Source organism: Hesperophylax consimilis, chromosome 14, assembly GCF_061612785.1.
Source record: "Hesperophylax consimilis isolate HC1 chromosome 14, BYU_Hcon_1.0, whole genome shotgun sequence".
In the NCBI taxonomy this organism is placed as follows: Eukaryota; Metazoa; Arthropoda; class Insecta; order Trichoptera; family Limnephilidae; genus Hesperophylax; species Hesperophylax consimilis.
Window position 1 is genome coordinate 1,787,146 of NC_142849.1, and position 72,089 is coordinate 1,859,234.

Below are 72,089 nucleotides of genomic sequence, written 5' to 3' on the forward strand. Positions count from 1 at the left end.
ATATACCGATGTTACTGAAGGCCGCAAACGTTTCAAGTTGACGTTCGGCCGCTCCTTCCTGGGTAAGGTTTTCTGCGATTTTCCTTACTCCCAACGGCAAATGCGGAAGGACTCCAACAAAAGGGCGCAGCCAAAATTTCCTCCCCATTCCCAACACAACACAAACAGACACGTATGTAGTATATGGCCGCTGTAGGTCGCCGCTGGTGCTGATGCTGGTTGATGATACATGCAATTTTAGTAGGGTTTTTAGGTAACAAATTTTTTCCCTACCGAGAAAATACAAGGCCTCTAAGTCTATAAAAGCCAGGTAATATTTGAATAAACCCATATGAGGTAAAAATTGTGAGGCGCATATGACGCCGTTCTATTTGTATAAAGAACATTAACTTTAAATTCATTAAATTTAAATGATTCACCACTTCATGGAATATAAGAATCTAGAAAATGAAAAAAAAAAAAAAATGATACCCTAGGAAGAAATCAAGCAAAAGAGCAGAGACGGCCGGCATAGTCCAGTGGTAACGCATTGGACTGCCATTCCGAAGGTCGCGGGTTCGAACCCGGCGTGCGCAAATAATTTTATTTGATTAATTTGTGTTATTTCACAATTAATTAATTAAAATAATATATAGTATATTTGCGGCACGTTCCAGAGTGGAAGATACTACCAGTATCGCCCTGGTGTAAGTAAGTGATGTAATTCAGAATTGAAACGTTGCTCCAAATGGCTTTAGCCGTGTTTAGTGACTAGATCTGAATAGCCAGGTACTTCCCCACCTTCCTCTTTCCCTTCCCCACTTACCTTCAGCCTCACAACATCCTCCAATTGGGGATGCCATAGTCTCACTGGCTCCAGACGGGAGCAGTTGGGACTCTTGTGAGGTATTCACTATAAAAAATAAAAAAAAAAAGCACCTCGTTTCAGGGAGGAAAATTCTCGCGGTCCTGTAAAATGCTTTATTTAAAAACGTGTTGTTTGGTATACATATTAGTACTGTTATTGACCTACCTACACAACTGACTATCAACTGTCTACCTAGCACTTGAATACTGATTATTAATAAATAAATTTATTTAGACAATTCATTACCCAAATATATTGCAGCTTTTAAAACAAATGATTAACATCTCAAAATTGCGACTCTTATATTATTCATAAACACTGTTGAGATGCTTCCTCTCAAATAAGTTTTATAAAAAAATAAATTATTTTTAACCTTTTACTGAACCCCAATAATACCCTAATAACAGTAACCTTAACTGAAATACTTATAAAAGGGATCCCTAATATCTATTGTAAACAATGTTCCTTTGTCCTCGCTTAAAATGTGGCTATTGTCACTTCATCATAATTTTTTTTTTCTTGAATATGGGAAACTATATGAATATTTTAAACTCATTCCGTCAGCTTTCTATTATCTTGTATATATATGTTTGCTAAACACTACCAACCTTAGTTTTGGTTACCATTGCATAAAGAATTTACTAGCTTAGATTCGATTTTGTACTAATAAAGAAAAACTAAATCTCTAATTCTAAAACTGTTAAAGTGTAACGTAAACATGTAAATAAATCTAAACACGTAAGCTTTTATTTTTTAATCAACATCCCAAACCAACAAGAACGAAGTCTGTGCAGGACCAATTGGAGCAGTCCGTTCCGGGCACCGACTTGCAAAGGCGCTGATACACCTTTCAATAATACCTTACATCAGCGCCCTTGAGGACCTGACAACCCTGATTTTACTGATCACAAGAGGAAAAACATGGGAGAAAACAATGAGGATATCAAATTACAATGTTTACATGTTTCAATTTTGTATTATTTTAGAAGTCAATGCGTTTATGATACAGAAAACCTCAGAAGCTAAAAAATAATTAGATGATGTTGTAGAATTTCTTCTGAAAAGAGCAGAGCCGCTGGCTGCCCATGGCCTTTTTAGGAAGAAAAAAGGGTATGTATAATGTACAGTATTCCTATATATTCTTAAAAAAACTTCATTTTTTGCTTGCAATTATTATGTCAATACAAACACGTAAATTTATTTAAACCACTTTATTAGGCAAATGAAGTGAACCCTTTGGGCTAATTTATATTTGGAATTAATCGAACTAAACTCAATATAGATATTGTCTTCAAGACACATATATCAATTTTTATGATAATATGCGACATCTATTGACTTTCCTACAAGTCTAGGGTGAATATTTTTGTAGTGGAATAACTTAATAAGTTATATAGAAATATGCTTTAATAAAATGAAGATAATTTAGGAAGCTCTCAGTCGAAGGTTGATGCAGTTAGAAATGACGTTAAGTTGATATGGTCAAATCAGCTCAGTAGTCAGACCAATTCCCCGGCAAGGAAGAGGCTTGGGATTATTTTATTTTTTTAAACTATCGCCAATGAACTCATTGCCCAATTTTATCTATGATCACTGATCATTGATATGGTTTTATTGGAACACTTCGTTAATGTAATTGTGTGGTTTTTTTTCAGCCCACGTGGACTTCTACTTCATCTGGTGCATTCCCCGTGCTCTGAAGGACTATCCCAACCTGAGGCCATCGGAGACGAGATAAGGAATCAGCCGAGTCTCAAGAAATACATGCATTGAGCTACCCTCAAGCTGCAGACTTCTGGGTCGTGTAGAATGAATAAATTCTTCATGTAACATAGATGTTTTTAACACGCCATTGTCTCTGCAGTAATTTTATCAATCATTAATGAAAAAAGATCTATCTATTTATTATTTGTATCATTTATAAAAAGGTATGTCAAAAGATTATCCGTGACGGCGTGTGTCCATGATTGTCAAGCAAATCTTCATTTTTATTCCGAGATTGATAAAATTTTGCACTCTTGACCTTCAAAACAGGAAAAAAGGGACACCCACTTTTCCAACAACTTAAAGGGGAATTTCGACATAATATTTACACTTTTTGATGAAATTTTGCACACTTGACGTTCAAAATAAGAGGAAAATTAATGTTACCTCTGATTTTAAAAAAAACCTGTGTGAGACGCGGGCTACGCCGGGAACTTCTGCAAGTGATTTGATATAGTGAAGAGGGTCTACTGCTTTTTTTTAATACAGATCTACAGTTTTACTGCGAGATTTTTGAAATTTTGCACACACAAGGTTCGTGCCTGGGGTAAGGACAACCTAGTCAGTCAACCTAAAACTCTTTTTTTTTTTATAGTGAATACCTCACAAGAGTCCCAACTGCTCCCGTCTGGAGCCAGTGAGACTATGGCATCCCCAATTGGGGGATGTTGTGAGGCTGAAGGTAAGTGGGGAAGGGAAAGAGGAAGGTGGGGAAGTACCTGGCTATTCAGATCTAGTCACTAAACACGGCTAAAGCCATTTGGAGCAACGTTTCAATTCTGAATGGTGGTCTTACACCAGGGCGATACTGGTAGTATCTTCCACTCTGGAACGTGCCGCAAATATACTATATATATTATTTTAATTAATCAATTGTGAAATAACACAAATCAATCAAATAAAATTTATTTGCGCACGCCGGGTTCGAACCCGCGACCTTCGGAATGGCAGTCCAATGCGTTACCACTGGACTATGCCGGCCGTCCTCTGCCCTACTGCTATATATTTCATGAGCAGCAGTACAGAATTTCCGAAAATAAATTCTTGGCGTGATTTTTCAGATAAACCGCTTTATTTGTACAGCGCTTTTTTCTGAACTGGAATATTATTATTATTATGGCATCCTCAATTTGGGTTAACTTTTTTTGTGAGTGTTAAGGAAGCGGGAAGAGAAAAAAGCGAGGAAGAGAAAGGTTGAGAAGCACCTGGATAGTCAGATCTATTCACTAAATGCGACTAAATTTAAGTTAAGCATCATATCGGTCTGAATGGTGATCTCTCACCAGATTATCGTTTTGTCATTTATTTTATCAATAATGTTTTCCAATAAAGATTAGTTCAACGATTAATCACATTTCATTAACCTTCCAGCGGGCGCGTTGAGAAATTTCCCTTGAGCGGGCGCTTGTCGTAAATTTTACGTCATCAAGTTTTCTCCATGTAAGTGGTGTTTTCTTTATACAAACGTTAGGGAATTTCTTTAAGGATATGAAAAATCATAATAGACAGTACTTTAAAAAAATATATTTGACTTTTTTTAAAAAAAACGATGCAACACTCTAAACATGTTAATATTTCAAAACAAAATATTTTATCGACCTATTTAGTCAGAATCAATATTCTCATCCTTACAATTGTTACAAACCACCTCAACTGAAGAATGGTTCTTGCATGTAAAGGACTGGCAACGGCAACACTTCATTGATGCGGAGGATCTTTTCTTATCTAGTGCACATAACCGACAAACACCGCATTTTGGAAAGCTTCTGTTTTATTCTTCTGTTATCGGTTCAACTGCCCTACCGTAATCGACTTTGAGAAAAGCATTTATATCTTGCGTTAAATGTTTGACATTTGATTTGACTCTAGCATAGCTCGAAGCTCGATGCTTACAACTAAGTCGCAAGAGTGGGGGAAGCGATAAGGCGCGTTTGTCGTAAATTTTACGACAGCGCGCCCGCTGGAAGGTTAAAGAAAGTCACACGTTTCTGAGTAAAGAATAACCTGATAATGAAAAATAATAAAATACTTGGATCTATTTATGTAATATTAAAAAGGTTATGGAGCCATTGTCGTCAGTTGTCATGTTCAAGTTTTCTTCTTTATTCTATGGTTTCAAACATTGATGTGTTGTATTTAGTCTATGGTTTCAACAGAACAAAGAAAAAGCAGTCTACTGCCGTTACATTTTTCAAAACGAATGTTACATTTACATGAAAGTGATAAAATCAAATGGAGTATAATGTCTTTTTTTATATTACGAAAGTCCACGGTAATTACATACTTACACAAAACCCCAAACATCAAATACACATTACAATGAAACTTTACATTAGAGTTATAGATTAAATTTACTAGAACAATTACCCCTAATAAATAGATGATCTTCGTCCCTTAGTATTTTCAAGAAATTTAAACAATACAATATATTCTTTCACTCTTCAGGTAATTTGTTCGGTTTTGGTAACAAACAGCTATTAGCCGTAGTCACTTTGTTCGCTATTAGGAATAGCCCATTCGGTATAATACAAATCGTTCTCTTTTTTGTTGTCATAGTTGAAGTATGATCTAAACGTAGTTAGAAAGAGAAAACACCACACTTTATATTCAACTCTAGAAGTTAAATCCAAAATAATTAATTTGTGTACCTGAATAAAACCGAAGGTTCCGACTACAATTTAAGAAAAAAATATGAACATTCACTTGGTAACAAAAGGTAAAAATAAGGTAAGAATAATTTGTACAATACATTTGTAATAATAATATTTGTTCTGATGAAATATATATATATATTTTTATCCATGATTTTAGTTCAGTGTCTAGACGAAAAATACGCAAGGTGAGCCGTTTATTAAACTTTTTTATGTTTGCAATAAAAGATTGAATATTTAGAAAATTATATTATATTTTCGACCATAAAATTTAAGAGCTTATTACATCAGCTTTCTAAAACGGTTTTTAATTTTTGGATACGTTAATATTTATTTGGATTTTATTGCAAAATGAAAATACACTTCTGACAGCGTTTTTAAGAAATATGATGGTTAATATGTCAGAGCCCTGAGGGGTCAGAATCCTGGGATTTATCAAACGCTTTTGAACGTGTAAAATAATGCAAGACATTTAAAATAATTATAAATCAACACATCTACTAACATTAAAGGGGGGGGGAATAATTTTTTTACTCAATTTTTATGAATCACTGTAAAGATCAAATCAATGAAAATAGGGTAGTGGTAAATAAAATCTATTATAATTAAACAGTTCTTCACAATGTGGCAAAACCACAACTTGATAATGGCCTTGAACGCCGAAACAGCTGTTAAGAAAATAATTTTAGAACTGAATGATGCTTAAGATTATTGTAAAAATATAAATACTTTTTTAAAAATGACAGAACAAAACACAGAAACGTCAAAAGATATTGTACCCAGGATCTGTTGTCTTACAGGGACAGGAATATTGATGTGTATAATATTCAAAATAAGTTAAAAATAAAAAAAAGTTGTTCCTAAAATTAAAAACGTTATAATGTAGCAATGTTTTTAATTATTCTAGATACACTTCAGTAAATTGCTGTAGCATTTTGATAGTTTTTATCTAACGGAGAGGGGACGTTCCTCCAGATATTTCTGCAGAGAAGGCTTCTCCAAAACCTTCTTCTTGATCTGAACCAGATTGGGATAACCTGTCAGGATCTCTGCTTTCATTTTAGTCTCCACGTTGTCGATGAAGCCCACAAAGAAGATGTCCACCCAAGATATCTGTAATAAATTAATAATATGGTAACAGATAAACGTGTGCAGCTAAACTAAATACAGTGCTTCATTGTCTTTAGTCGTTCATTCTAGTTTTTGGTCAAATGACCAACCATCGTAAGAAATATTAACTTACAGTATTGCCATAAAACCATCCACCAGCCGCTATCTCGTTGAACTTCTCGAAATAAAATGGCAGCATCGTAGAGAGGTATGTATCAAACTCGGGACTGTTGGGCTTGATGGTATAGAACTCTGCAAAGATAAAATATTTAAAATAGAAAGATAGTCTAGTAGCACGAGGTCTGCAATATTAAGAGCTTCTTAGTTCTTGCCACATCCTACTTCCCACTTCCCGATCCTCACCCCTCACTCCTATCTACTCACTCTCTAATTCAGATCAATGTCACGGTTACTTACTCCCACCGATATCAGCAAGGTGTTCCACCAGGGCGTCCAGTCTGGCGTTCTTCAAATCATCGTCCGGGGCCAGTCCCAGGGTTTTGCCGAGGAACCTGGCGATGGCTGAGGACTGGGAGATGATCACGCCCTCTGGAGTAACCAGCAGTGGCAGCTGGCCGAATGGCTGGTCTAATGGTAAAAATACAAAAATAAACTGGTGAATCAGAAAATCAGAAAAAAACGATTTTTGATATTTATTTATTACTTTTTGGTCAATCTTTATGTTTTATCATAAAAAAATATCAGTTTACAATTTAGTTTAATATGGCTGCTCAGTATCACCCTGGTGAGAGACCGCCATTGAGATTCGACTATTGGTTGAAATGGCTTTGATTGTGTTTAGTGTCTGGATCTTAATAGCCAGGTACTTTCCAACCTTCCTCATTTAACTATTTCCTTTCCGCTTCCACTTCCTCTAGCCTAACAAGATTTCAAGAATTGCTGATGCTATAGTCTCTGCAGTTCCAGCCAGAGGAGTCTGAAATAAAATTATTTCTTTTCAATTTTATTGGAATAACTTCTGTTAATCACTTTTGAAGATTATACTAAAATATCATTGCAAAAGTAGATAATATCTTAATGAAGAATGAAACAAAACCAGACGCAAAAAAATGAAAAGGAAACTGTCCCAACTGCGAATCTCACCCAGAATCTCTGTCTTACCTGGACAACGCCTCTCACCACTTGGCCATTGGAACCTATTTTTTATCCTGGGTGCTGGGGATCTTGAATCCTGGGTTCGATTTCCAGACAAGACCGTTACCTTTTCATTATTATATGTCTATTTCTGTTTCATGTTTCGTTTAGATTTATTAGTAATATCTTCTTCTTCAATGATATAATTGAAATATTATTTTTTTATGAGCAGGCAGCATTCTGCTGATGCACTCGTTTCTAATTTCACAATAATTTTAATAATAATTAGGTAAATTTAAATGAAAACATCAGTCAAAGCCTTTATTCTTTCCAAACAAAAATCCAATCAAGCTTAAATTTGATTATATTTGTAACATCGATGGATCGAAATGGATTGTTGTTGAAGTTTAAAATTTTATTGGACGTCTTCTTTTTTTTATTGTGTTTAATTCGTAGAACTTTATTTATGTATTCTTATCTAGCTGTACCCCGCTACGCGTTGCTGTAGCTTAGTCTGTCTATGCAGATAGATAAACAATAGCGCGTGTTGCTTTTACGTTCATCAGATGGCTCCGTTTTAAAAAAGCGTATTTGTCCAACGGATTAGACTATTTTTCAAAAAAACATGTTATTTCAACAGATTGCGGTGTTTTTTAAAAAAAGTTTCTTTCCTGTCACGGGTGACATCTATATAATAAATATTTAATTGCAGTGTTATGTGTACTCATTACAGAATTATCCGAGTTGCGATTATTGATAGTTGAACAATTATTTTAGCTCATAAATTTTTTTCTCTAAATAGAATAATATATACAAAGTCGCTATTCGCGTCTGCCTGTTTGTTTGCTTAGTTCTTCTAAGCCACGCAACGGGTTTTGATAGAGTTTTCACCATCATTTAGAAAATTTCTTTCAGAAGGCTAATATGTATAATACATTTATTTTAAAATTATAGATACTAGAGAAAGGTCGACGTTCTGTATTCAAGTCGTAAAAAAAATATTTTAGGGTGCTTACATTTCTCGCTGGCTAAACCTAATGAGATACATCAAAGTAATGTACTACGGAATTGTTTATCTTAAAAAGTTGTACAGAAAAATCTAAAACGGTATATGTCTATCTTCTAAGGATAACCCCCCGCAACGCCAGTTACATGTCAGCTAGTAATGTATAAATATGACATTGTAATATTACCTACCTATAGTGTAGATTGAAATTATTAACATCCTTCCCACTACCGACCACATTCCTATGAAAGAAAGTTTTATAGAAATATTCAAAGAGAAAGATACTCTCAGTATCGCCCTGCCCACCATTCAGAATTAAATCGTTGTTTTAAATGGCTTTGTTTTTTTTAAATTGGGAATGCCACAGCTCGGTGGATCTAGACGGTTGGGAGCAATTGGTACTCTTGTGAAGAATTCACATAAAAAGAAATTAATTCTATTTTATGTTGGTTTGCCTAAATGCTGTAAAGAAAAAGTTTCAGAGGTTTTAAAAGATTTACACTAGGTATAAAAAAATGTAATTTTTTAAAACTAAATAAAATAAAACAGATTTTTTTATGATTTACTGTTACTGAGAAATTAGAAAACATAAACAGTCAGAAAGATTTGTCAATTTTGGAGTTAGTAGAGTTGTATTTTTTTTGCGATTTGTGGCTTAGATCTTGATTGGTCATTAGTCATTACTCATTACTCATTATTATAGGGAGCGGTTAGCAACAGAAGTAAAGAGTTCTGATGTAGATAGCACATACTAAATAATGATTCACAGTACTAAAAATACGTTAGCATCGAAGATAAAAACTAATTATCTTGTTATTGATACAAAGTTTATCTTTCGTGATATTTTTCACGGTTTCATCACATTGAACTCAACTGATGTATCCAAACTTGTTTCAAAATATTTGATCGGAATTTCTCACATCAACATGACTTGACTTGGTAAGAAGTGTTCAAAAAGTAGGTATTGACAGTGTCCCATCATTGTAAATAAGTGTCGAGAAACAGGTTTTTTTATGATATTCTCCGAATCTAATAAAGAAACTTAGCAAACTAAGATTTTTTTTACATACAATAATTGTCAAGTGGTCGACGTGTTAAATTGTCATAAAAAACTACTCGTCAAATAAAATGGTTGGTAGGCCAAACGGTTTGTGAGTTGGTGAACTCGTTTTTATCCTTATCTGTTGATGAAGACGCTGTTCAAGGACAAGAATCGAAAGAATGCGATGCGCGACAGTTAGAGGTAAAAAACTTATGATCGAATCATCTTCCATAATATTCTATAGTATGGTTTTGTTTGTGTATTATTAGTTTTTACAATTATTGTAATCTAAATTTTTTATCTTTGTAAATGAGTAATATTAGAAGACAACTAATAATTAAAGCAAACAATATTAGTAAAACATGTAAAAGTAACATAAAATAATATAGAAACAAAACATCTTATTTCTCATTTAGTGTAAAAACGATCTAAAGTTTTAGCGAAATGCAAAATGCGAAATGTAGCAAAACTGGCAATAATACAATGTTGGCTGCAATCGTTTCAAGAGTTGTCAATTGAGCATATTACTGATTATAGCAAATTTGCGGAACGTAAAACATGGTTTATAGATTCTTTCATATAGAAACTAGAAAAATACTATAAGACAAAACACGAAAACTATATAACCAACGCTGATATAATTTGTTGGATTTAATAATAATAATAATAATAATAATATTGGACAATTTTTATAGCGCCGCTTTTGTGAGTTATCACCTCAGGGGCGCTTTACAGTTGATGCAGGTATTACAAAAAAAATATATATATATATTACCAAAATAAAGTGAAGTTAAGTAAAGTAAAATGACGAACAGGAACAGGTGACATGAAGACAGAAGATGGAGACTCTGCAGCAAGAATCCTAGGTGGTGAAGAGCCTGGACCAGCTGCCGCAGCGAGAGAGACTACCGCGTCCACCAACAGTGCCAGCACGAAGTTCGTCATCCGTTCAGGTATGTGTCTGCTGCTAATAAAGCGCTGACATGTGTCTGCTGCTATTAAAGCGCTGACACGATATCCTCACATAGATAACAGACCTTGGCAGCACCGCTGTGACGTTCGACGAAGATAGAAAATGGAGACTCTGCAGCAAGAATCCTAGGTGGTGAAGAAACTTGACCAGCTGCTGCAGCGAGAGAGTCCTCCGCGTCCACCAACAGTACCAGCACTAGGTTCGTCATCCGTTCAGGTATGTGTCTGCTGCTAATAAAGCGCTGATATGTGTCTGCTGCTATTAAAGCGCTGACACAATATCCTCACATAGATAACAGACCTTGGCAGCACCGCTGTGACGTGCGAAGAAGATAGAGAATGGAGACTCTGCAGCAAGAATCCTAGGTGGTGAAGAAACTGGACCAGCTGTTGCAGGGAGAGAGTCCTCCGCGTCCACCAACAGTATCAGCATGAGGTTCGTCATCCGTTCAGGTATGTGTCTGCTGCTAATAAAGCGCTGACATGTGTCTGCTGCTATTAAAGCGCTGACATGTGTCTGCTGCTAATAAAGCGCTGACATGTGTCTGCTGCTATTAAAGCGCTGACACGATATCCTCACATAGATAACAGACCTTGGCAGCACCGCTGTGACGTTCGACGAAGATAGAAAATGGAGACTCTGCAGCAAGAATCCTAGGTGGTGAAGAAACTTGACCAGCTGCTGCAGCGAGAGAGTCCTCCGCGTCCACCAACAGTACCAGCACTAGGTTCGTCATCCGTCCAGGTATGTGTCTGCTGCTAATAAAGCGCTGATATGTGTCTGCTGCTATTAAAGCGCTGACACAATATCCTCACATAGATAACAGACCTTGACAGCACCGCTGTGACGTGCGAAGAAGATAGAGAATGGAGACTCTGCAGCAAGAATCCTAGGTGGTGAAGAAACTGGACCAGCTGTTGCAGGGAGAGAGTCCTCCGCGTCCACCAACAGTATCAGCATGAGGTTCGTCATCCGTTCAGGTATGTGTCTGCTGCTAATAAAGCGCTGACATGTGTCTGCTGCTATTAAAGCGCTGACATGTGTCTGCTGCTATTAAAGCGCTAACACAATATCCTCACATAGATAACAGACCTTGGCAGCACCGCTGTGACGTGCGAAGAAGATAGAGAATGGAGAAGATAATAATAAAAATTAAGTTTATCATAATACGATTCTTCAGTATGGGTTTTGTATAATTTTGAATGCAAATTTTCATATTGATTACTGTTTCACTGAATTGTTATGTTCATATTATCAAATGTTTGTAAAAGCTCTTCTGGGCATATAATAAATAAATATACTAATTCGTAGATCGCAATTTCAGCAATTGAATGCCTATATTAAGGTGTTTGGTATACTAAATGCTATTCGCAATACAATACCTGTAAACAATAAGAAGGTAAAAATGTACTTTTTTTGCGTAAGCAGGTAAGGCACTGTAAAAAAATCTTTAATTTAACCTTATGTAGTTCACTTGATTTTGACACTTTTGGTGGCTACTTTAAACTTTAAAAAATAAAAATAAAAGCACTCCAGTGACATCTATTGACACAAACTCAAAGCTAACAACAATAATCATACTTACGCCATCTGTCAATTAATCCTAGTGCCATTCAATAATAATTATTGAGAAACATATTTCTATGGGAGGTGCAGACCGGCAAAGACTATTTTTATTTTAAATTTGAATATTTCACACCAACAAAATGCCTAACGTCGATTCTCCAATGAATGAAGCCAACCCATTTGGGACATCTAGTCTAACGCCAAGATCGCCTAATCAAAGTAAAAGAAGGAATCGTGCCGTACGCACAACATCTGAGGTTGCGTCTGATCCTGAAGATTACACTACAAGCCCGAAAAAATCAGGGGAAATTAGTGATGATTCATTACAATTGGATCCTATATTTACTAACAACAGAAATGCAATGACAACAGTAAGAAAATATCTTAATACAATAAAAACAACGATTATTGAATGTAAAGGAAAGATATCTGTAATACAAAAAGAAACTATTTATGTTGTTATGGAAAACTTATTTGATTTGGTCGGCCATATGAACACGGAAATGTCTGAAATGAGGGGAGAGTTAAAAAATTTACGACCACTGGCCAAGCATATTTGTGAGATCAAAAAAATAATTATTAAAGAAAATAAAGCTGTCACAACTAAAATTGACAAAAACATTGAAGATATTAAAATAAATGCGGAAATAAAATCGTATGCGGAAATAACAAGAAATGACAAAAATAATGTGGAACCACCAAACTGCAAAAAACATGAACCAATAGTCATTGTTAAGCCGAAAGATAAACAACAAAAAAATACAGTTACAAAGGATGAAATAAAACAAAATATAGATCCAGTTAATTTCGGTGTCACCGGAATAAGAAATTTTAAACAAAGAGCAGTAATCGTAGAATGCAAAAATACAGCTGCATCAAAGAAGATGGAGGAGCAAATAATCTCAAAGATGGGAGGAAAATATGTCGTGAATACACCTAAACCTAAGAATCCTAAACTAAAAATCATTGGTTTAACAGATAAATTCACTCCGGAAGAAATTGTATCGAAAATTAAAATGCAAAATGATTACCTCGAAACAATTGAATCAAAAATTGAAATAAAATTTATAAAAGAAGTCAAAACGAAACGAGGTGACGTTAACTACATCATTTTCGCGGAAGTTGACGGAAAAACATACCATAGAATGTTACAAGAAGGCAGAGTAAATATTGGATGGGACAGATGTCGAGTATTCGACAACATTTCACTTTTAAAGTGTTACAAGTGCAATGGCTACATGCACAAATCACAAGATTGCAGAAATGAAAAAGCATGCACTCGTTGTTCCGGAACACATGACGACGACAATGCAAGAAAATGAATGATCGACTAAAATTACAACTGCCAACTGACCATTTTGCTTGGAGTGATGAATGTTCTGTGCACATGAGAAAAATTGAAGCGGAAAAAAAGAAAATTGATTTTTTATGTCACTAAAGACCTGCTCTATGGTAAACAGTAACATAAAATTATCTTCGGACAACCAATCAGATAACGAAGAGAGTTTTTACATCCATAACATACAAAGTTCGCCTGCTCACTATGAAGAGTTATCCGCCAGAGCCGGAAAAACCATCAATATAATGCATCAAAATGTACAATGCATTCGAAATAAAATCTTAGAATTAGAAAATATTTTGTGTGAAAAAAATATCGACGTTTTTTGTGCTAGCGAACACTGGTTACAAAAGGGTGAAGCGACATCTATCAATTTAAGGGCTATAAATTAGGTTCAATTTTTTGTCGTGAGAGCCATATTCATGGAGGTGTCTGCATTTACCTAAACGAAAACATTGCTTTTACAGAACTAGAAAGTGTTAAACAAATAACGAAAGAATTTGTATTTGAATGTGTTGGTATTGAAATCCCAAAGCTTAAAATGATTATTTGTACAGTTTACTATAATGACTCTGATATAAATTTTTTTTTTTGAACGACTTGAACTATTATTAAACAAAATTTGCAAAAACAACAAAAAACAAATAATACTCTGCGGTGACTTAAATATTGATACAAGCTACAAGAACAAAAACGCAGATTCACTCAAAAACACACTAAAATCTCACAACATACGCTTGATTATTGATAAACCTACTCGTATACAAGGAAATAAAAAAAGTATAATTGATCATATAGGTACAAATATATCAAAAAGCTCTTACACATGGGAAGTCACAGAATTAGCTGTATCAGATCATATGGCACAGTTAATGCACGTAAAAACAGAAATTTAACAAAGTGTTTGTATCATTGACTAAAGTATAATACATCAATGGCTGGTATAGATTACGCTTAGTTCTATAAATGGATAAATATATCAATAATATCCCCAAACTTGTTGCACAGATCGCGCATCCTATTGGTTAGTGGGTGTGTCTGATATATGGTTGTGTGTGTATTGCAGAAGAATGTTACATTTTATCTTGTGTTCCTAGTCGGCACAATTTAATAGGTGCAACGATGGTAGGAGTTTATGACTCTGTTTGACACAACCAGTTAATTCAGACAATTCTCCTGTCAGACAGTTATATTAGATGCAATTTATTGATCAAACTGATATAATTTAAAATAATTAAAATAAAATAACTTTGTTTGAATACCCCTTTATTGCATACCCACAAAGTGTTTGCTACAAGTGAAAAGTTGATATAATTTACGTAACGTTAACTTGGAATTCTTAGCTTAAATGTATGTACCTAATGTCATTATATACATATCTATTCTGTGATACATTAAAGGAATACAGGAAAACATCAATTAGCTCATAAAGAAATAGTAGAACGAATATGTTTACATTAAACTGGTTGCTGATTCTTTTTTTCTATTCCTATGTTTAATTAATTATATACTCTTATTCGAACCTATAAACCACGTTTTACGTGCCGCAAATTTGCTACAATCAGTAATATGCTCAATTTACAATTCTTGAAACAACTGCAGCAAACATTGTATTATTGCCAGTTTTGCTACGTAGTGAGTGCATTTCTCTAAAAATAAGATCGTTTTTACACTAAATGAGAAAAAAGATGTTTTAAATCGCTCGTTTCCGATGAACTTTTTTTAGTAAACAATATTTCGGTTCGAAACACCTGGCCGTTTTGTTAGCAGGTAGTTTAAATAGGAATAACTTTGTTTAGAAAAGAGTCAAGTGCCTTCATCCATCCGATCTGGTCGTCAATATTGAAACACACAGCGAATCTATAGTGAGTACAGTGGTACACTCTTTCTACAAATATACTAATCACTTTACTATCGAAAATATGCGTTACCAAGTAAATTAATTAGAGAGTTGGTTATCAAATTATTTGTTATTGTACAATATATATTATGTAACATAACAGTATTTTTGTATATAACAAATTATATTTTATTATATCATACAATAAATACGCGCCATTTCTATGCTGGGTTAACATATAATAATAATTATTTTAATAACATGGCATTTATATGTTTAGTTAGTCTCATTTCAGTTTAGTGTCATTTCACTTCAAGTGCCCTTTACTATAACAAACTTAAAAACGGTAATTTAGTATTAGTGGTCATGTTCTTAAAATTATTCCTACAGTTTGCCTTATCCAATACAGATCTAATATTACAACACTAAATATACTGTTTATACAAAGTGATGACAAAACTTAGAATAACAATAACAGCAGGACAGGACAAAACAAGAACAAACTAAACGAACAAAGAACTAAAACATAATATAAAACAGGAGGCAGTTTGTGCTCAGAAATGAGAATCTTCTGAGCAGATATTTTAAAAAGGTACAATGGAAACAACCGAAACCAAACAATTACCGGAAGTTTTAGAATATGGCTTATTATAAAATATTGAAAATAAGTTAAGATTTATGAATGGTAATGGAATTTCACATAATTACTTGCACAGTTCTAATTTAAACATCCTCTCAGCTTGAAATACACTTTACTCATTATATTTTTATTTTAGTACAATATTTTACATTTTATGGTACAATTAAGTAATCTTGGCCTCACTGGGTGGCTTACCCGTGCTGAGGCCTCCATTTTATAATACAAAAAATATTCATAATACATTTAAAGAAAATATATACGATTTTTGTGAAGAAGAAAAAACATAAGATTAAGATAAATTTAAACTAAAAATAAAGATTTAAAATTTAAGTCAAATAAAATTTAAATTAAAAGAAATAAATTAAAATAAAATAATATATCTACCCATGAGCGTTTACTGTGTACCTCATCTATGTTAAGTTAGTTACAAATATTTTTATACATAGCTACACATATATTTTTGGCTTTCCAATATTGTATACAGAATCTCATTTTGACTGGTTATTTACACACGTTCTTTAATTCTATTTACTATCCTTTGCTGTTTACACGCTAATAATGGCTGTTTGTAGCTCACGCAATTCTAATTCCATGTTATGATTTATACTATAAATTTCATATGAAAATGCCGAAACAACTCAGTTATGGCACACATTTTGCAATTCTGTTTTGTGTATCGTATTATATACGCGTTTCTGTTATTCAGACTCGGTTAGTATTTAATTAAATTGACTTCACGAATAATAGCGTTTATATCAGCCTTGAAGTATTTTACGATCTGCTCATTTGTAATGCAGTCGAACATGGTTTCGTCACACCCAAAACATATCATTTATACACTAACTTATTTTAACAACATTGTTATTGGCGGCCAATGCATTCAGTCTTCATTTTCCTAATAAAATCATATACACTAACTAACTAACTAACTAACAAACTAACCATAACGCCGTTTCCCCGCAGGGGTAAGCAGAGAGGACGGACTGCCAAACAACTCGGTCTTGGCACACACTTCTTGCCTCATTATCACAATCAACACTACTGCCAATATTATCACAATCATCCTTTTAGTCTTCGGTGAACGTAAAAATAAAACTCATCCACTTGCTCCAAGAAATTACGTTCGCAATTATATTGGGTACACGGAATTATCATATCCACTCTTGAATTACCATGACTTAAGACCTAAATTCTTTCATGCATCATTTAGGCGTTCTGCATGCCTACATCGTTCATACTAGACATGAAGAACAGAAAACCATACTGTATAAAAAACTACTATTATCAGCATACACATCATAATCATTTACTTCTAAAAGGGATTATTAGTTTTGAAGTATTTATTTATAGATGCTGATGGACTAGAAGTTGTTGGCATAGTACGTTGTTCACGAGTTTATCTTTTTTTAGACTACCTACTGCAAAAATGACGGATTCAAATTTCAAGTTGACATATTTCACTGTGAAAGGGCTGGGAGAGGCCATCAGGTACCTGTTTGCCTATGCTGATGTGGATTTTGAAGACAACAGGATATCTCAAGAAGATTGGCCAGCGGTAAAGGAAAGCAAGTATTTTTTTCAAACCATTTTCTGTGATTCTAATACCTACCCAGCAATAACTTTTTTGACTAATTATTTATTAGAAATTCCAGTTTTTTTGATAAAAGGCTTTATTATTCAAAAGAAAAATTTTCAGTTTTTATAATGTATAGATGGACATTTTGTTGTCACGCTTATGGAAATTTTTTGAATTCAATCATTACCAAGTAGACCCATTTTTACTTTGTTTCGTTCTTAAATTTCAAGGCAAACTGAAAAAAATGTTAACTTCCGAGAAATCTTCGTAAAACGAGAAATTAATGAAACGAGAGATGTAACAAACCATCTTCCTTCCACTTCAACTTATTATTTTCTTAGCCCTCTGGTAAAACTTTGAAAACTAGTGTCCTTTAAATATTTCAAAAATTGCCGATTCTTGTCGTTCATCCCAAACCTTCACTTCTTTAATGTAATTTATTTGTTTTGTGTCACTCCTGGATAGTTAACTTATATATATTTTTGTCAGGTTACGAGTACCGCCAGTTGCCAGTGCTGGAGGTAGATGGAAAAACCCTTAACCAATCTGTGGCCATCGCCAGATACCTGGGGAAGAGGTTTGGTCTAGTCGCTTCAGATCCCATGACAGACGCCCTTCTTGAAGCTCTCGTAGACAACCTCAAAGATGTCCAAGCAAGTATGCTCAATATTCTCAATATAGCAGAAGCCTTAAACCAGCTTAGTTCCTATGTTTTTTTTTATGGAGTTGAATAATTTTTGGTAGGAATGCCGTAATGCAAATTTTTATCATTTTATTTTCTTACACCGAATGAAGATTATTAACTTGTTTGGATACTAAATAAATATACAGAAAATATCTCAAAGACATCATCAAAAACTTTTAAAACAGTACTGGAATGAATTGTACACTATTTTAATCTTAAATCTCCGAGAATTCTTTATCGATTGCTTTGAAATGTTAACACTACGTTGTATTTTAATACGCTGGTGTTTTATATACCCATATTATATAGACGTCGCCTGTGATAGGCAAAAACACATTTATAAAAAACAACAGCGCCATCTGTTGGACGTAAAACAGGCGCTATTTTTTCTCTATCTGCACAGCAACGCGTGGTGTGGTAAGTTATAAAATGATAATAGAGGAGACAACGTATGCTTTATCTTCGTATGTATAAATATTATAATACATTAGAAATGATAAATCAAAACGTAATTTATCGAACAAAAGGTAAAAATTATAAAAATGACATCATGTTACTATAATTTTTTTTAAATTTTTTTCACAAATTTAATGTTTTTTTCGGTTCATACATCAAGGGGCAATTGATTATATAATTTATTTATTGTTATTAAGTTTAATTTGTAGAACTCCATTTTATTTTTTTATTTTTTATATATACAATAATATTATTATTGGGTTTATAAAAACAGTTTATTTTTAAACAAGTTCTGCTGTGTAATTATTATTAACAGGCAATGCCAATGCAACGCTGTTTATGTTGGACAAACGGGCCGGTCCTTTAACACTAGGTTTAAAGAACATATAAGATCTTTTAAAAATAATAATAAAATACAATCTCAATTTGCCAAACATCTCCTAGATGAAAATCACTCACTTAATGATAATAATAAACCAACTCCGTTACACATACAAAATAAAGGCCGTAAACTGAATCTTTTAGAGCAGTTAGAAATTAACAAAAACTCTAATAATCCAAAAGCTATTCTAATTAATGAACAAACAAATATAATTCGTTCACCCCTACTAGATATCTTCAAACCTAATGCAAATATGAGTGCACTATGAAGTACTTAATTATGCTATTAAAATAACCCTATGAGTCATCGTTTGGGAATAACTAACATAAAGACATTCAGTCAAATTTAAACATTACACTAATTGGGGAAACTTTGCTGGGGTAATAACCATTAATAATTTTTGATATTTTACTTAGAAATCAATTAAGAAATCAGTAAATGAAATTAAAATACCTACCTAGAAATAATATAAATTTATCGTCTGTAAGTGGGCTACCCACAGTTTGATAATGCCTTCAGAGGGCGAAACAGCTGTCACGCGTAATAATAATTACACAGCAGAACTTGTTTAAAAATAAACTGTTTTTATAAACCCAATAATAATATTATTGTATGATTATATAATGTTATTCCCTTATATACATAGTGATGCTATGCTATGGTAAATTTAATCCACCAAAAAAAATTTCCTTGTGGTAATTTTTGGCCGTGGGATATTATTTTTTATTAAGGAGATCTTTATATAACTGAAATTATGCAATTGTATGGTAAACATTTCAAAAAAGTGGAGAAACCGGGAAATTTTAGAATACATTTATTGTTGGGTAGAAAAAAGGTTTTTTTTAGATAATTTTTCGAGTGGAAGTAGGGATGATTTATAAGCACCCCCCAAGCCACAATTTCATAGTTTAGGAGAGAATGTTCATATGCAAAAAAAAAATATATATATATATATATAGTATGTTTTTTAAATATGTTTAATTGTATTGTATTTTTTTTATATTTTAAGTCTAAAATATTTATAAATCAGTTTCCTCGTTCTGTCTACTGTGGAGTTTATTTGAAAATTCCATTTGATGTTAACTATTCTAAGATATTATATATTGTATTTACTACTTTTGCGTACACGATTTGAGTTGCAGGGTGTAATTCCAAGTAAACAATTTCTTTCGTGAACTTTAATATTTATATTTATATTTTAAATATTCTACGTTAGACTAATAACTAGAAAATTAGTTTTTTCAACATAAAGCGACAATAAGTTTTGGTCAAACCACAATTGAGCTGGTGCCGTAAACAATCACAAATATATATTTTAATGGTTTATTTTTTTTTCAGAGTTCAAAGAATCAATTATGAAGAAGACACCTGAAGCTAAAAAAGAAGTCGATGATGCCTTGGAATTCTTTTTCAAAAAATCAGAGCCACTTGCAGCTGATGGGTTCTTTTATGGAGAAAAAAATGTGAGTAAATCGTATTTTATTATTTTCAGGTTTAACTCCACCAAATTATCGATCAACCATAATGATTCTCGGCCCGTAATAAGTAGTAAGTTTGATTATAGAAATAAACATGAGCAGTTTGTTGTAAAGCATATTTGTAATACAGAAACGTTTCCTAAAAACATGGATAAAACAACAATAAAATTGAACAACGTTAAAATTACAAATGTGTTACAAACATCCAAATAAACCGATGATTCGTTTTGACACGGTGTCGTAACTTTAAACATCCATTATTGGGGAATATTCTTATTACCAAGTCTGCGCAGTCTATAAATGAAAAAATTTTCGAAACAATATTTAAAAACATAGTAAAATGTGTGACAGGGAGTACGAACCCCACGCTTACAACTAACTTGAAACAGGTTAGGTCTCAACGAGGATTATACTAATAACTCTAATCAGTATTTCCACTTCTATAATGTTGCTATAGCTATAAACTAAAGTGACTAATAACTCTATTCAGTATTGCCACTGTTATAATGCTGCTATAGCTATAAACTACTATGACTCGTTGTTTTAGTATGTTCTTATTATACAGCTTAATAAAACATTTTGTTTGTTTCTTAGGCAACATGGACAGACATCTATTTTACTGGAATTACAGAACTGATTTCCAAATTCCTTCCTGGTGTTCTAGAAGCCTACCCTAATCTGACCGCCCTCACGGAGAAGGTAAAGGGCAAGGACAGCGTCAAGAAGTACATCGGGAACAGACCTGAAGACAACTGGATCATTCCACAATAACTTATACATTACTCATACGAGTACGATAGCATTACGTAAATTTTAGTTTTCTTACGAACACATGATTAGTCAGTATGAATGTTATTACATAATGTTTTTTTTGTACAATAAATAAAATGTAAAATTTTATCTAAGTACGTACTTCATTACTAGTACCTACCTAACTATCACTTTTTTTTTTACACAATTAGACTTTTTTTTTTAAAAAAGAAAGACAAACATTCCTGGGTTACGAATAACATGACAATATTTGAAAATCTCTTACTACCACCACGGTAAGCTGAAAATGTTGCTTGTGTTGTGATGGAGGACTTGGCCAGCTGAGGAATTGAACACACTTCGCTTGGTTGGGACCCAAACGCGATGTCAACTCGGCCACCGACAGGTCATTACTTTACTTTACATACACAGTGTCGTGAACAGCATCTGACAGTCCGACATCTGGACTTGGACGTATGTACCTAAACCTACTAACTACATAGTATATTCCTACCTATACCTTCACAAAAGAAAAATATCAGTTAAAATCAATTCACATTTTTCACATCAGTTTGAAATCTTCACCGGAGTCCCACAGGGGTTACATCTGGGCCCAATGTTATTTTCCTTGTTTATCAACGACATAACTACCATCTTTGATGGTATTAAAACAGATATTAAAACTTCATTTCTAATGAACTTTAACATAAGAAACTTGTGTGGCCTTACTTCAGATAACTTGTATATTTATATCTATCATTGTATATTATATAAAAGTTGTTTGTTTCTTACAAAATAAATAAAAGATACTTTTATTTGCGGACGATTAAAAAATTTACAAAACAGTAACTAATCATAATGACTGTAGCGTATTGCAATCAAATCTTGTGAGGCTACATGAGTGGTGCACCCTTAATGAACTGTTTCTAAATATTGAAAAATGTCAATCAATAACTTTTACCCGAATCAAAAATCCCATTAAATATCAATATAGCATCAACAACAATTTCCTAAAAAGAGTAATACAAATTAAGGACCTTGGTATAATATTTAACAGGAAATTAACTTTTATTCCTCATATAAATGAAATAACCAACAAGGCCATGAAATGCCTGGGGTACATTCGGAGGACAATAAAAGAATTTAAAACAATTAATTCATTCAAATTGCTTTACCTGGGTTGGTAAGAAGTAATTTTCAGTACTACTCAACAATCTGGACTCCATTTTATAAGACTCATCAGCAAAAACTCGAAAGAGTACAACATAAGTTTCTATGGAATACCAATCGAAGAACTTAATTATACATGTCTAATGGAATTACTAAACCTAAGCGATTTAACTACAAGACGCACAGTGAGTGACTTAGTTTGCCTTTTTAATATATCAAATGGCAGCTTGGACGCCCTCGATTTAAGACGAAATAAGATCCTAAAAAAATATCAGTTATGGGCGTGAACGCGCTTAAGTGGGCGAAGCCAAAAAAGTTTCACTTGCGCTCCGCGGCATCGAAACAAATATTATAATGTTTCGGGGTGTGGAGGAATGAAGTAAGTTGGGACGGGGAACACGACACGTTGAGTTGACCAAGCGCGGTCAACTCGGTTCGAAGTAAGAGCAGCGATGAAATCCACTAGATGGTACCCATGAGTAAGGTTTGAACATGAAATGCTTAATAATGGGCGTCTTTCAAACTATGTGAATAGTAATATTAAGTTGAATGTGCATGTTTTAGGTAAATTTCGATAGAAACGTTACCTATTGCAGAAGGAGCTCATGATTTTATGATTCTTATCGACTAATTCATCAAACTTGTTTGATACCATCAACCATACTGCTAGACGGTAGGCAGTAACTTATGACTCGTAACCGACGTGTTCTTCATTGACAGATGTCAAAGCAATACGGTATTCAATCACGAATCATTTTCATAATATCTGATCATAATTATATCTGAATATAATGACGAGATAAATAAAATATCAGTAATTTTCAATATTTATTATTATCGTTTACAAAAAGTTACATAAAACAAATAATTATGTAATGTAAAAAGCATAAGATGCAACTTTTTGTATAAAGGCCATAATTTATTATAATATAAGTTAGAAATAGTAAAAATAATTTTATATAAAAAACGAAAATAATTATTCAATAAACTAGCATTTCGTCGAAATCTAAATGACGCTTTCCAAATTGACGTTCTTTACATACAATATCTAAGATATGTAGAGGATCACGAACATTCATAGACCTTGTGACTCCAGGATCGATAAGCTCGACAAGAATGCAATCCATTTAAAAATTAGTTAATTTATTAAGCATTTTTTCTTCCCAGAACTTGTCATCTCGAAGTATACGCTCAACTATCTCTAAGTTAGATAATTACAATCATAAAAAGAGTCGTGCTGCGAAATTCTATTTAATACATTTAAAGAAAAAATATGTCTAATTTCGCATGTTTTTAATTATTAATGATTTTTTAATTATTTCTTGCTAAAGCAATCCCGATGAGTTACAAAACTCACTGAAAGACGGGAGGAACTTACAATACATAGGTGGGAGTTAATAATTACAATTTTACATTGATATTTTGATGTCAAAATTACAAGTTGCACATACGAAACAGTACAAAAATAGAAAAATATAATATATTTACTAATAAAACTTTTACACAAAAAATAGTTTTTACATTACAGTTATTTTACATGTCAGATTGTCGCCATAGATATCATGTCTCAGCGATCACTGTACGAGTCGGTCGAGCGTGCGAGCCCACATACAATTTAATACTTAATGACATTTTTCCTATTTACAGAATAAGGAAATCTATTTTTAAATCAATATTTAGCTTCTAAATACCTAATGTATTTTATTATAATATGTATGTTTTATTGTAACAGTTAGTTTTAATGGTTAAAATAATTTTTCTAGTCTCGGCAAAACGCACCAAATCGTCACAAGTAACAAGGAGCTTACCTTTATTTTCGACAGGGTAAATTTAGTAACTAAATAACTGTTATTACTCAGAACCGATACGCTTTTTTATTAATTAAATAAATCGATTTTAATTGACTAATGCGTTGTAAAATATCGGCATCTCGTCACAATTTTTATTAAATGATGGCAGTATGTAAAAATTCAACTTTTACGCAATATATTGAATTTTTCCTTTTTTTTAACCACTCTGCTATTTTTGTGTACTTTACAGACAGCTCAAACTGCGATCGATTCATCAACATCGTTCTATCTCCTTTTGTATTACGGTAAGATATATGTGATTTAAGCAGTATTCGAAAGAGGAAACATTTATTTAAAAAAAAATGTTCATCTTTGCAGATTTAGCAGATTTCTGCCTAAAAACTGCTAGTAATTACTAAAATCGACGATTGAATCAATTGTACCGAGATCGTTATAATATGGACTAATAGGCAATGCTTGTAAATCTTCTACATTATGTACAGTACCAGTAGACAATGCTGCTTCTGCTTCGTTTGGAAAGATCAAATGTTCTGCGTTGACAAATAGCTTTTCAGATTCATTTGGTTGGCATTGTGTTTGTTTCGTAGTGGAAGTCAATTTACATGTCTTCGTATTTATCCTACTTTTTTTAAGTTGGCGCAATTGCATAGCTTCAACTATAAACTGAGGTTCTTTGATTGGCATATTTCGCATTAAACGGGAATCAAGGAGTTCCGGTAGTAGACAATCCATGTAAAATCTTATCAACTTTGTTTCCATACATTGTTTCCAAAATGCATCGTCCTTTCTGATATATTCTACTTTCATTGTATTTTCTTTTCCAGTCCAAAGGCCGAACAAACACTTTTCTTTGCCTGTGACACGGAGTTGTCCTTGTATTTGGTAATACCACGAGTGTTGTTTATTGATGACCAGCTGGCCTTTAATTAATTTCCAAAAAGTTAGTTTTCTTTTACGTATAGCTTCGTCTAATCCCATTTTAAATGCTGTTATTGGACATTTTACTTCTACAACCATATCCTCGGTAACGCCGTCCGGCGAAGCGCCTAAAAACGGGTACTCCAAATCAATGTACAGTCCACAAGGACTAATTGTCACATTTTCTTGAACGGACAGTTGTTGAAGAGCCACCTTTTCACTGTCGATTCCATGCCGAATGGCTGCTACATTTAACAGACTTTTTGGATTTAACAAGTTTTTCACTAGCGGTCCGCAGTTAATATCTTCCCTTCTTTTGACTACAGTTCCGAATAAGGAAGCCGTTAACATATTCCGCCTTAGTTGCAACCATTCACCAGAATCTCTCTGCAAAATGGTTTCTTTTTGGATTTTGTCCCGGTTTATAATATTTTCTCTTAAATTCAAAAGAAATTCTTCTTTGCTCTTCTGGAAACATTCTGGTAGTATATCTGGTTGCTTGACATTGACACCATGAATTTCTTCATTTTTAGACATTTGTTGAAGAACACGATTCTTTTTCCTCATATACCGTTGTGTATTCAATACTCTTTTTTGACGTTTGGCTTCAAGAATTTTCACACGTGTGCTAGGATTATGATAAAAAGATTTTTGTAAATTGCACAGTGGGGCTCTTGTATTAAAAGAAACCACAGCACCATGGCATCGTGCCTCATAGGACTGCCTCATTGCAAAATTTATCCTCTTTCCACCTATGAACTTGGCGATTATGCCATTAAATCGTTCAACGACATTGCTATCCACATCGTGTATGAGACTGCGTGCATGTGCACTGACAGCAGATGTTATCAAAACGATTCTTAGCCACAGCGGGCTTCCTTTAAGCATCTTCAATAAACTGGAGTCACCCGTCTTTTCCGCAGAACAAAAATAATTTCTACACTTGTCATGGTTTCCGAAAACGTGATAGGGTGAATTTATAATGTCTTTATGCAAATTTTCGATTTTTTTCGACAAGGGAATGTTAGAAATTTTATTGTATTTGATTGAACAGGTAACAGCCTTACGGAGAGACATAATATTACTAATGCTCAATAATTTTCTCAAATTCTTGGGATATTTTGTGTCAGTGACAAGAGAGCGTAGTTTTGTACAAAAGTTACGTAACACGTGATTTCTGCATTCGATCTTTTCCACTGTATTGTCCAAGTAAGGTCGGGCCTGCAATATTTTGGAATACGTGCTGGAGTCTCCATCTGATACTAGCCGAGCATAAATTAAGTTGTATTCTTTAATCGATTCCCTAAAACCCTCGAGAAGAATATCTGACTCCATGCCGCTTGAAGAGCCGGTGTAATTTTTAAAACATACATGTCCTTTAGGTTCAGTGGCTTTTTTTTCTGCTCGAGCGCAAATACAACAATATTTGTTACGAACTGACATAAACAATACCTTTCCAAACTTCTTTCCAATAATTGCCGCTGCTCCTGACAAAGAGGAATAGTTTGTTCGGTATGATCTCTTACCCCAGGATCCATCTGCAATCACGTCAATCATGGCGGTTCCATTTTTGTTGACTCTTCCTTCTTTTAATGCTGCATCCCTTTCTTCAGCAGCTGCCAACGCCATACAATCGATAGAAGTTTCCTGCCATTTTTCAGATACTTCTGAATGTATTTTCGTATACAGTTTTGGAGACATTGTTGGTATGTCTACTGCTGCTAAAAACTCCTCCAACTGGTACTGTCCCCCACCAATTGCCATAATCCCAGACACCGCACATCTATTAAGATCCAAAGATGCACAATCATCATCGGTCGAAAGAAAGCTTTGATAATTGCAAAAATTGCATTTTATTGTAAATTTAGAAATAAGACCAGTTCTTTTTTCGCTTACTATTTCCAAATTTCTTAGACTACATCCAAAATTTTCGCAATGTTGACTAAATATTTTGAGTTTTTTTAGAAACATATCAACGTTAACCAATCTACGGCCTTCAATCAACATCTCAGTCTTGAACGGTTGACAAACTTCCACCTAAAAGAAAAAAAAGTATATTTTCACATTACTTCTTCAGCGTAAAATGATCATCATTCAAACATATAAAATAGAATTTTCTATTCAACTATGTTTCTCTTTATATTGCTTTTACATACCTCGTATGAAATTGGGAAGGAATCAACTTCAATATCATGAGTGCTAAGCCCGAAAGTTGAGGAATCCCAGGCGTTTGTATCTGGTGTAGTCTCTTGTACATCCTGTCAGAAGACTATTTGTTGGAAGCTTTGCATGTAAATATGTACGGTCATTATATTATATTTGGCAAAACAAACAAATGGCTGCCTTCAAGGTAAATCTGCGGTGGCTGGTTTCTACAAACTGAGCTAGTCTTGTTTTAAAATAAAGTGTTCTTACTTTAAGGTTTGGGCTGGAAACGGCATGCACGTTAGTGTCATAAGAACTAGAGCCAGCAAATAGTGAAAACTTTTCAGGTTCATTCATCTCTGGTCCGTGCTGAAAAATAATGTCAGTTTTTGTTAATTTTTTTAGAGCGCTTATTTAATCATATAAAATTAATATTATTTACTTTATATTTACAGAAATTGTGAAAAAATTACCATGTTGAGTGTCGGTATAGCGTTTAACACAATACTCGTATTTTCTTTATTATTTGCAATATTATCTGGATGAAGTCTTGCGGAATTTTTCCTAAAATGAGAAATACTTGTTAATTATTTAAACTGTCTCTATTCCCTAATTATTTAGAGATGTATTAAGACATGCCCGACAAACTTTCACCAACGATTCCTGAGCTTATTTGGTGTAAAAACTGCATTTCGGTAAAAATAAAAATATGTCACCGGAAATCAAAATTAATTTACTTCTTATACTCCAAATTCAATATGCTCAGAAGTTTATCGACTGCGTATATATGTATATATCTATATATATAAAATTATTTAAGCTGACATTGTACAATTATGTTCTGTAAAAAATGTATCCCAAAGATCTACTTTTATGTGTGTATTTAAGTAGTACCTTCTCCATTCCGCTAAACATTTTCCTTGGTGCCGTAATTTTGTTCGGGATAAAACTCCTTTTGTCTTCTGTTTTCCCATATTTAACTGAAACGTAAGTATATATTAGCCAAGAGATTTATTATAAATTGGTTCAATTTTACCTTAAATTTGAAAATCATTTCAACGTAAGTAAGTGCAGTAACTTGGGGAGATAATTGCACAATTCTATCTACAACAAATGATCTAACAATCTAAACTTAAAAGATTAATGACTCTTTTTAATATTCGAATGACTTTAGGTACTTTATAGGTGACATATGTCTAATTTTCTGTATGGAGAAAAACTTTCGATGTAGAGTTTTTGTTTTATGGAAAAAAAACTTTCGAATTTCAAAAATTTGTTTTTGGGTAATTTAACTGGTTTTGGTGGATTAGAGCTTGGATACGTATTAGAGTTAAAACACATAAATTAAATACCTATTTATTTTATGAAATTTTATTTTCTACAAAATTAGTATCAATAATTTTTTCACAAAATTGTACTGGAAACGAGATATTTACAAAAAACCAAAGCTAGTCGCGCAAAAAACTTGTTTTTTTCAAAAATATACGCACCTTTATGACTTTCTACCTCGGTACCTATTAGAGATTGAAGAAAATTGTCTTCTCAAAAGTTGTAAGTAATTTTATTTTCTACTTTAATTGTCTACCTAATTTGGCCGAAATTTGCATTAGGAATGAGATATTTTGGAAAAACTAGATTTTGGAGCGATTTCGGCCGGTTTTTTTCAAAATGGCGGCGCGAGCACATGTGTGCCAAGGTCGGAAATTCATATTTTACATCAGGGGACCAGTTTATAAAATATATAAAAAAAATTGGGACTACCGGAATAATTACGATCGCGAATCGTTAATTGCCCTGGAGTATTAGTAATGAAACGAACTCTTCACAAACACTTAATTGAAATATAAGAGAATACCACTCCTTAGTAAAAAACTCCTTTTATTTTACCATAATTTATTAGATATACCATTGTTACAACTAACATGACTGTATAATTAGAAATTTATGTAAAAGCCCAGTAGGGCGTAAATAAAGGAAAACGATTCTAGTGAAGGGGCCACTCTATAACATTCTGTGCCGCTGATTGCCAGCCAGCTCGCCAAGTGTCGTAAAAAACGGATTAATAGTAAAAAAGTCTACTTGGGCTAGAAATGATACATAATAACATAACGACAATACTTTAGTGTCATCTTTTTTCTCAAGTGCCTACACATTTACGCATTTAATTTTTGTTAAAATATTATATTAGGTATTTATAGCATGTCTGAGTTCTTCACAATCAGTTCCAATTTTTCCGTGCCCAAAAATTGGTGTGACTGAAAGCCAAATAATATAATTTATATGTAAAAAGAAACTACACTGTTTATAATTATTATATTTGAAATACTTTTTACGAAAAAAAATATTTAAGGTAATATTTAACTATTAAAATAAAGAAACTTAAGAATTAAAAAACTTCTACTAAATAAACTGTTTTCATATTTTTTTAACAATGTCCAAATTTATCTGAAACATAACCACTGTACACATTTTAAGAATAAACAATTGAAAAAAATATAATGTATTCTTTTATATTGGTGAAACATATACTCACTTGAGGAAGAAGTTAAATTATAAAAAACAGAAAATTTCACTAATAGATTTCAAAGTAATCGTTTGATTAAATTATAAAATACGTAAAAGAAATGACCGAAGCGACGGGCCGGGCGACACACAACCTTACAGGCCGGAACTTTGACGGCGTCTGAATCAATACGTAGTAACTCCTTGTCAACGCGCACACAAATATACTACGCATAATCCAGAGTTTTGAAGTTCTGGCGGTTGATTTTTGTGTATCTGGCCAGAAATTGAATTTTCGCGCGTGTTTTTATTTTAATTAATTCGTATGAATACATTAATAAAATCTCTAATCTTTTTTGAGGGATTCGTCGGGAAGTTACTAATTCATCGTCTAGAAAAATAAAATCTGGTACTTGCCGCTTATCTTACAACATTTTACATTTAATATAATGTACTTATCGTTTTACATAATATATTTAATAGTAAGGTCCTGTTTTTATTCATCTTAAATATAAATAACTTGCATCCCTTCGAATCCCTCGAGAAACATTTAAGATTTTAGTAATAAGCTCATCAGGAATAATTAAAATGTGAGCGTCGGGGCAAATCCCCGTTATCAGGGTATTGTGTCGCCTTAACGGGCTTAATTAATTTGCGTATACCTACCCGCGATATCCGTTAAAATGCTCTATAATTTGTTACCAAATTTGCTAATAATTACTTCGTAAACTCTCCAATTCAAAGGCTTCATGCACTTGGAAACAAATACAGTTCAATCGATGTCTATCGATTCCAATCGGTTTCCAAATTTAAAACCAATATATTAGGACTCTTATAGTAAAAACAATAAACATCTAGCTATTGCACCTCTTATCTAATTATTTCCTCAAGATTGAGATTATTTATTTATCAATTTACGAACTGTTCGTGAATAGATCATTGAACGAATGAATAAATTTATGCACTATATGTGTCGAATAGATATTATGTTAATACAACTACTACCTAGTATGTACATATAAACTTAACATTTTTATAAACAATTTTCGTCTTTATACCTTAGAAGTAGGCATATTCTTATTTTCTTACAACAGGCTTATACCTACAAACTATCATCTTTACATTTGCTTTTTGCTTACTTTTATATGTCAAATAGTATGTACATATAAACTTTACATTTATTTTTAACTAATTTACGTTTGTATACCTTGGGAGTAGGCATATTCTTACAATTGTACAACAGGTTTATAACTACAAATAATTATTGTATGCATTAACTATTTACTTGGTGTTATAATATGTCAAATGGATATTGTTATTTGTATTATTACTGTTACTATTTTGAACTTACAATTTTCGGAATATTTTTTTTATGAACTATGTATTTAAAAGCCCAATGGGCGTATAAATAAATAAATATTATCTTTCTCTTGTAATGAGGTAGGATACCGGTACGAAGAGCCGTACGATCATCCATACGCTTACGTCGGAGCTGGGAGCCGGGAGACGTTTACGTAGCTTTGCTGATATTTTTGTCGTCTGTAGGTTCTTCATTTCTAATAAAAATGAGTCATGACCCATTGCTAGAAGCAGCTAAGAAGAGTCACCTTGTGTCAGTCAAACAAGACACGGTTGACAAAGACAAGTTCAAAGCTAAACGCTAAAATTAATGATTACGAGGAGTATATTATAATTGAGCGTATCAATACTTCGCATTAAAACTGAGATAATGATAAGTTTTCGAAAGTAAATTAATTTCAATGACAGATCTGACATACCTAATATGTTTTTGACGGAAGGAAATGAATCACAAACAAATGGTTTTAGAATCAATATCTTTTTACTATTTTTTTTATTTTTTAATAAAGAGCGAACACTGAAAAAAATGAGTTAGCTAAAGTGTTAAGCTAATTGAAGTTGTGTAACCATCGCCTAAAGTTCAGCTACTTTACCTAAAATACTTTATGTGCAGATACCGTCGTTGTTTAGTAAAATGTGCTTGAGCTATTACAACTAAACTTTAATAATAGCACACTAAAAGCATACTTACCTAAACAAAATAATCGGTTTGGTTAATCAAGCTAAAGTAATTTACTAAACCTATTTCACTTTAGTAACTTAAGTTTATGTGTTACTTCCCAAAGTATTTAGCTAAATTTAACTAAACATCTAGTTTGGTTAAATGTTTTGTTCATATAGCAAAACTGAGGTTGGAATATCTAAATTTGGTATTTTTACATAACAATTAGTTGCTTTGCACAAACTTAGGCAAAGTGCAACAAAACTTTAGTTAAAATCTCCCGAACTTTGGTAGATCTGTTTATCGCACAGGTGTTCATTTACGACGCAGTTATCAGATCGCCACAGTTCGCACCATACGTGAATTGACGTTCGTTGCGCGCGTTGCGAATTTATTTTTGAATTGAATTGAATTTATGTTAACCGCTGTTCCTAGTTCCTAGTGATAATGGCAGACAAAACCGTGGAGGATTATTTAATTTCTTGGAATCTGGAGGCTTACATAGAAACATTTAAAGGTGAGTTTTCTTTTTTCATTTTTTTATTGATTTAGAATTTAGATCATGGAACTATGATATTATATATTATGATAATATCCATTCTATTTTATTTAGAAACTGGCACCTTCATTATTCCATGACTCAAGTACCTACGCAATAGATTTAGAAGATTTGTATTTATTATGTACCTAGTTTGAAGAGTGCGTGTTGACGCTACAACCAAGATTGTGTCAGGAGTCATGACACAAGTTACAGAGAGTGGTATATAAAAAAAAATAATAATTGGATCACTTGTATAGCGCCGTTTTTGTGCAAAATCACCTCAAGGGCGCCTTTATTTCTTTGTTTGTTTCCGCCAGTATTATTTTGTATTGAACGAATGTTGTTTGAAACTGTAGTATTTTCTAAGTTACAATTTTACCCTAGCCAGAAACTAGAACCAACCAAACTAGCTTTGAAATCGTATATATTATATTTTAATAAATGTGTATTGCAAATTATTAATTCGGACATAACATTTTGAACATTGAATTCTGTTGTTTTTTTTTTGGGAGGGATATTTTTTTTTAAATACAGGGTGACCACCCATTGTTAATGTTTACATTTGAAATTTTCATATAAATGAAATAATTTCATTATTAAAACTATTTTATCTCCGCTTGATTCATGATACAGGGTGTTCGGTATCTGCTGTTGTATAAATATACATTTTTTTAATGAATAATTTTCATTCCTTTGAAAAATAAATTTTTATTTTTTGTTTTGAAATTTTTTGTATTATCTCGTCGTTTTTTTTCTTTATTTCAGACTCAAGCCATAGACTCGAAAACACTCCTGATAATATCTCAAGATGATATTAAAGAATTGATTCCGACTGTAGGGCACCGGGCACTGCCTACAGCACACATTAATGCGCTCAAGGATGTTATTAAACCACCTGTCATAAGTGTAAGTTTTTAACAGCAGTAATGATGACATATTGTTTACCTAGGCCTTTTTTGGCTAACCATTTGGAAATAGTTGTACCGGACGCGATTTTGATACAAAAATAATAGTATTTAAAATAATAATTCCTGTAATTAATGAATAAATCGACTGCCGGGGGGGTCAAGCAATTCCAAAGGAATAAAAACAAAGCTTGACCCCTTCACCCTTTCTTTCCCCTTTGTGTACATACCCGCTTTTTGTTTCAGATTGAAGATATACCTTCAACTTCCAAACAAACAACGCCCATATATTATCAACACGATGACTTCCTTGTAAATGACATTTCCTTGTTGGAAAATAAAAACAAATCACAAAGAATAACGCAAGAAGCTTTTGAAGAGCAAATTTCGAATGTAAGTTAAATAATTTTAGTAAGTTTCAGATACCTAAGTAACTTAGGTTAATTGTTTTATACATTACGATATATGTATTTTAGTAGTGGCAGCGTAGAATAGCCATCCTGTGACCGATATTTTGATGATTATAGAAGTGGTTACTAGTTATGTAATCAATATGCAATTTAATTTTGTTTTCCAGGACTTACGCAATCATCTCCTATCAATCAATGAATTCATTCAACATACCCACCCAGTCTAGTGTTGACGTCTCTCTATGTCCACATTAAACAAATACAAAATCAACAAACAAAAAGATAGTGTACCAAGTTTAAAGTTTTAATTTATAATAAATTGAGGATCGCGCATCACACCTGTGTATTCTTATCTCACGGAGTTGCGTTTTTTACTGTTTTTACCCCAAGTACAAAACTGTCACCAAGTGTCAATCTTTTCGGAAAAAAAAACTCTGCCGTTATTTTTTTTTTTTTTTTTTTATAGTGAATACCTCACAAGAGTCCCAACTGCTCCCGTCTGGAGCCAGTGAGACTATGGCATCCCCAATTGGGGGATGTTGTGAGGCTGAAGGTAAGTGGGGAAGGGAAAGAGGAAGGTGGGGAAGTACCTGGCTATTCAGATCTAGTCACTAAACACGGCTAAAGCCATTTGGAGCAACGTTTCAATTCTGAATGGTGGTCTTACACCAGGGCGATACTGGTAGTATCTTCCACTCTGGAACGTGCCGCAAATATACTATATATTATTTTAATTAATTAATTGTGAAATAACACAAATTAATCAAATAAAGTTTATTTGCGCACGCCGGGTTCGAACCCGCGACCTTCGGAATGGCAGTCCAATGCGTTACCACTGGACTATGCCGGCCGTCATAAAGTAAACAAGTGTCAACTAAAGTGATTACCATCTTATATTGAAAGCTATCATCTAAAAATCATTTTTTACGTAGATCTCGCTTATAACAACATCCAAAATGAATACTCAGTGCATCATATGTCAACGAAATATTGACACCCCATCAGACTTTGTATGCTGTTGTCTCTGTGAAAGCAATTATCATCTCGGCTGTGCGGAAATTGTGGAATCCTCCCGTCGAAGTGCAAGAAATACACAATGGAAGTGTAAAAAATGCATTCAACATCCAAAAAATAAACTGAAGCAGATGACAAAAAATGATTTTTTATTATTAAATGATGAAGAGCCATCTATCGTCAAACAAGGTAAACAGATGAGTGAATCACCAAAAACTGCACCCGTCCAGCCAAAAGGGACAGATAGTTTATCAATTACAACCACAGATGGCAATGGGCTTCTTACTTCAGGATTATTTATTAATGAACTATCAAATTTTAAAACTGATATAATGGAATTTGTTGAAAAAAAACTAGACTCATATGCCCAAAAATATGAATCGATAATCTTACAAAATCAAGAAATTATTAAATCAATACAATTTATATCGGAACAACAGGATGATTTAAGAAAGCGCATAATTGACATTGAACAATCACAGAAAACAGTCAATACTGATATGATGGAATTAAATAAGCGTAATTCTATTCTACAAAATACCATATCCCAACAAGAAGACAAAATTGACCGACTGGAGTACCTAAACCAAATATGCAATATCGATATAAGAGGTATTCCAGAATCAAACACTGAAAATCATATTGAAACACTAAAAAAAATATCCAAAATTATTAACTATGGAGATACCGCACTACCCTTACAATCTGAAATTACGAAAATACATAGGATAGGACCGAAACTGTCCGAGAAGAATCCCAGATCATTAATAGTGTTTTTCAATAATATTAAATCACGTGATGATTTTCTTAACAAAATTAAAGCATATAAAAAATCCACTGCGACCACCACAAATAAACTAAACACAGCGGACCTAGGACTGTCACAAGAAGCCAAACGTATTTATGTGTCCGAACACCTGACACAAAAAGGAAAATATCTACTTTCGCAAACAAAAAAATTTTCAAAAGAAAACGATTATAAACACTCCTGGACGGCTTCGGGGCGTATTCTGCTGAGAAAAACGGACACCTCCAAAATCATCACAATAAAAAATGTCCTTGATCTCGATCGACAAAAACGTCAATCACTGTGACGGTTGATAAAAGGTATTTCATTCTTTACTGTGCTACATAATAATAATAATCATTCGGCTGATATCTTTTTTTTCGCAAGTTTTTATATGTGCCGGATCTCTAGTAACAAAGTATATACAAAAAATAATGCATCTTTACTGTCTTTAGTATTTTTATCTTGTAACAGAACGATTATTGTAATAATTGCTAATCTTGCTACTTACTATATTTTATCTCCTTTGTTTGAAACTCGAGTTTTTTCAGTACCCTTTAAGGAAAAATTTGTTCATTCCGTAAATATTATTTTCCTTGCAAGTTTCTCTTTGTCTCGTATCACTCTTAACAATTTAAATACTCTAAATAATGTATTCTTACCTTCTTTAGTAGATTTCTCTTGTATGAACATAATTTTTGTAATCACTGCTAATATTGTTGTTAAACATTTTCACCATATTTTACTTCTTATCATCCAAACACATTATTTTTTAACATTATTCAAGAAAAAAATAGATCATTCTGTAAATATTTTTTTCCTAACATGTTTTTGTATGATCCATACAACTATTTTCCATGTATTAACCATTCAAATTAACATATTCGTACTTTCTTGTAACAGCATAACTACTGCAAAAATTGCTAATCTATCTTGTAATTACTCTTACCATAGTTTATTAATTTTGATAAAAACTAAAGACTCTTTAATATTCTATAAGAAAACAGTAGATCATTCCATACGTATTGTCCTACTCACATGTTTTTATATGATTTACACCATCATCAATAATGTATTTACCCAAAATAATGTGTTCATACCTTCCTTAACAGATTCCTCTAGTTTTGACTTAACTACTGTCACAAATTCTAATGTTTTACCCTATCTTTCGACATTCTCACCATATAAACAAATAATACCACTTTTATTAACACGAATATTTCTCACCAGTATTAATATTTGCGGTTGTTTCTTGACAACACTTAATACATTTACCTCAAAACTATTTAAATCTTGGAAAGAAAGTTACTGGAAATGCTCTAACTCTGTTTTAATTACATCTTTGTTCACTAACCTTGTTCTTATCTATTCATCACACTTACCCATATTCTTCATACATGCTCGTGATACAATTAGCTGGTACTAGTCAAACGAAATGATTGATATTAATCTACAAATAGAAAACCACGGTAACGTGATTTCTCCTGAAACCAATGATGCCTCAAAGTGCATAAATATTCTAAAACCCTATAAACGATTAAAAATATTCTCAACAAACATTCGAAGCATTGATAAGAACTATAATGACCTTCTTGTAACACTTGCCGATTTGAATAATATTTTTGACATAATAATTTTAAATGAATGTTGGATCAAATCAAATTACACTCACAAAAACATTACAGGATTTACAGTTTTCAATACACAAAATAATAAGACACAGTCAGATGGAGTAATTGTCTATGTAAAATCTGAGCTGGACCCGATTATCTCTGAATTAATAATTGATAATGCCAACTGCCCTAAAATAAAAACCATCCAAACCACAATTCTTGCACTATACAGGTCACCTAAACACCAAAATATTTCATCCTTCCTTAAATCCTTAGACTTGGCCTTATTTAACTGTACACCAAATGAAGAGCTAATGGTGATCGGTGACATTAACATAGATTTACTTAAACCAAAAGCATCACAAACTCTCGACTATAAAAATCTCATGACTCAACACGGGCTTATTTCTTATATTAATGCTCCTACTAGAGTAACTGATACTAGTAACTCATGTATTGATCACATATTTCTACGAACAAAAAAAAATGCAAAGGGAATTATATATCAATCAACCATAACGGACCATTTCTCAATAGCAATTGGTCTTATGCATAATAAACCCACTACCGGAACGTCACGTAGTAATATAAAAAAGAAACACATTAATCTCGAGAAACTAACTTCTAAAATTATTTTAGAAAATTGGCTCTCCACTCTAAACTCCACAGACGTAGACATTGCTTTTAATACCTTCTCTGAAACTCTCTTGCAACATATTGAGGATGTCACTGAAGAATCCCATGTGAATAATTCAAAAAATAAAAAACTGAAACCATGGATAACAGATGGCCTAATTTTTTGTATTAAAAAACGGGACAAGCTTCACAAAAACTTACTCAATAATCCAGACATTCAAGCCCAAATATTTTATAAAAAGTACAGAAATATATGTAATAATATCATTAAAACCACAAAAGAAAACTACTACAAAGAAAAACTGTCCAGAGTCGGTAATAATAACAAACAAATTTGGAATATCGTCAAAGAAATATCTAACACTGATCACCCAGTACAACCAATCAATAAATTAAACATCAACGGCCAAGACACCTCCCTAAATGACCATCCAGACACTGTGACCAATCACATAAATGAATACTTTTGCAATATCGGTAAAAATCTAGCATCAAAGATTTTAAATAAGACATCAACCGATGAAAATGCCCTTGCCGACATTATCAATCAATGTGCCAGTGAAACAGATAATATACTCACCTTAAACCCGACCAACTACGATGAAATTTCTCAAACCATTAGACAGTTAAAGCCCTCTCATTCGTGCAATCATGACAAAATTTCCTCAACTATACTAAAAACAGTTGAACCCTTTATAATCCATCCATTAGTACATATCATAAACCTCAGTCTCACTAAAGGTGAATTCCCAAACAAACTCAAACTTGCCCTAGTTCAACCAATTTTTAAGTCCGGAAATCCTACTGACATAACAAACTACAGACCAATTTCTATATTATCATCACTATCAAAAATTATTGAAAAAATAGTAAAAAAAAGACTTATCGACCATCTTACAAAATATAACATACTCTCGTCAAACCAGTATGGCTTTAGAGAAGGACTCAATACAGATTCAGCTATTTTAGAACTAACATCACATATAACACAAGCCTTAGACAAAGGTGATAAATGTCTGGCAATATTTCTGGATTTAGCTAAGGCATTTGATACAGTATCTCATCCAATCCTTCTAGCCAAGCTCAAAAAAATCGGAATAAAGAATAAGGCATTTGATTGGTTCAAATCGTACCTCACAGACAGAAAGCAATGTGTTAAGCTACCATCGCATAAACCATCCCATTCAACTAGCATTAACTTTGGTGTGCCACAGGGCAGTGTACTCGGTCCCACACTTTTTCTCATTTATATCAATGACTTATGTAAACTATCTATTATTGATGGCAATATAATCACTTTCGCCGATGACACTGCCCTAGTACTAAAAAGTAAGACATGGGAAGAAACATTTCACAGAGCGGATCTAACATTGCAAATTATTAAACAGTGGTTGGATGATAATCTACTCACCTTAAACATAACTAAAACGAAATATATAACGTTTAGTCTTAATATTCCGAGTCAGCCTTCAATCAATCATACACTAAAAATACATTCTTGTAGAGATAACTCTAGTTGTCTGTGCAATCCACTAGAACGAGTAGATTCCATTAAATATTTGGGTGTAATAATTGACAATAAACTACGATGGGAAGATCACGTAATAAATGTTACAAACCGTATACGGAAACTGGCATATATCTTCAGGTCATTACGAAATATTCTAAATAAAAATACACTAAAAACGGTATACTTTTCTTTATGCCAATCAATTATATCTTACGGTATAATAGTCTGGGGAGGATGCTCTAACACGATATTAGATCCATTAATTAAAGCTCAAAAATTGATAATGCGGACTATTTACAAAGTACACTATATTCACCCCACGAAGGACTTATTTAACGACTTCAAAGTACTCAACATAAAATCCTTATACGTCAAAAACATATCCTCCTACTATAAATTCAAACATACGAAAAAAAATATTTTTGAATCGACCCATAATACAAGATATTCCAACAAATCGAATTATACTATTCCCCCAATAAAAACCTCAATGGCACAAAGACAATTTAACTTTCTTGCTCCAAAAATATTCAATAATTTAACGTTAGAAATAAAATCAATAGCCAAATACGACAGTTTCAGGAAAGCACTCGGGGATTTTTTGATGTGTGATTTTTATAGTGTTAGTAGCCTATTCCAAGTACTCAGATAGAGGTGTATATATTGTTTATATGCGTGAGGATGCGTCATATGGGTGTATGTATACATGTGCTGTTATATGTATATAGGTATGTCTGCTGCTATATACACATGTGTGCTTGCATGCACACATATTAAAAATTATATATATAATTATGTACATTTTTACAATCTAATGCTAATTTACTTCTTTCTCCTTTCTAATTTCTATCTTCTACTTTTTATTACAATTTTTCCAAAATTTTAGCTTCATCTATAGTTACTAATTTCATATGTTTACACTAGATTTCATATTTCATACAAATTAATTACACTCAATTGGTCACCATGAAACAGGCAGCCGCCTAGTATGGTGATTCATTATATCTACTTTATGTAAATTTCATAATAATGTAACATGTATTAAATAAATAAATAAATAAATGAACGGCAAGCACTTTTAATGCAGTTTGAGTCAAAGGGTCTGTTGGACAATTCTGCCAGACTGTGCAGTACTATTATAAGTAAGGAATTGCAGGGTAATCCAGATAGATCCATTACAAGCAAGAGATTTTATGAATTTGCTTTTCAAATCACCAAAGTATTTAATAAAGAAAGCGCAGCCGTATATTTCACCCCATATGTGTGTTTTGGGCCTACCCAAAAAATTGCTGCTAAAGGTAAATTACTAGACACATACAGGCAGCGCCGAAAAGAATTTGCCAAATCAGGACACAAACATCTTTACCTATATTTAAAAAAAAATTATAATAAAAAATGATAATACAAATGTGTGTATGATCAAACGTGTTTTCTTTTTTGAGGCTTTGCTGGTAGCTGGAAACAATATTTTGAGAGACGATTCTTAACAAAATAACTTTTATATGAATCAGGTTTTTAATAAGTACTTTCTAGTCTTACAAAACATAATATTTATTTATTTAGGTTTCATCTCTCAAAAGGGTTGTAATAAACTACCTGCAACTCAAAGTATTTTACCCATGATTCTGAATTATGGGTATAATCCTTCGAGTTGATGGTGGTTACATTTACTCCCTGTATTGTTTTCAGCTAAACTGCAAAGCTGCACTTCCTATTTAATTTAGATAATCTAACCAAAAAGCTAAGCTACAGTACCTAAAGCTAGCTAGCAGTAGAGAGCTAAAACACCTATATCGGTAGGGCTATTCCAACCGAAGTTTAGTTAATCAACCTAACCATTTTGTAATATTAACTAAATAATAAGGTTACTACATCTAAACAGTTCAGTTTTTCTAACCGAACACTACAAAATGGTTTAGGTATATAATTTTTAGTTTAGGTAACACAACTAAACACAAAGCTGTCTCAGCCGATTAGTTTAGCTAGAATATCTGAATCGTTAAGCTGTCATAAATACAGTTTAGGTAACACAACTAAACACAAAGCTGTCTCAACCGATTAGTTTAGCTAGAATATCTTAATCGTTAAGCTGTCATAAATACAGTTTAGGTAACACAACTAAACACAGAAAGCTGTCTCAACCGATTAGTTTAGCTAGAATATCTGAATCGTTAAGCTGTCATAAATAAACTGCTGTTTAGCAAACAGTTGCTAAAAGTTCGGCAGTCACCACAGCAACTAAACTGTTTAGTAGATAATTACTGAAAATTTGGTAAATCGTACCTAAACATTTCTTTCAGTGAAGACGGTTTACATGTAGTTCCCGTGAGCACTTAGGCCATAGTCGCATTGTGCTATCTCCCATTTTATCTCATTCCTTTAACATTAATTCGGTCCCTTTATTGAAGTTCACCAGGGTTGTTATTGGATATGTGGCTATGTCTTCTAGTTCTACAATGTGTCTTCCCAGGTATCTGAGCCTTGTTCCTAACAGAGCGGGACATTGGCACCAAAGATGAATTGGAGACACTTCATCCTCTTCACATTTCCTGCATCTGTTGGTGTTTTCCACTCCCAACAACTGCGTGTGCCTCCCGAAATGGCAGGGTCCCATTAGTAATCCTACCAGCTCCCCAAGTCAGTTTCTGTTCATGTTGAGTAGTTGTCTGATTCGCCTTGGGTCTGGTCCGTTTATGAGTACTTTGGATTGCCTGATTCCGGGTGCCCTTTCGCATTCCTCCCAGTGCCGGATTTGACCCACCTTTCATTATGTATTTTAGTGTGGCAAGCTGCTACTCCTACGACCGGCTTGGATTTCGCAAGTGGTGCTTTCGCCCCTCCCCTTGCTAGTCCGTCAGCCCGCTCATTGCCCTCAATTCCTTTATGTCCTGGTACCCAGATCAGGGTTATTTTACTAATTTAGTACGTCACTTTTGTATTCTGTATACGGGATTAAAAAATCAACCCGTGCTTTTACTATGAAGTAATCAACGTCAATATTGATAGAATGCATCGTCATCGACAACGAGTCTATCTGCAGAATTTCAGCTCGATCGGATGTCGGGAAATTGATTAATCTACGCTTCCATGATTTGCTTTCATTCATTATCGAAAAAAAATTCTATTGGTTGTATTTAAAAAAAAAATTATATAATAATATATTCAATGTTATATACAAAATATATGTTTCAAGTAGCGTCGAAATGTATTAGTTACTCGTTACGTATTATTATTAAAAATACTAATTTCGGTTGTCGGTGTGTCCTGCGAAACTCTGGTGCAATGAACACACGTTTGATTTGATATCAAGTGTCATTTTCAAAATTGGAACTAATTTAGTTAGTTTCTAAATAATTTTGTGTAGGAAAGTGTGAATGTGTTTCATGATGTGAAATGAGAAAAAAAACACTTTAGGTATCACAGTTAGGCCAATTTTAATGAGCTGAGTAAATATTACGTATACCAATGGAAATACTGGATGGAGAAAATACTTGTTGCCTTTATTGGGAAAATACAAATCAATACTCTCTCGTTCCGTGGCTAAGGGAAGACCCACTACTTTAGGCCTATCATGACAAATGATAAAATTACTATTTCACACGACTTATTTATAAGCAACTACGTGTACCCGACGCGACGTTACTCGGGTTATGAATGGTTGGGAGTAAAGTTGAATGACAAACGTTGAATGGTTCGTCGCAATCGGATGAACGCTATAGAAATGCAAAATGGAAAAACAAAAAACATTCACAGAAACAAATAGATTCGTTTTGAAGCAAAACTTTCATACATGAAACAACCAAATGGTTTTGAACGCCTGATAGTTTTTTTCTGATAGTTTTAAAGATAGATACAACATTTTTTTCAATTCAGTCAAACGCTTTCAATCGTTGAGGTTAGTCATCAGTTTTGGAAACGTGCAGATATTCAAAAGGTAATAAATAATGTATATTTTAGGAATTTACTAATCCCAATATGATTTAATATTTATAATAGGGAAGCTGTTATTGTTCTATCGGTTTTCTAAGGAAGATTTGATCATTGATCCCTATGGCGTAGATGCAGTCGGGAAACACATAAAGGAACGTCCAAAATTTATTCACATTACATTCGTCATACGAGAACGTTCTAATTTCTACGACTTAGTTCAACAGCTCGGCTGTGGAATGTGTTTCCTCCCTCATGTCCTCAAAAAGACCATGCACGCAGCATCCCAAGGGAGTTTACATTAACTCTACAAAGGAGGCTCTGAGAAAAATAATTTCCATCAGGACCTATATCATCTATGAGGACGCTGTGTAGTGTTTTTTTTGGAGAGAGGAAGTACACCAAAGGTCTTGAAGAGGGCAAATCGTTCGACAGCTGAGCTGTCAAATTCAAAATGTGTGTTTTTTTTTTCAAAATAAACTTGATTCAATAAATTGACGATAATAAGCGACAATAAAGAAGAATAAGTGTTCAAGTAAAACTATGTCCGAGTGCCAGTACTGTTACAAAGAATATCATGCTTTGATACATAACATTATGGGACGTTCTACCGTTCCATATCCTGAAAGAGTGGCGCATAAACAGTATTTCCAAAATGCTAGCTCCAATCTTTCCATTCCATTTACGTCTTGATTGATATTTTTTCCAACGAAAACATTTTTTTATGTGAAGTTTCGATAAATATTATCTGCCGCTGTACCAATGCCAATCCTTAAATACCACCTGGAGTTTTTTAATCGTAGTAATTAACTTTTAAAGAAGTATCCACATGAAAACCATAAAAACCAAATTTCTGAACACCTATAAACGGGGCTTTCACATTATATTTTTTTCACGACAACGCACCGGCTAGCTGATAATTCTAAAACTATAGTGAGATTATTGTTTCAATGGATTAAGCAGTTATCTTTTATATAAATCATATATTTAATTAAAATGTAACTCTCACGTAAATTTGTATAAAATTTTGATTTCTTTATAAAATTCCATTTTCACATGATTTAAAAAAACAACAAACAATCCTCAGTAGTACAAATTATCGTTAAAGGACAACTTTGTATAAATCAACAAACAAACCTCTCAGTATTAGAAATTGTCGCCAAGGGTCAACTCTGTATAAAATGTATTATACTTATTATAGTAAAAAATATGTTTTTTTTTCAATTATTTATTTATTACACAGAATACAAGTAATGTAACATTTTCGAAATTCCAAAGTTTCAAGGTAGATTTAGGGTAAATAAGTTAACAAGGTAAAGGAAAAATAAATATTCTTCTATGGAAAAATATTTACTATTTAAAAAAAAACAATCGAACTTCGAAAAAGTCATTTATCTTTTTTACTTCTACCATGTTGTAATTTACGTCCCGAAGTTAGGGCACTTTACCCCCTGACATCCGGTATGGATAATCTTATAAGATAAACCTTCAAAGGAGAAAAAAGAGATAATTAACTTTTTTTATAATTCCAATGTTTATTTTCCCGAACAAACAATTCAATTTTTTTACCTACTCGTAAAAACTACCATAAATTAAAGTTTTAATTTTTTTACGAAAAATGGTTTTTAAAAATAGCAAACAATACTTCTTATAAAATAACTCTCAAATAATGTAAATAAAAGAAACATTATGATATTATAAACACATTATACATATTATTTATTATTATATCGCTTGGTTCTCATGTAAATAAATTATGTGCGTTTTAAAAAAGCCCGGGTTTTTTATCATTCATATGAAATAAATTAAAAACCAGAGTTTTTAAATTATTTTTTTTACATTAGCTCCACACAAGAGGTCCTGTGGAAAATATTTTCCCTCCGGCTCTATGTCATCTTTGGGGATGCTCTGTAGATGGTTTTTTAAGGAAATTAAGATCTGGGAAGGAAAATGGTATGAGGGGGGTGTAGGAATCTGGGTCATTGTGTCCAGGGGTGACGGATGTTTGAATTCATCCCTCCCACTGCTGTGCAAGGCGACGGGTCGAGAGATTCTTGCTGGAGAGGTAAAAAGGTATCCCTTAACCAGTCTCTCCAAATCCGGCCCGCTACTCAGTAGGTGAGCAGATGCATACGTTGCCAAGACCTAGACAATCCTCACCCCATGAACCTGGCACCCCTGCTAAGTCACTAAAGTAGCGAATTACTTGGAGTGACCTATGGCAGAGGATTATCCAATGTATGGTTTCAGGGGCGACGGTAACCATACAGCCTCCCAGATTATATAAATAAAATACGTGTTTTACCAAAAATGCGCTTCTTTAATAAAACATGTAAATTATGCATAAGAAAACTCAGGAGTATTTCATTAACATAATATATATAATTTATTTATATCATGTGTTTTTTTATTTACACAACTTTAGAGTAATTTTGATAGTGATTGAGAGTGAATATTATTTATCATTTTTAATTTAATTTAATTTTGAGCGAGGGAGAACCTGCATTTATAACCTCTGGTTAAGTGATTTATTAGATTGTCAGTACCTGCCTATCGAACCTCACATCGACCAGCTATGGGGATTTTACGCATGTACTAATATTTACGAAAATAATATTATTTCTGAAATCGCAAAAATCGTTTATAATATCAGTTTAATCGAAAGATTTGTATAAATAAATGGGTATTTTAAACGGTAGTTGTAGGTAAAAATTTACCAAAAATCAATTTGTGAGAAGAATTATGCCATCATGATTGCGCCGATTTTTGGCAAATTATCGGACTGTCCTTGTAGAAAATCTGTCTATCATGATGGTTGGTAATTAGTAATTACATATATTTAAAAAAAAAACAAATCGGTTTAAAATGCGTAACAAAATATTTATAGCAATCAAACCAGCAACGGGAAAAAAACTCGTAGAAGTAACTTAACCCGAAGACGTCACAATCTCGCCAGCCAATCGTGTCTCGTTTATTGGTATTTGAATTTTCATAGAACTTTAAAAGTGATTTAATTAATAAAAAAAATATATCGTACATTCAAGTACGATATTCACATTTAGTTAAATGCTTTACATTTATTAAATGCATTGTTACACTATATTACATACCCTACATGTACCCTAATGTCAACCGTATACTTATGTTGGGCGAGCGTTTGGCGTGTTTACCGACTATGTAGTTAATATTAAAAAAAAAACAAAAAAATTCTGAAGTTCCCGCGTTGTCCTGGCTTTATTTATGAGTAGTGGATAAAGGAGATAGTATATGATATAGTGACCTCATAATTGACCCTCGTGTTTTGAAAGTCAAATGTGCAAAATTTCATCAAACTCTGAATAAAACTATAGATTTGTGAACAATCATTTTGCGTTACATCGCATAGAAAATTTAAAGATAAATTAGATAAGGTGCTAGGTGTCAAGGTGGTGTTATCATCGTGTTATTTGTCATCGTGTTATCACATCAGTTCTGTCCAAAGTGATGGAACGTGTGATCAACGACAAACTGCTCACATACCTCGAGAAGAACAAAATTATCAACGACCGTCAATACGGATTCCGGCGGAACCGCTCGGGCGGTGATCTTCTCGCGTATGTGACGCATGTTTGGGGGGCGGTGCCTGGAACGTCACGGTGAGACCCAAACGGTCGCACTAGACATATCCAAGGCCTTTGACCGGGTCTGGCACCAAGGACTTGTCAACAAATTGCCTTCTTACGGACTTCCCGCATCCCTGTGTACAGGGATTGCTGACTTTTTAAGGAATAGGTCGATTCAGGCGGTTGCTGACGGTTTCACCTCTTCCTCGCACTCCATAAATGCTGGCGTCCCACAGGGATCGGTTCTGTCTCCGACTTTGTTTTTGTTGCACATCAATGACCTTTTGACATGTGCACCGATTCATTGTTACGCGGATGACAGTACAGTTCATGATAGCTTTTTGTTTGACAAGCCCCCAAAGGGCACACAAACTCCAACGGCTCGGAGGGCTTTGAAGCAGAGAATGGACGGTTATCTCGAGAGTATTTCCTCCTGGGGTAAAAATAATCTCGTCGAATTTAATGTTTCAAAGACCCAATCCTGTCTGATTACGTCTAAAAGGGATCCAAATGATAATCTAGTCTCCTTCAACGGAAGCAATCTTCCGAACAGGCCTTCCATTGATATGCTTGGTATTTAAATGGTATTTAACTTGGTATTTACTTACGTAAAATAAACGATTTAACGTTCTTATTCAAAATACTTAACTCTAAATTCGACTGTTGTGAACTCCTGCAACTTATAAACATACATACACCCACAGTAACAACACGACAAAATACAATATTCTACAACAGCACACATAAGCGTAACTACATTGCCCACTCTCCGATACAACGACTTCACACCATGGGAAATCATTACTTGGGTGATGTTGACATATTCAATACCAACTTGGCAAGTTTTGTGGATCATTTAAAACATTTATTTCAACAATACTCCTAAACACATCATGTAAACCAACAAATAGCTGTAATTTTCTGTTTTTGTTTCTTGTGTTTGTATAACTTGTTACATAGCTTTTATCAAATGTAATTTTATTCTTATTTTTTATGTTTGAAAGTATTTGTCAAATTAAAATTATACTACCAACCATGTAAAAGCCCTCTGGGCGTTAAATAAATAAATAAATAAAAATAACTATAAGTGACCAGCTCAGGTACGGGGGCTCCATCGAAGCCAGAGTACAGAGTACAGGGCCCGCAGATACTTTAATAATACACAACTGCTGACCCTGTACAAATCGCAAGTGCGCCCTACTGTCGAATTTGGCAGCCATCTCTGGTCCGGAGCCCCTAAATACCTGAAAAAAACCCTTGACTCTGTGCAAAAACGGGCGGTCCGTTTGATAGATTCCCCAATCTTAACAAACGGACTGCAATCTTTAGAGCACAGGCGTCAGGTAGGTATGCTGTCCTTGTTCTATCGGTATTACAATGGAAGATGCTCTGAGGAACTAGCGTCATTGATCCCTTCGGCACCGGTGCGTAGTCGGGATACACGCCAAACGCGCGCCCAACATTTTTACACAGTTGACATTTGTCACATGAGAACGGGTCGCTTCTACGATTCGTTCTTAAGTTCAACAGCTCGGCTGTGGAACGAACTGCCGGCCTCTGTGTTTTCATCCCTCCTTCAACATGGGACTCTTCAAGACCCATGTTCACTCCTTCCTCTCCACAAAAAGACCCTCCACACAGCATCCCCAAAGATGACATAAGCCCTGAGGGAAATTATTTTCTTCAGGGCCTCCTGTGTGGAGTTAATATAAAAAAATTTAAAAAAAATTGTCATTGGGGGTGAGTAAAATTTTTAAAAATTATATAATAACGCTTAATTATAAAACAAATGCAGCATCTAATTCACCAATTAACCGAGCTCTTTATACTCATAATATTTGTCCAAACTCAAACATTGACATTTTTTCAATTCACTGCCCAAATTCAAACGTGGCATCATGTCAATAATATAAACTGTTCAATGCGTATACATACAGAAACACACACAAACACTCACACATACATTACACACGCACACATACACACACCTATATACTATACACATCCAAGTTCAACAGCTCGGCTGTGGAACGAACTGCCGGCCTCTGTGTTTCCTCCCTCCTACAACATGGGACTCTTCAAGACCCATGTTCACTCCTTCCTCTCCACAAAAAGACCCTCCACACAGCATCCCCAAAGATGACATAGGCCCTGAGGGAAATTATTTTCTTCAGGGCCTCCTGTTGGAGTTAATATAAAAAAATAAAATAAAAAAAACATCACCTGGTAATTAAGGAAGCAACATACCACTTAGCAGACATTATAAGGAAACATATCATAGGTAGCCAACATGAAAAATCTAATTCCTGTTTATTGTTTCATCACTGTAAATCATGTACTATTTGTTTCTATAATATGAAATAAAAAAAGTGCTAACTTCACGTATTAAATACATGTTAGTTAGTATATATGTATTATTCCAGACTCCAATTAACATGACTGATTCAAAGTTCAAGCTGACATATTTCACCCTGATGGGGCTGGGAGAGTCCATCAGGATCCTGTTCGCCTATGCTGATGTAGACTTCGAGGATAAGAGGATCGCGCAGGAGAATTGGCCGGCACTTAAAGAAAGTTAGTGTTTTGCTTCCTAATAATAATTCTCATGTGTCTTTAGTAATAATACTACCAGTAGGTACATTAACGTCTGGTGTTTAATTATTTTATTTATTGTTTCTTTAGAATTAAAATGTATTGCCTTCCACACAATCACCAGAGACCTACTCCTGTATTTACATACCACTAAATAAACATTCACAAAGCACTCTTTTCAGGGTGAAATGCCTAAAACCAAAAAAAAATAAAAATAAAAATAAACATTGAATCACAAAACAGTTACGAATTAAGCAAGGAGTGTGTGCCAAAACTGATTTATTGTAAATTTTATTTCGCTATAATCATGATTACTAAATTTTTACATAATTATTCTTAGTTTATCGAATATAATTTAATTTATTTACTTAGATAATTAATTTTATTAATTATAAAAGTAATTCTTCTTAATTTCAATTTTTAACTACTTTCCATATAGGTACCACCTAGAAATACTCGATATATTTTTTTTGGCATTTAGAAACTTGCTTGTATCTACATTCCATGTAGTTGGAAATACTTCCTCAGAAATAATATATGTATTCAACTGCACAGAATTTAGTTACAAGAAGGCTATAATAACGTAATTCATAAATAAACATGATTGTTTGTTTGTATCATTAATTCTCGTGATGTGTTCTGTTTTATAATTTCTTTAAAAAAATTTAATTCTTCAGGAATGTCATCCGAAATACTATAATACTGAAATACTATGATATATATAATAATAATAATATTTGACAAGTCAAAATTATTTCACCAATAAATGAAGATATCATATGTCTCGACGCCATCTAGTGAGAATTTAGCACTAACAAAGCCTTTCCTACAAAAATAAAGTTGGTTGTTTACAGGTGAAAAAAATATAGTAAGCAGTAATTGTTGATTGAGGTACTAGTACATATTGAATCATTTGGCGGGTTGGAAATAAGCCGACATAGCTCAGTGGATACAGAGCACCTGACCGGACATCAGAAGGCACGGGTTCAATTCCCGTTGGCGGCATTTATTTTTACTCGGGAGATATTTTCAATTTGTATTAGTATTTCGGATGACTAATTATTGCTTGTAATTATTTGATAAAATAATATGATAATATAAATATTTTTGTCAGGTTACGAATACCGCAAGTTGCCAGTGTTGGAGGTGGATGGAAAGATCCTCAACCAATCTGTGGCCATCGCCAGATACCTGGGGAAGAGGTTTGGTCTCGTCGCGTCAGATCCCTTTACGGATGCCCTTCTAGAAGTCCTTACTGATAACTTTATGGAAGCCCAAACAAGTATGTTAAAAAATCAAATAAAAATTGAAAACTTATTAAACTGCCCATATTTTGTTATTATTATATCTTGTCAGGACGATATTAGTTCCTACACGGAAAAAAGGGAACACGTGTTCTTTTCCCAAAAAATCCTGACCCGAATGCGTCAACATGTGGATGTCAATATCAATATCAGTATTTTTATGAACACGTGTTCCGCCATCCTCATAAAAAAATCGTTTCTAACTCATACTTTGTAGGTTGTACTATACCTGTAAACAAAGGTGGAAAAAATATAATAAGCGGTAATTTTTGATTGAGGTACTAATACATATTAAATTTTCTGGCGGGCTGGAAATAAGCCGACATAGCTCAGTGGTTCAGAGCCCATGGCCGGACATCAGAAGGTACGGGTTCAATTCCCGTAGGCGGCATTTATTTTTACTTGGGAGATATTTTCAATTTGTATTGATTTTTCAGGCGAGTATAATTATTTGTTACTAATTCAATTGCTTCTATTTTATCACCTGTTCTATCTATTCTTATTTGTCTGGTAGCTTTATCGTCGAAACGTATATTAGTGTATATGTAGATAAATCTATTTCGAGACATTGCAGCGGTGATAAAAGGTTGGCTGAAGAGATTGTCACTGGCCCATAAATCGGTTGTAATTTTCTTCCTCTGAATTAGTTCAGAGCACCTGACCGGCAAACAGAAGGTGCGGGCTCAATTCCCGTCGGCGCGGCGGCGGTATTTATTTTTACTTGGGAGCACAGACATATGAATATATAGACTAGAAATTAAAGGTGAGGGGTAAAATCAACTGTTGAAGAACGAAGGGGGTAAAGCTGACTGTGATTCGTCAAAAAATCAATCTGACAGTATATAGGCATCTCGCATTATAATATCACCATTTAGTTCTTAAAAGTAAAATCTGCTTTTGAATGAATAGACATTTTTACATGGGAGCGCAAATTACTCGCCACGTTATGAACAAATTTGCAAAGTCCAAATTCGGCAAAAAAAAAAATTCTTCTATTTTCAAAGTCGAATATTTTGTTTACTTATTTAGTTAAGACACTTTTATAAGTATTCATAATTTACTTCCCAGTAACAACGATGCGCACACTTGAGAATCGCTACATTCGACCAATGTTGGCTCGATGTGATAGTATATGTTTCTACAACTGATTCATATTATACGACGTGAATAAGCTTAAAATGATGCTTACTTATGGAATATAATACGACAATTGGGTTTATTCTCTTTTTCACATCTATTTTTACAAGTTTTCATATCACAAGCCACTATTTTGCCGTGTTATTTCATAAAATGCCTCGACCATAGCTCGACGCTAGTTCGAACAAGAATGATGACGTCACATTCTCAAGATTCACGGGAAGCCATACGCGAGCCCAGCCGGCTCCAATGGAACCGGTATGGGGAGTGGGGAATAATACGCTTTTAATCACTTAGGGCAGGTCTACTAATATTCATATGTCTATGCTTGGGAGATATTTTCAGTTTGTATGAATATTTCAGGCGAGTAATTATTGCTTATAATAATTTGTTATTCCTTTTTTGCCTGATTTATCTAAACTTGTCCGATGTTCCAGTCAATTTGAAGGAAACATGCGGAAATGAATTAAACAAACACTGGTGAGGCGATTACACAGTTGGACGGCAGAACCTTCTGACGTGGTTTCTTCGGCTCTTTTGACATGAACACGACAACTTGTCTTTTTTTGCAGTAAGACAATGAATATTGACGTCTCTGCTTTTAGACCAATCAAATTAATGCTTTAGAAAGAGACTACACATATAATATTGTGTCAACTTATATGTAAAATTGTCTGTACATATCAGCAGTAGATTTTAACGTTTTAATAATAATAATATTTGATGATTTGTGCAGAGCCGTTTTTGTGCAAAATCACCTCAAGGGCGCTGTACAAATATATTATTTATTTTTACAAATGTACATCTGTTTTTATTCTTATTTATTTATATTTTGTACAGGCAGATATATAGGTACATTACCATACTTACCTGGTGGGTAACTTTTTATTTTTTTTTATTTAGTAATAGATTTTTCATTATTTAAGAAATGTTTTGATTGCCCAACTAGGAGGATTCCCGTTTTAGGACAGTCAAATTAGGATGAGTATTAAAATTTTGATAAGTTGTTTAATAAGTATAGTATTAAAATAATAGGTATATGTACTTTTAACTGGTGCCTTAGCCTACTAACATATTTTGTATAAATATGAATAACAAAGAAAAAAATGGAATAAAATAAAATATCCAATTAAACATAAGATTAACTGCTGCTTGTGTAGCATTCTAATTTAAAAGTACTAGGTAGGTACATATATACACATAATGATAAAGATTAGAAAATAAAGGTATCCTTTAAATGTTTTTTTTTGTTGGTGTTTTTGTTGTTGTTTTTGGTTTGTGTTTGATTTCATTTTTTTGTGTAGTAAAAGTTCACTCTCTTTTCTACCTAATTGATGAAACCAATTAGTGGTCAATTTATGAAGAATAGCTGTGTTTTTCTTTTTCCAAGCGTCAGTCATGAAGTTGTATAGTTTTGGACCTAAGAATGAGAAGTGTCTTTGAGCGAGAGATATTTTAGTTGTGAGTGGTACAATTGGATTTCTCCGTGAGTGGCGGGTGTCGTAAGAGTGGTTAATAGATGGGTAGAGGTGGCGTTGTTGATGGGTCTTTAAAATTAATTTTCTTATGTATAGTTGTCTAAAATCCAGAACTCGGAACTCTTCAAATAGTGCATCGCAATGATATCTAAATATTTTTTTGAGGATTACCCTCAGTAGTGATTTTTGAGCTTTTGCTAATTTGTCCAAAACAGTTTTTGCACACCCACCCCAACCTAAGGATGCATAGTCTAGAAGTGACCCACACATAGCATCATAGATGAGTTTTAATTCTTTTTTACATAAGATATTTCTGATTGTCATAAACATGTACGTAAGCTTTCTAACCTTTGTGGCAACTAGATGTATGTGTCCGTCCCATCTAAGATATTTGTCTAATATAACACTAAGGTATTTTATACTGTCTACGCATTCCAATTTATAGCAATTACAGGTAGTGGAGTCAATGCATTTATGTATAAAAATATTATATGCTTCCTTGGGTTGGCCCGCTTCTGTCGCACTAAATCGTATAAATTTAGTTTTTTCCGAATTGAGTGTCAAAAGATTATAGTCCAACCAAAGTTTTAGCTGTTTTATTCCACTTTCTGCTTTCCAGTGTACATCGTTCCATGTTTTCCCTTCAAATATTAAGACAGTATCATCTGCAAATGTTATAATATGATTGGAAAAGTTGCTGTTAGACAGATCATTGATATAAATACTGAACAAAATAGGTTCTAAGGTACTCCCTTGGGGTACACCAAATTCTACAAGGGCCGAATGGCTAACAGTATCATTAATTTTAACTTTTTGGTATCTGTTAGTTATGTAACCATCCATCCATTTGTATAGCAGTCCCTGAATACCTATAGCCTTTAGTTTTTTTAGAAGTATTTTATGCGAGATGGTATCAAAAGCTTTGGCAAGATCTAAAAAGAGAGCGATGGATTTATTACCCCGGTTAATATTATTGGAAATAATATCCGCCAGCTTAGCAATAGCATTTTCTGTTCCTGGACCTGGTCAAAAGCCGAACTGGTTATTAGATAAGATTTTATGTCTTTCAAGATAGAGGGTAAGACGATTTTTTACGATTTTCTCGATAATTTTTGAGAATGAGTTGAGTAGAGATATTGGCCGATAATTATGTATTTCCGATTTGTTTCCATTTTTATGAATCAATATAACAACTGATTGTTTTAAGTGGTTTGGGAATGTGCCTGTCTTGAAACTGAGATTACAAATGTATTAAATGGGACTCGCTATAAGTGGTTTCAATACCTTCAGCAGATTTGAGGAAATTTTGTCTGACCCACAGGCATTCGATGACTTCAGCTAATCTATCATTTTCATGACTTCATTATTCGTTGTTTGAATCTCGTCTGTTTTAAGATTAAGATCAGTTGTAGGTATGTTGGCTAGTTCGGATTCAGTTTTCTTACATTTTTCAATGATTTTATTTGCGAGAGAGGCTCCTGCTGAAGTGAAATAGCGATTAGCAAAATTAGCCATCAATTTGGGGTTAGTAGTACTTGTGTTTTTAATATCAAATGATTGTATGAAAGACGATTTGCTGTTTTTTGTTTTGGTAATTTTACGAAATATTTCCCAGAAACGTGTTGGAGTTATGGTGTTTTCGTATATATGTTTTTTGTAGAAATTTTATTTAGTGGAAGTAACTAGTTTTTTACATAAGTTTCTATATTTCTTATATTGTTCTTGAACTAGAATATTATCTGGTTGTCTTTTAGCATTTGTATGCATTTGATTACGTCTGTGGATGGATTGGACTAGGCCAGGGTGATCCATGGCATGAGTTTAAATTGTTTGTTCGGTATAACTTTGTTAATAGTGTGATAAGATATTCGGTATTGTAATTTAGTGATAAATTGCTGCATTGCTTGCTCAGTGTCAGTCTAGTTTATTACGTTTTGCCACTTTTCTGTTGTCAGCTCCTCAATTAGTGCGTGATAATTTATTTTAGAAATAATTTATTTTTAGGAGGAGAGGAAGGTTTATTTCTTCGCCGAGCGCTGTGGTATAATGATCTGAAATTGTTGTGTGTATAACAAATGAGTCTGTGAAATCAATGTTTTTAACGTTGATGTGATCTAAGCACGATTTACTTGCGCCTTGTACTCGAGTAGGGGTGTCAATTATCGGAGTAAAAGCGTTTACGGTGAGAAAACATAAATAATCATCGGATTGGCGATGATTGTCAAGAACAGTATTAATATTCAAGTCTCCAATGATTATTTGGTGTTCTGGGTTTTTTGTGTTGTTAATGATAGAGTGGAGTGAATTTAGAAATTTAGAAAATAGATGTTGTGGAATGATGGTGATCTATAGATTGTAAAAATGCATAGGTTTTTGTTTAGCACTATTTTTAGACAGTTTGCTTGTGATAAAATGAGTTCATCAACTTGCGTCTGTATACCGTCCCTGACATAGATTACAATACCACTAGCTTTATTTATTATACTTGTTGCGTGGTACTCAGTATAATTTTGTATCTTTTTGGAAGTGAATTATTTATTAATCCAGCACTCAGTCAGAACTAGCAAATCGAATGTGAAATAACTTGGGATTAACATTTTATGTCAGATCTCGCTTTCTCACAAATAATTAAAGGAGGTTGTTATATTGAACGTATGTTGTTACATCAGTAGACTGTTGTTACATAATTGATATGGAAAGGTTAATCTGTCTACCAAGCTACGTATAATTTAAGATGAATTTTTTAAGTTTTCAGTCTCCCCTCCATCAAAGTCAATCCACCATTTTGAATGTATTAATATTTAATTCTGTGTGGGTGTTATTATGAACTTTGTGCTAAACTCATTAAATGTTTTCAGAATTCAAGGAAGCAATTGTAAATAAGACCCCAGAAACTAAAAAGGAGGTTCAGGAGGCTATGACATTCTTCCTAACACAAATAGAGCCGCTTGCAGCTGATGGGTTCTTCTATGGAGAAAAAAGCGTAAGTAAAGATGTAAAGCTAGTATTCACTCATTGCACTTGTAAACCAATAGACGTGTGCGGTGAAAGATATGGATGTGAAAGAAACCAGATGTCGCTAATTTACGTTAGACCTTTCGATTCATACACCGAGAAAACTTATTGAAACAAAATACTGTTAATTTCTTAAAAATCTGGTCAAATTATTCGTTTTCCTAAAATTAAAAAACTGGACTGTAGGCCTATAACGAATGAATTGAAAGAGTTCCTTACAAAGTATCAGTCAAAAGATAAAGTTTTATGGCGTCGGCGGAATACGGTTTCAAACAAATTCTGATATTGATATTGTCGCATTCCATCTTAATATGTATTAGGAAAAGAACACGTGTTCTTGATATATTCTGAATGACTAATATATTATTTGGAAATGGTTATGCAGTCACATTTTTAACAGTATTTTGATTTTTAAAAAGCCGTACCTACTCCTTTTTCTCAAAGCACACCTCAATTATTGGATGCGGTATTCAGAGAAATAAAAAAATGCCCATCTACCTTGTTTCTATTATCTATGAGTTAAATAAATAATTTTGTTTTTTCAGGCCACCTGGACAGACATTCACTTTTTCGCAGTCTCAGAGATGTTAGAACAACATTTACCTGATACTCTGAAACCCTTCCCAAACCTGACTGCCCTCACCGGCAAGATCAGGAATAAGCCAAGTGTCCAGAAGTACATCAAGAGCAGACCTGAAGACAACTGGGTCCATTTTAGAGTAACTCATCATGCTAAAGAACAGCAGTGATGTTTTTTTAACCATTTAATTATCTTTAAGTCCCAATGACATGCGAAATTTCGTTGAACTTCGGATTGCTCACAAGGTATCTAAAATGTGCTGAAAATTGCATACATTTGAGGTTTTAGTAAAAATAAATACTATTTTAAAAAACTAGATAAAATCATCTTTGAAATTTTTTTTTTTAAATAAATATTGAGATTTGGTGATTTCGACTCGGAACGTCAATAATTTTAAAAGAATCCGATATTTATAAAACACATTTTTGTTGAGGGAATTAGTAAGGAAACTGTTACTTCACTTTTAATGTATAATCTAGAAAAATGCCGATTTAATTTTATCTGTCATTTTAACAATATCATGCAAACAAAAACTAGCTGTCAACCATTCTGTAAATTGCCCTTTCAACACAGGCGTTTCACACCTAGTGAGATGGGTAATAAGAATAAGTGATTTCTGTAACTAAATGTAATATTAAAATAATGAAAAAAAAAAAATATATTTAATTTTTACTTTCACCTGTCAATGAAACAATCCCTCTTATTTGTACTCAAACACTTTTTTGTATTTTTGACTGAGAAGGATAACTATTTATCTTTCCAACGTACCAACGTACGTTGATACCACGTATCAACGCATTATAGAAAAAAAGATAATATTACTTTTATAATATATGGACACCAGATTGGACGGTCATTCCTGTCCTTCAGAACCTCTAATGGAATATGATGTTTGTGGCTAGTAATGACCTTCCGAGGCCTGAAGGGTTAATACTTTTGTAGTTTGTCAAAGAGTCAAATAATCATTAAGAAAAATGGAAAATAACTTTTTTTTTTTACTCTAACACCAAGCAGGAGGCCCTGAGGAAAATAATTTCCCGCAGGGCCTATGGCATCTTTTGGGACGCTGTGTGGATGGCTTTTTTTTAAGGAAACAAAAGAGAGAAATATCTGGGAAAGTAAAAGGTATAAGGTATGAGAATCTAGGAATCAGTGTGTCCAGGAGTGACGGACAGACGAATATATCCCTCTCACTGCGGCGCAAGGTGATGGGTCGAGAGACCAGTTGGAGAGGTGAAAGGGTCTCCCCAAACCAGTCCCTCCCGATCTGGAACACCACGCAACTGGTGGGCAGGCGCATCCTGAGCACACCACACCCGATGAACCTCGACACTCCCGCTAAATCACCCAACGTAACTTACAGCAGAGGTGTTAGTCATACAATTAATGGTCCCGGGGCTGCGGTACCCAAACCCGCCTACCAAATTGAAAAATAGAAGAGGATAAAGATATTCGTAAACAACTGTTTTACGTTTTTTTATTACTAATTCCCTTATTCCTGTGTGGTTTTTGTGTGATTTTATGACACTTTTTTTTGTTTAATTCCGCACAAGCGGATTTTGGAGCCAGTGAGACTATGGCATCCCCGATTATGTTATGAGATTGAGGCTGAAGAGGGGAAATAGATTGGCAAGAGTAAGGTCGGGAATTTCCCAGCTATTCAGATCTAGTTACAAAACACGGCTAAAGCTATTTCATTTCTTAATGGTGGTCTTCACCAGAGCGATATTGAGAGATTCTTTCTATCTGCAACGTGCCGCAAACGTGCCATAGATTATTTAAAAATAATAAATTATCAAATCGCGTCCTCCGGATTGCTAGTCGAGAGCCTCACCCCTCGATCACGGAAGCAAATAAAAATATTTATTTTAGTTCAAACAATGAATAGATGAGTCTGTTTGCCTAAAGTAAAGTCAATTTGATCTTACAAACTGAAATTTACTGAAAATTAGAAAATTCTAAAACACTTTCTTGAATAAATAATCGATTTGGTACGACTGGGGCCTAGGAGTCAAAAGGAGTCAATGAAACTGTCAACAACAGTTTTCTTTTAAATCAGATCTCGCTTTCACCACTCGTATTTTATTATTATTTCCTAGGTTCACGTTCTACTGACCAAAGTGCTGCCTAAAAGTAAGCCGATATTAATATTTAACTATTAGACGAAAACCCGCTATCGCGATTTTTCTGCTAGGCCCTGCAGGCGGCTTTTTAATGGGCTTCGCCCGATTTAGTCAGGTTTTCCTGATAATAGACTGTTGCCCCTTTGTATGTACAGCAGCTTATTATTTGAAGATTTGGAAAAAATTACTTTCTACTTAGGTTCATTTTTCAATCATTTCATCAAAGAAACACATTTGTGTATGCGTTATATTCGTATGATGTATGTTGTATAACTTCGTTCATATAAAATTTACTAGACGAATGAAAACAAATTTCTACTAAGCCCGTTATCCCACGGGTAGGTTGGCAATCGTCATAAACACCGAGTGCTGCAAGACCCAGCTCAGAAAATTAAGTTTATAGTAAGATAAGGGTCTGCAGCGCAGTGCAGTGTGAAACCTTTCTTCGCAGTGTCTTACAGAATTAGGTTTATGTCGATTGTTTACTGAAATTGGGCATTTCGACAGCATTTTTTATCAAATCAATGCTATGGGCGTAATCAAAACATACGGGTTCCATAATTAGTGTATCAAATGATTCTTGATGATGACCAATGAATTTGATAATCTATTTAAAACATTAAGGTATATAGATGAAATATACATTCCTTGCAAAATCAGTGTAAAATGTTATTCCCGCGCGGGAAGTAGGAAGGGAAGTGTGGCGGCTGTCCATGTCGCCCGAATCCTTCCGACCGCGAACGACCTCAACGAACGGAGTCGCCGGATACCGCCCGCCGTACCGCCGCCCGGAATATTTAGGTTACCAGCGCTCCCTGAGTTTTTTAACATTAAAAAGCCGATTTACCCGACTACTGATTACGGTAAAACCCCATTTACCGATGAAACTTTATACAATAAGGAAGTTGAGTGAAAAATATTTTGACTTATAAAAAATATGTTCATGTAGATCAAAAAATATCGATTCTAAATATATAAATATATTTCTATATTATTATTCTTACAATTAGTTAAACGTTCTTGAAAAAGCATTCAATAGCAATATACTGTATACGCTCCACGATTGGTCGAAAGAATTCTGTCGTCACATGTGTCGTGACTTGTACGTACAACGGAACACCTATGGTGCATCTCTTTCTATTACATGAGAGATAGTCGATTTAGATGAGAGAGGTGTATAGGCCAAAGGTTTATTTGGGTTTGTCAAATATATGTACGTATTTGTTATTATTATTATATGAAATGGATTTCTAAAGATACATATTCGTATAGTGCTTTATAATAATATGTTGTTTATTGCATAACTTAGATGTTTTTATTATTATACATGTCACAAAGCATGTGATACACTTCAGGCCGCCGGCCGCTCAGAAAAGTCTCACAGTGAACTGGGCTGTAAACCGTTATTTTACTTTTGGTCTTTACTTTTCTGCGCGGTGGTCCTGAATTCGCGCGGGGAACGTCAACAAGTAGCGACGGCGATACCGTACAAGTACCGTATCGGGCGTGAAAAGCAAATATTCTAACTTAAAATATTAATTTAACTATGAAATCTTAATCAATTTTCTTTTTTTTTTAATAACATCAATTATAATAGACGGTTAACGTTGGTAAAAAAATTACTGGAATTCCTTGTTGAAGAATTAAATTTTTTTCCATACATAATGCTTAAGCGACGTGGTTTTCACAGTTCTAATGACGTCACACTACACCCCGCCTGTTACCGCTCGGATTCCGCTCGTTTTGGCGGGCTTAATAAAATTTAAACTTTGAGAATTAATTTAACTATGAAAACAAACTTTAAAAAAAAAAAAAAAAATACCAGTATTTAAGTTTGAATGCGAACATTGATAAAAAAAAATAAAAAAAATGGACTCAACTTCCTTATTGCTTTCCCTATGTTTTCCAGTACAGTACCTTTGAATGCAAAACCATACCTTTTTTTACTAATTTTGCTAATTTCTAAAACATAAACTAAAACAATTTACTTTTCAGAGACATATATTAGCACCCTATATAATATAATATGCTTTGAGGCTAAATACTCTAGTTTCGACTCACATTCATCAGGACTGGACTAAACTGTAACTAGAAAAACTTATGATATTGTGTATTTCTTCAAAATACGAGTATAATATTACTGATGTAGGTTTTTGTACAATCAGTCACTGCTTTATTCATATGTAGCTAGGTATCAACAATTCTCTTCGTTTACTGCTACTTTTTTTCAGTTCGTAATATGCTTTGCAATGTGTTATTATTGTCTGTAAACAAATGTTATAAATAAATTTATATGCCAATGATTTAACTTCAGGCGTTTTGGATTTCCATTTATTTTAAAAGTTTTTAATATCACTTTGAAGTTTATACAATCATCATTATGTTTGTTTCCGACGGTTGATGTTTATGTTGTTGTGTAGTTGGTCATTTTGGTTGGATAGGGTTCTAACATTACCTTACCATATTCTAAGGTGTCAAAGTTTACAAAGATATTTCTGATTTTGAGGTTCAATCTCGTGTAAAAAAGCGATCGATTATTAATATGAGAGTATGGAATGTATCGGGAACATCTCATATCCTCTTCCTATTTTCCTCTTCCTCTCCCCTTCCTTTAACACCAAATTAATTTTAAGATATTAAAACTTCATTTCCAATGAACTTTAACATAAGAAACTTCTGTGGCTTGACTTCAGTTAACTTGTATATTTATATTTATCATTGTATATTATATAAAAGCTGTTTGTTTCTTACAAAATAAATAAATATTTTATTGGAAAATATTTTAAGTCGGCGGCATTTATTTTTACTCGGGAAATATTTTCAATTTGTATGAATATTTCAAGCGACTAATTAATTATAGCTCATAATTATTTGTTTTCATTTGTACTATGCATACAAAAACCTTGTCTTATAAACATTAGTTTATTATTAAAAAATAATATGAAATTTGTGGTAAGCACCAGATTTTATTATTCTAGACGATGAATTAGTAACGTTCCGAGAGATCCCTGTAGAAACATTTGAGATTTTAAGAATAATTACAAATAATTCTAAATTGACCCTAGGTCCGTCCATTACGCCGAGCCGTGCGCCGAGTATTGTTTTTAAACGACTTACGTCGTTAAGATTCCCACTTTATCTTAGAGATTTGATAGGGAAAGTTCGACCGCAGGTCTGTTCAATACACCAGGGCCGTGCGTCAATTTTTTTTGACCGGCTGTTTCACTTACACCTTTAAAATTCTGGCATTATTTTAGGGTTTTGTTTCGTCTTAATAGGACACGTTCGAGGAATGCAAGTTTAAGCTAAACGGTACAAGGATCAGCATTACAGTTTTTACTAATGTATACATGATGTAGGTATCAACTATAATATAAGTATAAATTCAATTTTTATACAATCACTAGGGTTTTCTTTTCTGTTTAGGGCCTAGAGTTTTTTGAACTTTTGTATTTAGTTTCAAGTTGCTTTACATCGTCTTCATAATGTTTGTAAGTTGAATATAACTTTATTCTCTAAGCTATGTTTTTACTTTTGTTTTAAATATGTATATTCATTTCTGTTTTTTTTGTTTGATCTGATTGAGCATTGTATAATTTCGTAGCATAGAATTAAATATTTCTTTGTCCAAGAGATGTATTCAAACTAGGAATAACCATTATATTTAGGCTTATTGCTGTGGTTGAGTATGTTGTGCAGTGGATTATTCAGATTTCTTTTTTTTAATTAAATATTATTTTAATGATGTTTTACTTACCATACTTATTAGTATCACTGTATTCAAGCGCCAATGCATCAAAAGAATTATTTATATTGATAACATTGAGATTAAAACATTTTTTGAGTAAATATATGATAACTTTTCGTAAATCAGATTAGATTTTTTTTAAATGCCAAATAGGAAAGGCATCACAAACAAATGGTTTTGAAAACAAAAATCTTATTTTGACAATACAATATATTTAACGATATATTTTTCTTTCAAAAATGATGACCTCCGTCGAGGGGTGAGGCTGTCGACTAGCAAGCCAGAGGTCGCGGGCTTAAATCCCGGCATGCACTAGTAAATTTTATTTGATTTATTTGAATTTTTATTTTTTCACAAATTACTCTTCTGAAATAATATATAGTATATTAGCGGCAAGTCCCAGAGTGGAAGATACTCTCAGTATCGCGCTGATGTTTGAAATGGCTTTGGCCGTGTTTAGTGACCAGATCTGACTTCAATACTTTCCTCTTCTACGTCTCCTTCCTCTCTCCATTACCTTCACCCTGGTTTTTGCTGTACAATTCTAAAAAGTCAGTCATCGTCGTTTCAAACATAATAAGGAGCCACTAAATGTTCCACCGATCCGTCTAGAAGTAAACGAACTACTTGTAACCTCACAAGTTAAATATCTGGGACATATAGGTATATAGTCCTGCTGGATTAAAAATTAAAATAAAATTAATAACATACCCCAATTGGGGATGCCTTAGTCTCACCACAGACGGTTGGGAGCAGTTGGGATTCGTGTACGGTATTCACAGAAAAGAAATAAAAAGGTAATAAAGAAGCTATTTATCGTAGAACGCACCAAATGTATTTTTTTACAAGTTTTTTTTTCCTTGAACCATTAGAACCTTAGGGCAAGCAGTGATTTGAGGAGAAGAAAAAACCTTTAAAATCATTTTTTTAACCATGGGGGGGGGCGGTACCGCCTCCCTGGGGTGCGTTGGTATGATTAAGGGGGCGGTGGTGACGACGAGGGCAAATGGCAGGCAAAAGGCTCTATATAACTTACTGATATATAAGACTGTTAATTTATTAAAAATCTGGTCACATTATTCATTTTTCTGTTAAAATAGTGACTGCAGGTCTTTAACAAATTATTTGACAGAGTTCTTAACAAATATAATCAGTTAAAAACGAATGTTTTATGAAGATGGCGGAACACCTGTTCATACAAATACTGATATATGTCATATATATTAAAAAAGAACAAGTGTTCTCAGTATATTCGCAAAGACTAATATTTTATCAGGAAACTGGCAAGGTTTTTTGGCAAGTTAATTTTTCTCCGTGTACAAGGGGGCGGTGAATGACTGAAACGAGGGTGATATAATTTATAAAATACGTTTTCTAAATTAAATCAAACTCTGCATATAATCTGTATTCATGGGTCAGTAGTTTTTTTGTGGTTTTGATAGTATTTTTTCAATAATGCATTTTTTAATTTAGAAAGCAACATTTCCCATTTACTAATAATCTCAGGATTTTGAACATCTACCTACACACTTCCATCATTATAAGAGGAAATGTGGTTTGAGCTATGATGGGGTTTGAGCTATATCTACTAAACTAGTAGAGGACATTTTTACATTATTTTATTATTTTTTTAAGTGATAGTCAAATCATTTATAAAAACAACAAAATGGTTTAGAATACCTGACTTTTTTTTTGCAAAAAGACTACAAAAATAGATACAACTTTGTATTCAAATCAGTAACACGCCTTCAACCGTTCATGTTGGTCGTCAGTATTAAAAGCGCAGAATAAAACAAAAGTGAGTACCTATACATTATTTTAGCTTTCTGGACATTTGGTATCAACTTGTATTTTGTGTTTTGATAAAACGATGACAGAAGATTATTAGAAGATTTTTTTTAAATGTAGAAATCAAACTACTCCAATATACAAAAGATTTTTTTATCAGTATAACATAGATTGTTATTATTTGTTTAAATGGTACGTTTTATTGAAATGACTTTAAAGAAATGTATTTATCAATGACAGTGAAATTAGATGCCTACCATAACTACGTGGTTTTTTACATCACAAAGTAGGTTAATTCACGGATATTTCTACATTTCTAACCCAAAATTTACGCATCTGTCTGTGCTTCTTTTGAAGTACACGAGCGATTTATTAAATTAGTGTGTGTAAGATTGTAAAAATATACTTTTTGTTAGCAAATAATATCATCGGGTCGGGGTTCAGACAAATTTGCATTTTACCATAAAATTTTAACAACCATTGAATAATATTTTTTGTTACCATGGCCTTATAAATTCATAGAAAACAACAAAGTTACGCTATACAATGACATCTAGATTTGATTAATCACTAAATTGCGCTGTATAAATTCTATCAATAATTATTATTTTATTTAAATAATCAACCTTAACACTGGACACTTGTAGAAATAAGCACTGTATCACAGGAATATTCATCGTCATCAATAAATTATCTGTTCACAAACAGCGATGATCTCCTGCTATCTTCCTCTTATTCCAGACTTAGCTGTATTTGCCTCTAGGCTATCCATCTTCCTAAGCCTACGTTCGTCTGCAGGCTATTACAGCGAAACCTTTTCGGTAGTTGTTATTGGTTATCTTCCATCCTTGCCACAAACCCTGCCTAGCGGTACATACGGTTCTAGTTATAAATATATTTTAATAACGATTTCATTTTTCTTCTAGACAACAGAAAATATGACTGATTCAAAGTTCAAGCTGACATATTTCACCATAAAAGGGCTGGGAGAGTCCATCAGGTACATATTCGCATATGCTGATGTAGACTTTGAGGACAAGAGGATTGCACAAAAAGATTGGCCAACGCTTAAAGAAAGTGAGTATTTATTATTGAAATAATCTTCTGTAATCCTGGTGATACATTTGTCTTGAGGGAAGATAGTCTTCGTTCTACCGATATTTCAATATAAGGTGCTCCGAAGAACTAGCGTCGTTGTTCCTTTCGGTGTCGGGCATATAATGCTCAGCTTTACTACTCATCTAATTTTTTAACACCTTTCAATATTCTAACATTAAATTAGATTTCGATAAATAAGAAAACTTAAAGATATAAAATATTTTTAATTTATGTAAAAAATTCTTCAAATTATTCGCAATCTGGTTAAAAAGGTATTGCAGGACCTTAACAAATGAATTGATAGGTAGCCTGTTAAAATCTTAGTAAAAAATGAATGTATTATCGCGATGTCGGAACCCGTGATCATAAAAATCAATATATTTTCGCATTTTGACATATTATATTTTCAGGACAAATGCAGGCGCACGAACAAGTGTTCCGATGTATTAAGAATTTTCTAAAAACCTGCAATCCCGTTTTTATCCGGATTTCAATCAATCGGCACTACACATTTTTCTCTGTAATATTCAAGCAACCTTAAATTTTTAAACTTACGAACGAAATCATTTGAATTTATTTAATTCCAAGAAAATCCCACTTTATTTATTTATTTAAGGCAAATTTGGAAGAAACTTGATTATACTGAAACATTGAAATGTAACTGAAAAATATATAATAGGTATATTCTGAAAATATTTTATGACTGGCAAAAAAATTAGGGTGTGTTTTTTTTTAATCGCTGTGAATCTGATGTGGTTCGTTTTTTGTGTCAGGTTACGAATACCATCAGTTGCCAGTGCTGGAGGTAGATGGAAAGACCATCAACCAATCTGTGGCCATCATCAGATACCTGGGGAAGAGGTTTGGTCTCGTCGCGTCGGATCCCTTGACAAATGCCCTTCTTGAAGCCCTTACTGACAACCTTAGGGATGTCCAAGCAAGTATGATTATTTATAAATAAAAATGTAAAGCTTATGCTGTCCATATTTTGTTATTATTATTTCTTGTCGGGTCCAACCAAGTAAAAAAAGGTCAACAGTTAAGCAACCTGTATTTTGTTATAATATTCGAATTATTTGCTGTCAGGCATTCCGTGAATTAGCGTTTGGCAGGAATTAAGATGCGAATCTCACTTTATCGTCATAATAATTCGGTAGTTTTTGTTTTTAATGCATTTATTTGATTTTTACTTTTGTTAACGGTAATGAATTAATGCAAATCTTGGAAATTAATCAACTTTCATAAATGTGATCGAGCTGAAACTCGGCATATAGACTCACTGTCGATGACAATGCATTCTATTAATTTTTACATTAATAAATAATAATAATTTCCGTCCCACCCACTTCGGCATTTGGTAAGGTCAGTAGCGTGTTTGGCTTCGGTGCCTAGGAAGAGTTGAAGGCCAATCCTCAGTCAAATCAAAATAAAATAACTTACCTTTTTTATCAATTTATGTTTACAAATTACTAATTATAAATATTATAACATGTTAGCTTTGTCCTTTTTGGTATTTTGATTTTATTGGAGGTCCTGTCACTGGATTTTGTAGATGCATATTGCACGTCCTTGTCCTTTGTCTCTAAATGTTCTAGTTGCATGTTGCACGTCATGGATCTATGTCTCTGAATGTTCTAATTGCAAATATTGCACGTCCTTGAGTTATGTCTCTGAATGTTCTAGTTGCATATTGCACGTCCTTGTCCTTTGTCTCTAAATGTTCTAGTTGCATGTTGCACGTCATGGATCTATGTCTCTGAATGTTCTAATTGCAAATATTGCACGTCCTTGAGTTATGTCTCTGAATGTTCTAGTTGCATATTGCACGTCCTTGTCCTATGTCTCTAAATGTTCTAGTTGCATGTTGCACGTCATGGATCTATGTCTCTGAATGTTCTAATTGCAAATATTGCACGTCCTTGAGTTATGTCTCTGAATGTTCTAGTTGCATATTGCACGTCCTTGTCCTTTGTCTCTAAATATTCTAGTTGCATGTTGCACGTCATGGATCTATGTCTCTGAATGTTCTAATTGCAAATATTGCACGTCCTTGAGTTATGTCTCTGAATGTTCTAGTTGCATATTGCACGTCCTTGTCCTTTGTCTCTAAATGTTCTAGTTGCATGTTGCACGTCATGGATCTATGTCTCTGAATGTTCTAATTGCAAATATTGCACGTCCTTGAGTTATGTCTCTGAATGTTCTAGTTGCATATTGCACGTCCTTGTCCTTTGTCTCTAAATGTTCTAGTTGCATGTTGCACGTCATGGATCTATGTATCTGAATGTTCTAATTGCAAATATTGCACGTCCTTGAGTTATGTCTCTGAATGTTCTAGTTGCATATTGCACGTCCTTGTCCTTTGTCTCTAAATGTTCTAGTTGCATGTTGCACGTCATGGATCTATGTCTCTGAATGTTCTAATTGCAAATATTGCACGTCCTTGAGTTATGTCTCTGAATGTTCTAGTTGCATATTGCACGTCCTTGTCCTTTGTCTCTAAATGTTCTAGTTGCATGTTGCACGTCATGGATCTATGTCTCTGAATGTTCTAATTGCAAATATTGCACGTCCTTGAGTTATGTCTCTGAATGTTCTAGTTGCATATTGCACGTCCTTGTCCTTTGTCTCTAAATGTTCTAGTTGCATATTGCACGTCCTTGTCCTTTGTCTCTAAATGTTCTAGTTGCATGTTGCACCTCGTGGTTTTATGTCTCTGAATGTTCTAATTGCAAATATTGCACGTCCTTGAGTTATGTCTCTGAATGTTCTAGTTGCATATTGCACTTCCTTGTCCTTTGTCTCTAAATGTTCTAGTTGCATGTTGCACCTCGTGGTTTTATGTCTCTGAATGTTCTAATTGCAAATATTGCACGTCCTTGAGTTATGTCTCTGAATGTTCTAGTTGCATATTGCACGTCCTTGTCCTTTGTCTCTAAATGTTCTAGTTGCATGTTGCACTTCGTGGTTTTATGTCTCTGATTGTTCTAACTGCAAATATTGCACGTCCTTGAGTTATGTCTCTGAATGTTCAAGTTGCATATTGCACGTCGTTGTGTTTTATCTCTGAATGGTCTAGTTTAATTTAATTTTGTTTTGAAATGTATTTTGGTAACGAGTCGATTATCATTATTTTAAATAACTAAATATCATCGGGTTCTGTTAGCCAATTTAGCTCCTTTAAAATTTTGTATCTTTTGAAAATCTATTTCGCCTAAGTAATATTCTCATTTCTCATTCAATTTGGAGAAAGTCATTAAGATTTATCGATATATCAATATCACGTAATTTATTGAGATAAGATTAAGATTATGAAGAAAATATCACGATTGTGTACTTTTGTTCATTCGTTCAAGTGCATCTTGACACACCTTTATTATTATCACCCGATGAACACACACGCAAATTTATTATTATAGTTTCGCAATGTATTATTATCACCCGATGAACCTAGGCAACCCTGCTGAATCACCAAACGTTGCGAACCACTTGGCTATCCAGATCACTGATCCTTAATAACTATTATAATACTATATCCCTAATAAGTTGTATGTGTAATATCGTATGTGTAAATTCGTTGGTATCTACTAAAAAACATTCACACCAAAAAAGTACATAACAATATTTATATTTTAAAAAAATCTGTTTAATATTTGCTCGATTAGCCCAGCCTTGAAGTTAATCACACCTAGGCATATAAAAGAGTTCGTCCGATTAGTGTATTCGACCAACCGATTATTTACAACTTGGTCGATGAATCGAACATATTAAGATTAGATGATTTGGTTCGGTTTGGCAGTAGGTAATGTAATATAGGCATATCTAGAGATTTTTACTATGATTTTATTAATCGAACACCTATGACGTATGTTCATTCCAAAATATTAAAAGAGTTCAATTCAAGTCGAGTTCAATAAATATTCGTCAAAAATATAGTTACACACTCATGTTCGAATGAGAGTGCGATCATATTTTTTTCATTTATTTCATGAATAGTAATTTCTTTAAAATGTATCTTTAATTTATTTCAGAATTCAAAGTAGCTAAGACCACTGAGACCATAAAAGAAGCTAAAGAAGCTGCAGCATTCCTTTTGGCAAAACTAGAGCCACTTGCAGCAGATGGGTTCTTGTATGGAGAAAAGAGTGTAAGTAAAGAGTGTATTAAATGATAACTGTGTCATACAATGTGTTCCCTTGGGACAACAAGGTTCTAGCTGCCATGAAACTTAGATATTGAGGTTCAAAGGTTGAAGAACAAATCATCAAACTTTCCAATTTCGACTGTCGGTGCGTGAAATGTGAAATATTCCTGTCTGAAATTATTCACGTACAATGAACTCAAATTTGCTTTGAATTTAATTGTCATTTTCATTATTTGAACTGGTTGTGTGAAGTATAATTTAAAAAATCATGAGTGTAGGTAGGTATACCTAAATTACAATATTTAAAAAAAGAATAATATTTTTGCTGACTTTTTCATAATTGGAATGGTGTAATAATAAAAATTGACATTTACAAAAAATAAATGTGAAGAACGTTTTGTGAATGAAATTTGTTTATGTTTCAGACAATTCCATGCAAAAAAGTAGCATTTTGCTAAAAAACGCTTAACAAAAAATATTAGAACCTATATTTCTTCAGATAAACTAAAAAAGCAATCAGGTTCTATTAGATTATTTTATTAATTTTAATTCACTTTTTGTCAAAATGCCATATTTTTGCATCCATTGTTTTTAAACATACACTTACAATACGTTCCGCAAGTTATTTTTTTTCACAAATGTCAATTTTCTCAGTTTCACTTAATTGGCAGATGTAAACTTGTTGTTGCAAGGTAATAATAATATTCAAACGAAAACACGTTGCCCCAAAAATATTTTACACGTGACTGTTGGAACTAATAGATTTCATCTAAAAAATAAATATAAGGGTTTTAAATTAAAAAATATATATTTACCTGTGAACCTACGTTGAAGCTGGAAATATTTTTAGAAAAAAACCTAAGAATTTTTCATACAGAGAAATTCAATTCCATTTTTGTTATCACGTTGAATTTGTAGGATTCCTTTTTAATTTTATATTTTTTATATTATCAATATATCATTTTTATTTATCAACAAGTATCACTTTGTATGTATTATTACGCGTGACAGTTGTTTTGACTTCCGAAGACAGTTTGAAAGTCTTCAGAAGGCCAAACAAATCATGTTAATAAACGTCTTTATAATAAACTAATTAAATGTAAAAAAACTTTAAGAATGAAAATAAATTGTCAAAAAGTCAATTTTGGTTAAATATCAGGTGGAACCTTGTTGTTCCAGGGGAAAACTTTTTCGATTTGAAGTAAGTCCAATGTCGACGATTTGCACAAGACCGTTGGCAGGTCAATAAATTCATTATTTATAAACAAAATCTATAATTCAAAATTTTTTATCGATTTCATCCGAAGTATGATTAAATTGAGTGCTTGTTATGAAATAAGTCGAAGTTATGCTTGAACCTCGAAAGATGTGAAATTGTGTAGTTGAATTCAAACTCTGTTTCTGTCTTTTAGGCTACCTGGACGGACATCCATTTCTTCTCATTCTGTGAAATAATGGACCAACACTCCTTTGGTACTCTAAAGAACTTCCCAAACCTGAATGCCCTCACCGACAAGATCAGGAATAAGCCAAGTGTCCAGAAGTACATCAAGAACAGACCTGAAGACAGCTGGGCTCATCTCGCAAATCATGGAAAATAATTGCATCAACGTAGTTAAAAAATAACAACTAACACATATTAGACACACTAGGTCAGGGTCAAGGGTTAAAAACATATCCAACAAGCAACTACATATACAACATATGTACAAAAAGATTTATATACTATGTTAATAAACCCTCCAAAAACATCCCACTCTTATTCAAAACTCACAATAAGATTTTAACATTTAAATCTCAAATAAAAATCTGGATACAAAACATAGGAAGATCAGAAAAAGATAATATACTTATACTAAATACAGGTCGAAACTGAAACCATCAGACTGAACAAAAATACACCATCCCAGTGAGAAAAACATTGTCTATTTGTTAAAAAAAACTAATTATTATTATTGTTTTAAATAGATTTGTTAAAAATATGAAAAATGATAATGAGAATCATTATATTTTTTAATGTTAGAATAAAGATATTAATAAATATAATTTTTCAATATTTTTTCCTTATTCCTGTGTGTTTTACGTGTGATTTTAATAAATAGATAAACGATTTAGAAATTTAATGCTAGCACGAAGTTCATCTTCAACCGAAATCGATGTTTATGCTATTGTAAATCTTTATAGTACGGAAAACCTGTTTGTATGTGTATTTCTTACAATAAAGAGACAAATTATTTTTACATGTTACCCATTGCATATAAAGAAAAATACTAATAGCGTTTCTTCACTATAAACTCACAATTCTCTTGTGTTTGGAAAGGGCAATTCAGCTCAAATAATACAACCATGTTGCAACTCGCGTTATCGAGAT

General features: G+C 33.4%; 4 protein-coding genes and 1 long non-coding RNA gene across 5 annotated transcripts; 3 read left to right on the top strand and 2 right to left on the bottom strand.

Moving 5' to 3' along the window:
• Window positions 1–6,207: 6,207 nt before the first annotated feature.
• LOC149417757 (glutathione S-transferase-like) lies at window positions 6,208–7,132 on the bottom strand. The gene is made up of 4 exons (XM_089639846.1): window positions 7,114–7,132; window positions 6,790–6,960; window positions 6,506–6,624; window positions 6,208–6,375 (listed from the first exon to the last, which is right to left on the bottom strand). The coding sequence occupies exons 1-4, from the start codon at window positions 7,130–7,132 to the stop codon at window positions 6,208–6,210; spliced, it is 477 nt and encodes a 158-aa protein (XP_089495972.1).
• Window positions 7,133–15,197: 8,065 nt separating this feature from the next.
• On the top strand, window positions 15,198–21,316 carry LOC149417758 (glutathione S-transferase-like). The gene is made up of 5 exons (XM_089639406.1): window positions 15,198–15,258; window positions 17,284–17,438; window positions 17,939–18,106; window positions 20,311–20,435; window positions 21,045–21,316. The coding sequence occupies exons 2-5, from the start codon at window positions 17,300–17,302 to the stop codon at window positions 21,219–21,221; spliced, it is 609 nt and encodes a 202-aa protein (XP_089495532.1). The 5' UTR covers window positions 15,198–15,258; window positions 17,284–17,299; the 3' UTR covers window positions 21,222–21,316.
• A 6,035-nt stretch (window positions 21,317–27,351) lies between these two features.
• Window positions 27,352–28,330, bottom strand: LOC149417759 (uncharacterized). Its single transcript, XR_016303140.1, has 3 exons — window positions 28,139–28,330; window positions 27,718–27,808; window positions 27,352–27,613 (listed from the first exon to the last, which is right to left on the bottom strand). It is a non-coding gene; the product is annotated as an uncharacterized LOC149417759 (long non-coding RNA).
• A 14,742-nt stretch (window positions 28,331–43,072) lies between these two features.
• On the top strand, window positions 43,073–57,431 carry LOC149417760 (hematopoietic prostaglandin D synthase-like). The gene is made up of 5 exons (XM_089639402.1): window positions 43,073–43,116; window positions 49,135–49,285; window positions 50,418–50,585; window positions 56,081–56,205; window positions 56,783–57,431. The coding sequence occupies exons 2-5, from the start codon at window positions 49,147–49,149 to the stop codon at window positions 56,984–56,986; spliced, it is 636 nt and encodes a 211-aa protein (XP_089495528.1). The 5' UTR covers window positions 43,073–43,116; window positions 49,135–49,146; the 3' UTR covers window positions 56,987–57,431.
• Window positions 57,432–64,435: 7,004 nt separating this feature from the next.
• LOC149417761 (glutathione S-transferase-like) lies at window positions 64,436–71,867 on the top strand. Its single transcript, XM_089639405.1, has 5 exons — window positions 64,436–64,486; window positions 65,403–65,553; window positions 66,348–66,515; window positions 69,606–69,721; window positions 71,131–71,867. The coding sequence occupies exons 2-5, from the start codon at window positions 65,415–65,417 to the stop codon at window positions 71,317–71,319; spliced, it is 612 nt and encodes a 203-aa protein (XP_089495531.1). The 5' UTR covers window positions 64,436–64,486; window positions 65,403–65,414; the 3' UTR covers window positions 71,320–71,867.
• The last annotated feature ends 222 nt before the right edge of the window (window positions 71,868–72,089 follow it).

Excerpts from the sequence above, each read along its gene's own strand:
- LOC149417758 (XM_089639406.1), top strand. The coding sequence starts at position 17,300 with ATGACGGATTCAAATTTCAAGTTGACATATTTCACTGTGAAAGGGCTG. Across the intron at positions 18,107-20,310 it reads CCTCAAAGATGTCCAAGCAA|AGTTCAAAGAATCAATTATG; the intron begins GTATGCTCAATA and ends TTTTTTTTTCAG. Across the intron at positions 20,436-21,044 it reads TCTTTTATGGAGAAAAAAAT|GCAACATGGACAGACATCTA; the intron begins GTGAGTAAATCG and ends TTTGTTTCTTAG.
- LOC149417757 (XM_089639846.1), bottom strand. Across the intron at positions 6,625-6,789 it reads CCTTGCTGATATCGGTGGGA|AGTTCTATACCATCAAGCCC; the intron begins GTAAGTAACCGT and ends TTATCTTTGCAG. Across the intron at positions 6,376-6,505 it reads GATGGTTTTATGGCAATACT|ATATCTTGGGTGGACATCTT; the intron begins GTAAGTTAATAT and ends AATTTATTACAG.
- LOC149417761 (XM_089639405.1), top strand. The coding sequence starts at position 65,415 with ATGACTGATTCAAAGTTCAAGCTGACATATTTCACCATAAAAGGGCTG. Across the intron at positions 66,516-69,605 it reads CCTTAGGGATGTCCAAGCAA|AATTCAAAGTAGCTAAGACC; the intron begins GTATGATTATTT and ends AATTTATTTCAG. Across the intron at positions 69,722-71,130 it reads TCTTGTATGGAGAAAAGAGT|GCTACCTGGACGGACATCCA; the intron begins GTAAGTAAAGAG and ends TCTGTCTTTTAG.
- LOC149417760 (XM_089639402.1), top strand. The coding sequence starts at position 49,147 with ATGACTGATTCAAAGTTCAAGCTGACATATTTCACCCTGATGGGGCTG. Across the intron at positions 50,586-56,080 it reads CTTTATGGAAGCCCAAACAA|AATTCAAGGAAGCAATTGTA; the intron begins GTATGTTAAAAA and ends AAATGTTTTCAG. Across the intron at positions 56,206-56,782 it reads TCTTCTATGGAGAAAAAAGC|GCCACCTGGACAGACATTCA; the intron begins GTAAGTAAAGAT and ends TTGTTTTTTCAG.